The sequence below is a fragment of the Lepidochelys kempii genome, chromosome 22, assembly GCF_965140285.1.
Source record: "Lepidochelys kempii isolate rLepKem1 chromosome 22, rLepKem1.hap1, whole genome shotgun sequence".
NCBI lineage: Eukaryota > Metazoa > Chordata > Testudines > Cheloniidae > Lepidochelys > Lepidochelys kempii.
Window position 1 is genome coordinate 20682274 of NC_136401.1, and position 72089 is coordinate 20754362.

The following is a 72089-nucleotide window of genomic DNA, read 5'->3' on the forward strand; positions in this document are numbered from 1 at the left end:
CTCCTCTGTTTGTTTCATCAGGAGCTGGCTATAGACATTCCTAAGCTTCCCCCAGAAAACTGCTGATCTTGCAGGCTTTTCAGCCCCAGCTACAAAGCTTAGCCTTATTTCCAGCCACAATGTGAGAATGAAATTCATTTGGTTGAGGCTATCCAATGGGAATCACACCAGCATTGGACACCCATTCATTGTTGAAGTGGCTGCTCTCATTGGTTTGGAGCAGAGTGGATGATTTTCACCTTCTAACAGCAGAATGAAAAAGAAATTCAAAGGAGCACACCTCCCCCTCCCCCCTGCAATGGGCTGGCCAACTCCAAAGGCAGGTTACCCCCCTGCACCTGGCCTAGACATCTCTCATGTCCCAATTAAGTTCTTTGATTGCACCAAATGTCAGGTATTTAAGTAGTACATTGGCATTTCACCCATTCTTGTATTCTATCAGTGACCTCTTCATGTACTGCAGGAGTTAATTTCCCCACAGCCCTGACACTGTGAAACTCTAGAGATCCGTACACCCTACAGGTCAGAGTGGAGCCCTTGGGATGAAATGGCAGAGACAGCTGCATTTTTTTCACTTCCTGCAAATCCCTATGAACCTGTGACAGAAATTGTCTGTGAGGTATCCGGGTATTTGTTTATCATATAAGCATCTCTCTGGTTGTTCCACACTAATCATTCGTGCTTTGCCTCCTTGGCTGGCTCCCGACACAATGGGTGGCTTCTATCTCTCTTGAGAGCAGCTGTGTGCAATTCCTTAACTTTTACCCATAATAAAAGTGAGTTGTTGGTTTCACAAACTGATAATCATAATCCATCCCAACTTTTCAAGGATCGAGTGACAAATGGAGTATGGCCTGGTATTGTTGGCTAGTCATTTCACTGCTTTAGGATTACACCAGGTAATATTTCCTCTGTACACAGCCCTGGTGAGCTGGTACGGAAAATACTGTTTACCGTTAGTGGCATCTCCCAGAAAAAAAACTTTTAAAATCAAGTGGAAACAAAGATAAGAGGGTTGGAAGGTCTGATGTGAGAAAAAGATAAAGGAACTTAACTTATGGAGCTTTAAAGAAATAAAGGGGCATAAGGGAGTTGGGAAGAATAAGACAGAGCTATACAAAGAATAATAATTTTATTTATAAAGTGCTCCACTCCAAGACACAGAGTGGCCCAGGCAGACAATTAAAACACTATAATAATAAACAATAATAATTAAAACATCATAAAATGCCCAATGTAAAAAGCAAACAATGTACTAAAAAGCCCACGAAATCCTGGAAAGGAAATAAAATAAAGGCAAAGGGGGAAACATATTTGAAGTTGATTGAGGCTATATCTCCGGCATTAATGGCTTTGCACTTGGAAAAGGCCAAGTTTAGATTAGATGTAAGGGAAAACATCCTAGCAGGGAAAGCACATGTGCGGTGAGAGCTCTACCGAGAGTGGGCATGGTGGGGCAACAACATTGGATGTCCTCACAAAGAGGTCATACCACACACTCAGATAACAGTGGTGTGAGCAGGTGGTTGAATCTGAAGTCCAGAGCCATTCCCGAGGTCTGTGATTACAGCATGGACAGTGAGAAGCAAAGAGAGAAACGCCTGAGTTCTGTCTAAAGCCCAGTGCTGGTGACTCAGAACTTTTGTCTTTGAAAAGTAGCTCACCGCAAGAAGCCTGCTGATGGAGCTGGGATGTAGTAGGTAAGCAGCCTTGCAGACCTGTGCCCGCTCTTCTTGTTTATGTGGAAGACACAAAACTAAACATAAGGATTGTCACTTCTCCAAACAGACCAATGGTCCAGCTCACTCGGAGTCCCAACTCCAAGAGCAGGTTTCACCCCCTCATCTCCTCTCTGCCTCCTAAAACTGTATCACTGTGCCAGGTACCACTATACTGCTGGAGGAAGGATCCTCCTGCCTCTTGCCCCCCCATCCCCCCTGCTACTGATCAAGTCTTGACCTGAAGCACAAGGAGAGAACTTCATCCTAGAGAGTGTTGTCCCCCCAACATGACACCGACTCCAGCTGCATGGGTATTCCCTGTGTGGTGCGGAGTGGCTGACTATGGAGTGGAGAAAGGGCAGGACGGCCACAGCTATGTGGGTAACTTGCCAATGTCCCCCTGCAAATGGGGCATGCAAGCAGCAGCACAGAGCCTAGGTCAGCCCGGTGTCTGGAGGAGCTAGTGAGAAGAAACTCTCCCATGCTCAGCCAGGTTCTGGGCCTGGAAACGTAAGTATTTGCACATACTGTGTTTGCCATCTGGGGGTATAGGAACTGCCATGGCCTATCTGACCTGGGGTCACTCTAGCTTACTGTCCTCTCTCTGATAGTGGCCAGGACCAGCTGCTTCCTAGGAAGGTGCAAGGAACTCTGCAGTTATGGGACAACCTGCTCTGAGGGAAAAGTTCATCTTTGCTCATTTCTGCCCAGAAGTAACTACTGGAGATAAGTCTCCTGTTAGCTCATTATACACAATAGCCCTAAACCTTTAGCATGAAACTGCCTTGGCAGGTGAAAAAGCATTTCTGCATGGCTAGTTTGGGCATGCATAAAGCTTTCTTCTCACTATGGAAGTGGCCTAGTGTGCCAGGTTGCATATAACTGGAGATTTGCAGGGAACTGTTCACGGCTATTTCGAATAATTTCTTTTTACTTAGTGGCTAATCTGCTAGCTCTTCACCAAATGTTGGATCAAATTTCAGGAAACAATGGACATCACATCTTAAAACCAGCAGGACTCCTTTATGTGATGTTGCCTTGCCACATTGTGTTATGTCATGTTGTCCTAAACTTCAGCACAGCTTGGGCTGGCATGAGGGTAACACATCCTGATTAAGAATGTAAAGACACGTGCAAACTTCTCTGTGTATAGGCCAGGGAGATGGGAGTCAAGATCAGGGGAGACTAAAATGCAGCATGACTGCTGCATGCACAAACCAGAGGATGCCAGAATACTTCTGACAAGTTACATCAATTATATTCCAGTTATTTGTCACACCGATTAGCTCATCAGTTTCCATTTCAAGCATGAGGCTATGTCTAAAGATGAGCCATTAATAAGGAAGTGGGGCAGGTCAACAGGAAGAGGGATGAGGTTTGGGGAGTGCCTGAATTTGTATCCCTGCAAAGGAATACCTCAGGCTAATGCAACATAAATAAATACGCCATATAGCAACAGTGTATCTCTGCATTTTTCCATGTATTATGTGTGGGAATGACTCGGACGATATGCCGTACAGGATAATGATGAGAATGTATTGTAGGGTAGCCAGCTCTTGGAAAAGAGTCAAACCTGCCAGTTAATAATTGGAGAACTGTGCTGCTGGAAAATTCAGTTTGCCCTTAGAACATTAGCCATAAGGTTTGAAAGCTTCTTGTCTCGGCTGTGGGTGATGCCTGCAACAGGGAGACTCTCAGAAAAGATGCATTTTCTGACCGTGAGATGGTCACTCTGACTGAGAGCATCACTGTGTGCTATGGCTACATTGAAATTTCAGTGTCCTCCATCAGTTCAGCCTGGTATTAGGGATAGGAAGACTGGCCCAGAAAATGCTTTTCAGATCCACCTGTGAGTCAGGAGCTGTGTGGAATTAGTTCTCCTGTGAACCCTCAATCCTACAGTCCTTTGAGCCTAAAAATAAGGGTTGGGCTGGGCAGATTTTAATGGGGGGAGTGGTGAGGGGTTTTGTCATGCCTGGGGTAGCAGGCCAGTGCAGAGGCAGGAAAGACCATGGCTCTGCCTCTCCAGTACCCGTTCCTGACACGTTAGGGGCAAGGTGACACTTTGGGGGCTCACAGAAGGAGCAGTCCCTGCACTCTCCCTCCAGACCCAGGAGGAACCAGGGGAGAAAGCATTGTTAAAGGCTGTTAGTACCGCATATCTCATGGCTTTATTACATCCCAGCACTTCCAAGGTGGCATCCAATTAAGGGGGACTTCTGTTTGAATTTGATTACATGGGAACATGAGATTTGACAAACAGGACTAGGCAATTGGTCCATCTACTCCAGCATCTCACCTCACAATGCCTGGTGCTTCAAAGGAAGATGGAAATGTAACTACTCATAAGTGTACCTGGCTGGGGAAAAATTCCTGCCGGACCTCTTCAGACATTCTCTTCAGCATGAGCTTGGATTAGCCCTCTCTTTTCCTTGCATCACTAAAAATGTTACTATTGATTGTAAAATTATGCAGCTTCTTTTTAAATCCAACTACATTTAACTTTATGACCTCCTATGGATGCTAATTCCACAGGCTGCCAACATACTGGGTGAGGAAACAATGACTTCTATTTATTCTAGATTTACCTATTAACTGCAGTGAACGGGTCCTTGTTCTCTTACTTCAGTATAGCAAACTAGAGACTGATCAGTTTTCATTCTACTCTTCATAACCTTAATTCTTCATATTGAATGCTCTCTAGCCCTTCTCCTTGCCAGGCTAAATAATCCCAGTTTGTATATAGGTTCTATCATACTGTGTATTATGCAGGCTTAATTTTATGCCAACAATTTTTGCACCTACAATGAATAACAGGTGAAACTGGGAGTCCTTAGACATCTTACTACTGCATTGCACCAACAAATCAGGAGGTTAGTTGTCTAAGTGCTACCAGCCATGCCCGCAGTTCGTTGCAGCTGCTTTTATTTGGAAAATCATGCCCCTAAGTCTGAAGGCCTGTCTGAAAATCACCCCATTCTTTGCTTACCTGCAGAAGCAGACAAAGAGGGAGAGAGGGATGCACACGCAGACATCAACACACAGATTTTCAGCCTGAATTTGTATCACTTTTGGTTCTTCAAAGGTAAACAAATAGATTGGTGTTGTTTTTCCCCTCCTGCAGCTGCTGAGCTGGTGTGCCGTGTCTTTTGTAGAGAGAGCCCTTTAAAAGCTCTGGGAAGCAGTTCCAGCATTTTCTATAGGTGCAGACAGATAATTGAATGCTTTCTAAGAACACTGTGAGGCAGGAAAACTTCAATTTTGCAGCATCGCATTCCCTGCATGGACTGAGCTTTGTGCCTTGGTGAGTTTTTTGTTTGTTGGTTTTTGTTTTTGTGTTTTGCCCTCCTCTGTTCCTCTAGACGTTGAATTGCTCTCTGTGCTTTTGTGGTTTGTCTCTAACAAAGCAGGTAGGGTGGGAAAGGAGAAATTATTTAAAATCTGACCAAAGACTCTTGTAATCTATCAATCGGTAGAGCAGGGACTATTTATCTCATCTGAAATAAAGAAGGAGCCTTTTCCGGGTAGTGATGATGGTCAGAAAGCCTTAACCCACACAGCAGCACAAAAGACAGCTCCAGGCAATCTGCTGGGTTTTGGTGGTTTTGTTTTGAATTTGTTGATTCATAGGCAGAACTAGAGTGATATTTTGGAAGCAGAGAGGGGATTTTCTTATCTCTTCAGTGCTTGCTGGCACAGCGATTAGATCTGTTTGGGTGTGAAGGGAAGAGCTTACTGCTGGCTGGAAATGAGCACCCTGCAGGCCTGAAGCAGCCAGATATTCTCACATCGCTCTTTCAATACACCCCCAGCCTGGAGTTCCGGGAGACTGGGTAGGAGCAAGAGAAGGAGAGTGGGTGTCTTTACTCTGACTATCCAAGGATCCAGTTACCTTCACAGACACCTCTCACTCTGTGGCTCTGCCTCTTTAGATGTGGATGCTGCACACGCCCCAGTCAGTAGTGAGTGGTCCAGAAACCCAAGCTCCCCCAGTGTCTATGGGGTCCATGTTGGGACTGGCACAGGCTGAGGTACATGAATTATTCTGGGCATTTGTCAGGGTCGATGTGGCTCAGCTGACATATTTGACCAGACACCGCGTTGCTTTCGAGAACTCAGCCCACTCCTGTTGCTGCTGACGCCTCCAGCACTGTAGAAAATACAGATGGAAACAAATCTGTTAAGTCCCATTTCGCCAATCCTATTGCCAAATGTTTATTCCGCTGATTACAGACCGCATCGTCTAACCTACTCATGAAGGGCCTACGCCATGTGCCTTCCATTGCTTCAGTAACATGGTGTTCTGCAAAAGTCCAACAGGCTTCACCATGGTAACAAAGGAACAATGATCTTGGGGTTAAAGCATTAGACTGGGGCTCAGGAGGTCTAGGCTCAGTTCCCAGGACCACCCCCAGTCCCCTGTGTGACTCAAAGTCACTTAAACTCTCTGCCTCAGTGCCCCCTCTGTAGAATGGGGATCAGAATCCTTCTTTTCTGCCACTCTTCAACTATCTTGTCTGTTTGGATTGTAATCTCTTTGGGGCAGGGACAGTTATTTATTGTGTGTATACAGCACCAAACACAACGGGAACTGATCTCAGTGGGAGCCTCTAGGTGCTACCATAATGCAAATCAATAATAATAAAATAACATTTCTTGCTCTGCACCTCGCTCGGTGTCATTTCAGTGTTCCTACTTACACCCCTTTGGTGCACCTCTAAAGCTCCTCTCCTTGCTTGGCCTTTATTGCACCAGAGCACACCGAGACCAGGCCCCTGACAGAGCCTGGAACAAGGTCTGCCCGAGAATTCTGAGCTTTGTGTGCTGTCTCTAAGGCCCACCCTGGATATTGTTACTAGAGCTGCTCGGCAAAGCAGGCGTTTATCCTCTCGCTGTATCACAGCATCACAAGAAGGTGAGACCTGTTCCTGTTCTTAGAACACAGCAGCACAGGGAGGTATTTTTAGCATGCTAACATAATTTCTTTTTTAATACCTACTACGGCAGAAGCAGCAGCAGGTGTGTCTGTTGGTGGGATGAAGAGCTGTAGAAATGTTCAGGTGAAGGCTACCAGCAGACAGCCACACACAGGATATTTTAAGGATACAGTGATTGGATTTTAAAGTTAACCCACCTGGAAGTAGGCTAATTCCCTATTTTAGTTCCCCACTGTGTGTGTGTGTGTGTGTGTGTGTGTTGGGGGTGGGGGGAGGAGAGCGTGGAAGGGGGAGCTCAGAAGTTTAGTGGGCTCTTCACCTTTTGCATTTCAGTGCGGGTGGTTATTCCGTACAGGCGCAATCCATGTAGTTTATTTCTGGACCAAAGAAAAGACCAATTTAAGTCTTGTTTCTGTTGGAAGTGACATTGCTTATGCACAGCCCCATGAGCTTCACAGGATCTGTACTGGCCCCTGGAACATCAGTGGGAGTTTTGCATTGAATGACATGATACAAAAATAAATTGTATTGTATTTAAATATTCCTAAAGTCATTTTAGTGCATTTAAGTCTTAATTCATCTTCTCTAAATCCCTTTTCACTACATTAATGTGATCTATTGATAGAAAAATGAATGACATTACTAAAGAATCTTGCTGGCAATTTTAGTCATAAAATCTTTTTTTTTTCCCCATTCCCTTTCTCCTTTCCTGTTCAGGCCCTCTTGCTTTCTTAATCTTCTAAGGCTATTCTTGGGTTCCTTGAAGAGGCTTCAAGATGTCTCCTAAATCTTTTCACTGCAGCTAATTTAATATGTGCCAATTTAAAGATGTAATGACGAAGAATCAGGTTTGGACTGGGGGAGTGAGGCCTGTTCAAGGAACGATCTTCTATTTAGACAGAAGTGTTTGAACATTTATTAAGGGCTTCCAGGCACGCACGCGTGCACACACACCGGTCCAAATGGAGCATGTTCCTCCCCCAGTCCCTCATCCTAGCCTCTCTATTAAGAAATCTCAATCAGTTGATATTTGAATGCTGGATGCCACCCAACTTGAGAGTTGCATTGGCAGCAGGCCTCAAGTTTCTACCATTCAAGTCCAGAGCAGCCTGGCTCTGAATTTATGCACTGCTTTCCCATTCCTTCTTGATTTATCATTTCCAGCGTGCCAGCTAAGTCATATACATTAATCATCTCAACTTTTAAACCTTCTCCCTTAAATCATTTTTCACACTGGGAGCCATTTGTTTTGCACACTGGAGGGCCTTTCTCTGTTTGCAATGCACATCTCCAGTGAAAGTATGATAAGCTGGGACAATCAGGGTTCTCCTCAAAAGGCTATGCCTCTTTTCGTTAAAGTAGGTAGGTAGATAAATAGATAGCTGCAGAACTGTCCCTCCTGGATTGTTCAATTCTCTCCAGTAACAGGGAACTTGGCAACAAGATAGGATGGAAAAGCACAGAGAGAAGCTGCTTTTAACAAGAGCTGGGAGTCTGAACCAGAAAGCTCAGATCCAAAGACCTTCAAGCTAAGGGCAATTTAGAATCATGTCTGGACTGGAACAAATGCAGTGGGACTGCTCTGGATTTACATAGACACATGACAGCGCAAAATTAGACACCACTTGTATAAGTATTCCGATGGGTGTGTGTGCGTGCAAGGGAGAGAGGACTGGGAACAAGGATGTTAACAGCCAAAGCTGCCTAGTAGTTCCACTAAGCTGCTTTACAGCTGTGCTAACAATGGCTCTTCTCCCCCACCCAGCCTCTTCATATCACGCTGCACATTTGGTTAGATTTGGATGGGAGCACTAGGCTCTTACTTCCCATATTCCGTAGGGCTCTGGTGGTGATGCCAGCCAGGTGGTGCCAATAGACAGATGCCTGTCCGGCTCTTTCGGAGGCTTATTTCCCACAGCAGGGCCAGTAGTCTATTACCAGCTGTGGAAAGCATTGCAGAGATCTCTGTATTGCTGAGGATCCATTCCGTGCATTTTCACCACCACCCGCGTGTGAATTCCCTTTGAGGGGCAGATTGTTCTTTTCATAAGGGATATGTAAGGAAAACACAAAGCAGGTGCCTGAAGAGGCTCCGACAGTGGGCAGTGCCAGATGTTTCAGAGGAAGACGTAAGAACTCTGCAGTAACAGATGTGGGATAATCCACCGCCATTAGGTCTCATCCTGGTCTCCTAATAGCTAGAGACTGGCTTAACCCCAGAAGCCAGTGTGTGTTGTTACGCTCCGCTGAGTAAGAGAATGAGCGGCGCATTCTCCTCTGCCTGACATGTTGAATTTCCCCAGCCAGGGCAGGTATGCATTTTGCTATAGTGCCACATTAGCTTTTCTATATTGCAAATTAGATCTGGCTAATTAGGTGAAGAAGAGGAATCCATTTTAAGGTCTGAAGCCTCCTGGTGTCTCTTTGTAACTAACCAGACTGCTGCCTTTACCGAACTGTTCGCAAACCAAGAGCCCACAAGCAGGGAGGAGAGTGTGATTCAAAGTACACTTGATTTTGTGGTTCTAATCAGGTGTATTCTCTTGATCCCAGCAGCTCAGGGCATTGTGCATTATCCACGCATCCTGGTGTGAAAGGAGCCATTGACATTAGAAACAGAAAAGGTCTGTCTGGTCCCATTAGTCTTGCCCCTGGGGACTAGAGTATGATTGTGCCTACAGTCCATTTTATGCTGCTTGGTCCTCTTGTTTTAAATGCTCCAAGCAATGGAAGTTCCTGTGAGCCTCGGACATTGGCCCACTGTCGATGTATGGAAGGCATGAACAGATGCTTCTGAGAGGTTGCTAAATGGACAAAGCCACATGTTCCAGCAGACCACTCTCAGCCAGAGGATCTTGTGGCACTCTGGTATTTAGCTGCTGTGCTCTGCCTCCTGAGTATAGGGCTCAGCTGGGCCTGAACCCAGGAATTTGGTGCCCTTTCGCTGCATGGGATCAGTTTGTTCTGTCCACGGTAAGCTCACCACATGTAGAAAGGGATATATGTCCGCTCATGTGGCAATCTTCCCAATGCCCAGGCACCCAGTGGAATTCAGAAGCAACGCATGGAGCAGGGTGATGGAGTTACGGCCATATATTGCTTTTGTACTATTATTCCCACACGTCCTGTCTCCTGAAGGTGGTAATCCCTGCCATGGGGCCAGGGTGGAGGCAACCCCCCACCATCATTTTTGCCCTGGAAAGCTAGAGAAATTGCTGAAAATGGCAAAAAATCCACCCCACAAACAAAATGTTCATGAACACTCACAAGGCCAAACTGATGGCGCAAACGATGGTTAGTGCCAACCAAAATTCAGGCAGAGGATTGAACCCTGCTTCTGGGGTTAAGCCACTCTCTAGCTATTAAGAGACCAGGATGAGACCTAATGGCAGTGGATTATCCCACATCTGTTACTACAGAGTTCTTACATCTTCCTCTGAAACATCTGGCATTGGCCATTGTCAGAGACTGGGCTAGATGGACCTTGGTTCTGATCCTGGCTGGCCATTTCTATGTTCCTATGATACTGGGTCACAGGACAGAACTCCAAGTGTAACTGAATTCCTTGGGGCAGGGCCCATGCCTGGAACAGGGACGAGCCCACTGCCAGGGTTTAGCAAGTAACAATAATTATTCTCATGGAATGCAGGCCCAGCTGAGAAGACACTGTGTGCTTTATCTCTCTAAAGCCCTGTCACCAACACAGCACCAAACGGCAGTCCGAGCAGAATGGGATCAGTCTGTGTGGGCTATCCATCTCTCCTGCAGTCACTCCGTTCCCCAGTCAGGTGGCATGGAGGGATGGAGGCATGCACGCATTGTATGAGTAGAGGGGAGTGACGTTGGAAGCTGGTAATCTAAGGAGAAGCCAAAAGAATGGGAAGATTTCCTTGCTAAGGCATAATCCACTTCAGTTCATCACCTGCCAAAGTAACTGCATCTGAATGGAGACCTGGAGCATGCAGCTGCCTTTTCCACATCTTAAAGCATCTGAGGCCAAACTCACTGTCTTAGCTCCTCTTCTGACCAAATCCCTTTCCAGCTCCCGACCCTCACTTTCCCTCGCTATGGTTTCAACAGCCATCTCAGGAGTCTAGATCGATGAGAAATCCCAGCCTGGAAGGCTCAGTGGGGGCTACCTAGGACTAGTCACAGGATGACACAGCCTGGTTTCCCATATGCTGCTCTGTAACAGAGTCTGAATCATCGCACTGCTGTGGTGAAAGCTTCCTATCCAATGCACACAAGTCCTCCTTAATGCTCCAAGGTATCTCTGCACCCCACGTAAATGCAAGAGACGTGGCTTAGCACAAATGTAAGCAATGTACAGATTCGTTTTGACAGCCTCTGAATTATGTTGTAGGAGGGCAAGAAAAGGGAACAAATCAACCGGGGTCTGGGTAGCTTGCACTGTGTTGATTACTGTTTTAAAGGGCCAGTAGCTCCGAGACTTCCAGATTAAAAGGTGCATGTTAGCTGGGAAAGTGTGTATTGGTATGTTTATAACAGGCTCTGCTCACTGTGCTGTGCTCTCACATACTGTGTTGGAATTGCAGGTTCAAACTGTGTGCACTGATCCTCGGCTGACATAAATGTAGCTTAAAAATAGAAAGTCAGATGAAAAGTGCAAAGAGAAACTGTAGGCTGTGTGTGTGTTTAATATGAAATATTGAAGAGACAGCTCAGAATGGAGTTGTCAGTGCTTTGGGGGTTTGAGGAAGAACGAGAGAGGTGGATCTGCCACACTTTTATATTTATTTGAATAAGAGGGAGCTAATATAGCAGGGAGTTCTTGTGTTTCCAGTGTCGTGACAGGTGGGGAAGAGGGGGATTCTCTTTGCTGATGCATACTCTAAAGCCAAAGTGGGATCCCCATAATCCCATCAGCTCGAAATCACAGAAGGATTTCCCTATAACCTGTGACTTAAAATCTCCTGGATCCTCTCAAACATTATAGTCATTTTCTGGGATATTTAGCATCTATGTGCTAACCTCATGTTCTCGGGGTGTGTGTGTGTGTGTGTGTGACTTCTCCACATGAACAGTGCTGCCACAAGCAGTATTGTCCAGACCCATCTGGCCTGACGGGTCATGTAATTTATCTGTCAGGCCATGTGACTGCCGTTCCCCAGTGACCTGGATTTTCTAGAGACACCCTGGAGCAAAGCCTCACACCTGCCAGCCATACATGATCACATTATCTCGCATGGCTTGCCCGTCAGCAAACCTTGTGAGATTCGAAATGAGTCTTTGGAGCTCCAGGCCTTACCAGACCTCTTTGACCTGCACACCTTGTGCGAACAAGTCCCCTTGTGAGATTCCCAGTACCTCTTCCTCCCAAACCAGCTACCTACCCTGCAAGAACAGCCTCCGTCCCAGCTGTCTCCCTCAAGGGCCTGGGCCTCCGGCATCTTCTCTGTACTCTCAGCCCATGGAAATAACATATCTTGCTGGCAGGAGTGAGTCCACCGCTTGACTGGTTCCAGGAGCATCTGTGGCACACCCAGGGGCAAAAGCTACGGCTCAGCAGTGCAGACCATTCTCCAGTGGGCCAGCCTTCGCTACATTGCACTGTGTCACACAGGCGTGTAAGATCCGATTCCACAGCCAGCATTCACCTGCCCCACTCCAGGTATCTCTTATGCAGCACGACAGAGCCAGGCTTTGTCAGAAGCCAGCTGCCAATGCACTGGTGGCTCATCTCCGAGAATCACTCCTGTGCCTCAGACCTGCACAGCCCATTCAGTTCCAAGCAGTGAGCAGAATGAATTTTTCATTCCTTCATGTTCCACTTTTAATTCCTTAGGCGTTGGGGACGGCTAGCGTGAAAGGATTTACACGACCCACCACCTACACGACTTAGGCAAGTAAAATAAACATGGGCCTTGAATGATTGACGGGGGGTTTCAACAGAGGATGGGAAGCAGCCTGTGTGTAAAGACTCCAAGCTGCACGGAGGTCTCACCTGACTCCTTCCAGGGAAATACAGGAGGATCCCAGGGGCTGGTGTTCTAGGAATTCTACAGAGTTTCTGTCAGACTCTAACCTTTGCAAGTGCTGCAGTTTGGCCCAAACAGGAGGAATTTTAAAGGTTTATTTCCTGGATCCCAGCACTGCAGAAGAAAGCACTTATAATGGCTTCATCTCTGACCTAAATCAGCAAGGGACACTTCAGCCTCCGAATTCATCTTGTATTTTTCCTGTTGTATGTTGGACTGTCCCCTGGGATGTTGGAGGGGCTGTTCCAGTACACTCAGCTTTCATGTTGATGGAGCCCCAGGAAGAATCCAGACCTTATGTTATACAGCACACAGCAGGGCCCCAGAAGGATAGTGCTACAGTCACTCATCTCGCATGTGTTTGTGGACTCTCTCTCCCCCACTTCCCCAACCCTTCTAGATACAGGATATGAACTGAACCTTTAGTTGTGGATGGACAACAAGGAGGAGACCCACAAGCAAAGCATCCGCAGCATACACCTGCTTGGATTTTGCTTGGTCCTGTTGCTGGAAGTGGGTCCTGGACCTTGAATTGCTGTGCTCAATAATTCCTCCCCTTCCTTGGTATTTGCAATCCCCAAATACTTGTAGATGGTTACCAGAGCTTCACTTAGTCAGCATTTACCCTAGATCTAATTCTAAAAGTGTCCCTTTTGTAAGCCAGCCCTTTAATACACTGACTGGTTTCCCCCCGCCCAGTTTCTGCCAGGCTATAGTACTGAAATGCCCCAAGGATTCTTGAGTGCCGACATGCCCAGGCACTGCAAGGTCAGGTTTAAGAAGCTGCTGCAGCTGAAAGTTAGCACCTGAGACTCAGTGTTATACAATCCACACCACGTGGGAAGGTTTACATTTGTGCCTGATACCTGAAAGTACTTTGGCTACTTGGGAGAGACACGTGTGGAAGGTCTACAACACCCTACCCACACCCTGGGCAGGCTTGTTGCTTGAAAGAGAAGAAAGCTCTTCCGCTTACTCACTGTTTAGGCTCTCTAATGCTTCAGCCATCTACCTAGTTCAGGGCTCAACAAGCTGAATTTCTGCTCCAGGTAATGCAGTTGCTCCTCAATGAATAAAATGCCTTTTATTCTGCTGCACCCAGAACAGGAGCTCCAAAAATTATCTTGTTTCTTTTTCTTATTACCCATGTGCTTGTTTTTGACAAATTCTTACAAAGAGGAATAGTTTCTGTATCTCTTCTTGTAATAGTTCAACTGGTCTATATTGCTTTATTATTATTTATAATACAGTAGCACACAGAGGGTCTGATCAGGGCACGATACAGACAAATGTGAAGACGTAATCCCTTCCCTGCAGAGTTTACAATAGAGAAACAGGATTTTTCTAGCAGATTTCTGTTGATTTGTGTGTAGCAGGGTGGAAGGGTTGGGGGAAGCACCAGGAACCTTGTGAATCAGATCATGATATCTGCTAGAGACACGATCATTTCTGTACCCCAACCCCTAGCTGATTGATTAGAACCATTCACAAGCTGATGAAAATGTGGTTACGGAGTTTCTGAAAGTTTGTAGGAACATTGGCCAGATTTGAGTTTGGACCTGGAGTACTTTATTTGGTCAAACTAAATGATGATTAGTATTTGTAAGGACTACTATGCTTTGATTTTAGGTGACAGGGCACTGGAATAGGCCATGCACTATCCCTGGGCATGATCACCCTCTGAGTCCATCTTCCCTTGTCACAAGGAAGAAGTGGAAATGTGTGAAAGGGTAACTGACAATGAATTGCTAATTATATTTAGCAAAGTGGGAATGGGCCTTCTCACATGGAAGTCTGCTTCAAGCTCCTTCTTACATGGGCCCCTCACATATCCTGCTTATGAAGGGGACATCTGCTTGTGGGTACCAATGGATTTGGCAAGAAAATGTCCACCTTAGACTGGTAGTTTCGCCTCTGACCTCAGATTATGATATTTGTTCACATTGAGCTATAGCCAACATCCTGGTACACCTAACTGCACAAGAGTGGAACCTGAGGCAAAGCCAGGGGACACTGAACCCTACAAAAGATTCTCCCACCGATGACACCTGGAGCTGTCTCCTGCTTCTTCCCTGGATAGGCCATCCAGAGAAGACAAGAAAGACTCTGTCCACCAGCTAAGCCAAGCCAAGCCTGAAATCCATCTGTAAGAGAGAGAAGAGACCGACCACCTCCCTGCATGTGAAAGAAGCTCAACTTGTTTGCAGCATCAGAACTAGTTCTCCGCTAAGACAAATCACATGAGTGAGAGACTGCAAGGAGGCATGAGAGTGCTTTTGTATAGAATCCAACATTCCAGCTGTGTGTGTGTGTGTCACTGAACCATTCCCCCAGATAGACACTAACCCCCCTGATCTGTTACCTAATTAATAGGAAAGTGTTCTGGGTTAACAGCATGTTATTCCAAAGCTGCTAAGTGCCTGATTTAAGAATCATTTCTACATCTGTGTAAAAGTGTCAAAAAGATGCAGACACTATTAATATGGGACAGGGAATAAGCCGAGTAAATAACATCTAACCTGGGTGGTATGTTCAGAGAAAATTCAGGTAGAGCAGCAAAGTGGGAAGGTACAAAGAAATCATTTAAAGAGTTCTACTTAAAACAAAGGCAAAGTCAGCTTCTGTTTTTGGTAGATTCTGAGCTCAGTTGTTGGGATTGAAATAAAGGTGTGCTTTCTTTACTTCCCGTAAAGGATTGAAGTAATGCTTAGGTTAACCTTATATATTGATTTACTTATTCATTGTAGTAATTGGGAGCCTGATAAATTGAACCATTGCTCTATTGATTGACTTTCAGTTGCAACCTGGATTTGATTATTGCATTGTGTTATATTTGATTAGTTACGGGAAATTAGAAGTACAATTAGCTAGTGACATATTTGCTAACCTTCATATTTGTTTGCTTATTCTTTTAATAAACCCATAAAAATACACTCAACTGGTTACACTCTCAAAACCTCAACTCCAGAAAGCAACCTTTTTAGAGGTAAAGGTAAATACACTGACTAGCTCCTGGACACACTTTCATTATTCAATTAAAATCCTGTTACCACCACAGTTGGAAAGGTTTTGGCTCTGATTCATCTCTAGCTCAGACTGCTCGAACCAATAACTTCTCTCAGGTATTATGGCACTGCATCAGGACATGCAGGGCAAAATGAGATATATAATTAATGTATAAGTAAGTGGGGGGGCAGGGGGGTGAAGGGCAGTTACCAAACTTCTTTTGTGCTTGAGTTTGAATTTTGGACAAAGTTTCATACACAGGAATTAAAATCTCTATTTTAAAGTACTTCTGATCAACAGCATGAGAGGTACAAGGAGGCTGATGTAAATACTGTCACCCCCACCATGAATAACATGACGTTCTTATCGCTTTAACGTGCATCCTCAAACACAGGGACTTGTGAGAGATGATTTAATTCTTAACATGAAGCAGACGTAAGGAGATTTAAAGGGATAGCTATCAAACATGCACAGTAGAATTTCATAAGGATTACTTCTTCTGAGTCCACATTCCCTATTTGTCATACTCAAATTGCTGATTTATAATTTCACAGGCTTTAGGTGAGTCAACAGCAGAAAACAAGGCAGGGAACAGTTAAAGGTTTATTCCCTGCTTGCAGCATGCAGCTCAGTATATGATTGAATTGTTTGAGTATTCAAACTATTTTTTAGGTACAATGTTTGTATAAATTCAGACCCTTGTGAACCAATCCTCATTTCCAAGAATGCTGTTGCTGTTTGTAATTATTCACCACATAGTTTCTCTGAATAATTATCTGCCTATTCTATTTCAGCCAACTTGTTTGCTCAGAATAGTTTGAATTTGTAATATTCAGTACCTGTGGTGTGCATAGTCACGTTATATAATTTCTACTCTCTTTGGCTGGCTCAAAGTTTTTTAACTTCAGAATAATGAATGACAAGCAACATTCATAATGAATTTTTGGTAGAATAATCAATTAATTAAACTTTTTGGATCTGTAAGTGTGTGAATATCTGTTAGTGGACCATATACTCATGAATAATATTGCCCCCTGACTTTTAACATACTGAACATGGTATTTTTGTTTGGAAAATTTTTTTGTGAATCATAATTCTTGCCCTGTTTGACAACAGCTCTGGTGTACTGCCTCTGAAGAAATTGTAGGGGTTTGGTGTTGCGATGGGGGTATTCACTCCCCACCGGAAAGGAAGGGGTTAAAAAGTCTAAGGAGGCTGTGCAGGGGGCAGCCAACTGGGGAGAGGCTGCACAGAGCAACCAATCAGGCTCAGTAGGCTCACATAAAAGGGACCTACAGGGCAGAGTAGGGGTCCAGGAAGTCCCAGGAGAGAGGACTGTGTTCCTAATGGATTGCATGATGGTAGCATCTTGGGCAGAGCAGTTGCTGACAAGGACTGGGAGAGCAAGAGGGAGCTCCTGGCTGGCTGCTGGGATGTGCTGGCTGGAGGCCCTGAGAGAAGGGCGAAGAAGGTACTGGGGCCATGGGGAAGTGGCCCAGGGAATTGAAGCAGATCTGGCAGAGAAGTTAAGGAGGGCACCAGGAGGCTGCTAGTGACACGGGTCTCTGCCACTGGGAAAAGTCTGGACTATAGAACTGGGAGATATTCCCTCCTGCCCGGAAGGGGGAGAACGTGGATGGTGACATGGCCGGTGGGCTGAGTCTTGAAGAGGACACTGCGGTACTTTGGACTGGGGTGGGTCTGCAGGCAGAGACAACGGGAGAGGCACCACCTGGAGAGGGCGCAGCAGCTGGCGAAGCTAATGCCCATGATGGCCAGTGGGAGGCGCTGCCGTGGTGAGTGAACTCTGTCACAGGTGTGTGTGAGACTGTGCATATAAGCGTGTGTGTCAGTGTACATGTGAGTGTTTGCATGTGAGAATGTGTATCTCTGCGTGTGTTTGTTTTCCACTGGACATGGTTACGGAATTGCAGGACATGATGCTCACATTGTAGTCTTAAAAACCCACTGATGACTCTTGGGAGAACTATGAAAAACATTTTACTAAGAGACAAATCTGCTGCTCAGTTTCCTGTGTTTTCTTCTTCCCTGTCTCTATTTCTACAGAGATATTTGCATGAAAACAATTCTGTTTGCACCTACTGCAGCTCCTTCCCCCCCCCCCCCCCCGAACCCTTAATCCCCCTGCCTGTGAGCTCCAAGTGACCTGCTGCAATGTCTGAGACGGTTCAGGCCTCAGGTTGGGGAAATAACCTGCAGTGGGAGCAAACACTTAAAAAAAAAAATACACTCCCAAAGATGATGGCAAAATTGTTCCTAAATTGAATGTTTTTCCTATTTTTCCATGTGGTGTTTGCAGCACTTTAAGATTATCCTCTCCTGGGGGCTTCATAAAAGCTGTAAATACTCTGAATTGCTTTCAAGGCTAGCCCTATGAAAGTTCAGTTCTCAAGGAAATACATGTACTAATATGCATTGCCATCATTATTTGGGAGACCTAGGTGCAGATGCTTTTGTGTCTATAAAGAAAAGATTGCTGATTGCTAGTGTTTTGCTAAATGTTAAATACATCCAGTCTTTGTAGTTCACAAGAAATATTTTTAAAGATAAACTTGAGTGGCGACTCCAATCCAGTGAGTCCCAGCTCCAGGGTTTATTTAGAGACTGTGAATCAAATTTTCATAAGTGACTTGAGAGCATCCGTCCCATTTTCAAAACTGACCTAAGAGACTAAGTCTCACTGGAAGTTAATGGGAGCTAGGTGCCTGACCTGCTTAGGCACTTCTGATCCAATGGAGCAGATTCACAGCTGTTCACTTCACTGCCTGCCTATGCCCTAGCTGAATTTGGCCTTGTGGATAGGCTATTTAGGGACAATACTCCGTACGCTGGAAAGGGAGAGTAGATACCCCTAAGAACAGTTATCCATGTGACCTCTCTTAATGAAGCAGAAGTTTTTATTATTGTTGTATCTATTTATGAATTCGTATAGTGATAGAACGTAGGCAACTCAGCCCCATTGTGCTAGGCCCTGTACAGATATGTAAAAAAAAGGCCGTCCTTGCCCTGATTTAATTCATTTGTTTATTTGTACGTCCATAGCAGCTGAACACTTCAAAACGCTAACGCATTAGGCCACACAGCCCCACTGAAATATAAAGCGATTATCCCCATTCTACAGATGAGGAACCAAAGCCACTAAAGGACTATCTGAGGTCACCCAGGGAGCGTGTGGCACAGCTAGGACAGAACCCAGGTCTCCTGACTCAGGCTTTTCCCTTATCCACAAGCCCACCTTCCCCTGAGTGTTCAGCAATGTATCATTTGAGCTACCTCCATTTCCTGGCATTGAAGCTCAGAAATGTTTCAGAAATCGGGGGGGAAAAGTGATGGGAGCATTTACTGCCAGGCTGCATTTGCAATAGAGTTACTGAAGACTGGTTACTCAACCATGTGGAGTCAACAGCCGCCCATGCACCCTCACCATCAGGTGTCAACACAGCTACCCAGTCGGCTGTCTCTGGGTGAACGTCGACACTGCAGTCGGAGTAATTGCAGCATATGTGAGTGTACCTGAGCTAGCTTGGATTGAGCTGGCTTGCTAAAAATAGCTATGAAGCTGTGATAGCATGGGAGGTGCTTGGAGCTGAGGCAAAATACTTTTCAAATAAAGGTGAGACTAGGAGAAATCTGCATTTTATTTAGTTTTGTACTGGTGACAGAGGAAAATTCCTTTAGTTTGCACACCCCGCCCTTCCCCCTGCCAAAAAAAAAAACCCTTCCCCGCCCAAAGTGATGACATTTTCACTTTAAAAAAGGCCGGCTTTGTCATTAAAAAGAGCCCATTTCTGCATGGGCATCATCCGTTCTATGCACAAGGCTGCTGGACACTCCGTTTTTCAGTTCAGAGCAGCTGTTTTGTAGAAAATCGGTTGTCTGAGGGGAGGTGAACTTCCCCCAGATGAATCACGCAAAAAGCTTTGAGAACAATATCCCACTAATTTTTCACAGCTCTCGAGGCAGAATGGCTGCATGCTGCACATTGCAGCCAACTGCCTTTTAAGTGCCCTGGCCATTAGGCAATAGCAGAGATGCATATTGTCTGCTGAGAACTGCCCTGGCTGTTTAGCTGCATATTTAGGAGTTTTAATCAATTTTAGTGGGGTTTTTTTCTTTCTTCAGCCATATTTGGAAATTGGGTGAAACATCCCAGTGCTTGGCAATGAACACAGGTGACAAATGTGATCTCAACAGCAGCTTTCTGTGTAGGAGGGCAGGCTCTTAATCACACACACACACACACACACACACACACACACACACACACACACACACACACACACACACAGGCTCAGCAGCACAGATTAAGTGCCAGCATGATTTTTGTGGGAGTAATATCAGGAGGCATCCACCCCTACTGACTTGGAAACGTAAGTAGCTGAGCACTAGCAAACTCAGTACATGTGTTATAGCACATGGAATTTTTGTGTGTGTCTGCCATGCAGGCTGGGAAGAAATAGCAAATGCTCCCAAGCATCATCTTTGAAGCTAATGGTTGTTTTTGTGGAGGAGTAGAAGACACTAAATCCAAGCCACTGGCATGCATTGGATTTCAGCAGCACGGCTATCAGCAAGGAGTAGCCAAGACTTGAAGCATGGTGCTGAAGAAAATTCTGATTCTACTTAGACCTAGATATCTAAGTTCTTATCTGGTGCCCATCACCATGGTAACTAAGCACCTCACCATCTTTACAGTATCTATTGTCAGAACACCCCGGTGAGGTCAGGCAGTGCTATTATCCCCACCTTATTGCAAGGGGCACTGAGACACAGACTTGCCAAAGGTCACATCGGGATTGCCTAGCATAGCAGGGAGTGACTTCATGTCTCCTGAGGCCTACAGTAGCACCCCATGTTTGCAGTGATTTTCCTCTTAGGGTGCATTAGCAGCTCTGAAGGGGGTGAGGGAAGTGAGCAGGACTAGAATCAGGAAACACCAGGAGATTTATGAGCCGGAGAGGGGGACCCTGGTTTCATAAACTTCCCAGTACTGGTTTTACAGATCCAGAAGTTGGGAGAGTTTGGGAAAGCTGAGCCAACCCTGAGCTTTGAAGTTTGTGGAGTTCATCCAACCCCTGGTCTCTAGGTTTCTCAATCTGGCATCTTTTACTGGCACCAAATTCTTTTACACAAAGTAATAATGACTAAAAACAGCCCTCCCACAAATCCCCATGGGTGGCCTCCTGACTTGGATTTTCTGGGGTTACCCAGCTTTTCTGGGGAGGAACTCCTGTTGCCCCACCAGAGGTGGTGGGATCTGAACAAGCCCTGAAATCCCTTTTTCTCACTTGTCTGCTTTAATACCACGTGCATCACCCCATGACTGACGGCGACATTCTGGAACAGGCACAACATCATCCCATCTTGATGCAACGTTTATTCCTGCAAACTCATCCGTTGGGTTGTGCTGCCGAGGCAACAGCTTGATGGAGAAATCCAGACTCCAGCGCCATTCTCAAGCACTGTGCATGGCTGTGGATTTAAGACACACAGGGAGACACGGCAAGCTAAACACAATTCATGTTAGAAATATACCCCATGTAAAGCCCTTCATAGAATGTCATGGCTTGTGGTATCATTCTGGTCAGAAAGACATGCTGGGGGAAACGTTTGTAATCTACCACCCTTTAGGCTTGAGTGTCCTTGAAAGACAACTGAGAAATCCTCAGAGAAAGACCAGAGCTTTGGCGCGCTTGTCTTTCATTCCGGTGAACAACGAGGGGGAGAGGAGAAATGAGAAGCGGAGCTTTCCACTGGGAACACAATGCCGACAGACCCCAATAAGCATTTAGCAGACTAAGATAACAGGGGATGTAAATATCCGAGCTTTCCTATGCTGTCATATGTGAGATGATTGCTTGTGAGGATTCTCCTATCTGGTGTGTGTGCGTGTGCATAAGAGAGAGCTGGTGTGTGCGATTCATTAACTGATTCTTATAACAACAGTCTTGGACCAAACCAAGTACGATGATCCCCACTGAATGCTGCGGAAGTTTGAGAGCCTGAGTCTCATTTTATAACAAAGGCCCCAGGCTCTAGCCATGTAAATGAGTGTGAATAAGAATCAGGGCCTGAGACATGGGACCAGTGTGACTCCCACTGTCTTGGGAGAAGATCCAGAAGAGGCTTTCCATGCCGAGCTGGAACAGACTTCTGGTCCAGTCTGACACCCACCATTACTGAGTGAAGCTTTGCGAGGAACCCAGGGCTAGCAGGGCCTCCCTGGATTGAGATTAACCTGCTTTGCTTGGTATTTATTATTGTTTCACCTGTCTTCAGATGGGACCTGAAAGCACTTTGATAAATGAGCCCAGGGGCTTGTCTGGCTTCACTGTAACTCTTGCGAGTGCTTCTGCATCCTTTTGCAGACCTCACTGTCTAGGGTCTAGCCTGGTCCTCCAGTGCAGGCAGGTTCATGGAGGGTGAAGTGCTCCCCAGTGCACTCAGGTGGTGCATTGGTCAGTGCTAGCTATCTGCAGAAAGATCCTGCTGGCAGTGATGAGTTCCGAGGAAACTGCAACTTCAGGTTTAGGATGGATTTAGGTGGTGCGTTGGGCTTGAGTTGCCCCTCGGTACTGGGATGAGTTTCCTCCCTGACGGGACTAGTAAGGAGCAGCCATTTGCTAGCTTGACTGGAGCAAGAAAATCCCTGGAGACATCTTGCAGTAACGCTCATCAGTGAGTTGCATCAGAGAGCTCATCACAGCCTGTGGCAACACGACACCGGGGAACTCGTTGTCTTCACATCAGAGTCACAAAGGGCTGTGCCACACCGGCAGCCTTCCACCCTTGGATGTCAAGGGCTCCCAAGCAAGGCTGGGATGCATTCCAGAACGCAGACTGCTATCCCAGAGGGTTCCCTGGGACCAAAAGGACAAGAGTAAGAAAGTCAAACTGTCATAAATATAAAGGGAAGGGTAAACCGCTTTGAAATCCCTCCTGGCCAGGGGAAAACTCCTCTCACCTGTGAAGGGGTAAGAAGCTAAAGGTAACCTCGCTGGCATCTGACCAAAATGACCAATGAGGAGACAGATGAGACAGATTTGCAGACTTGCTTTGCAGCTTGGAATCCCCAGGTTTTTAATACACAGGCTAGAAACCCCTTTAGCCTGGGTCCAGCACTTCCCCCAGTTCAGTCTTTATTCTTCAGGTGTTTCCAGCAGTTTTCTTGTATGGGGCCTGTCATAAATATAAAGGGAAGGGTAAACCCCTTGGAAATCCCTCCTGGCCAGGGGAAAGCTCCTCTCACCTGTAAAGGGTTAAGAAGCTAAAGGTAATCTCGCTGGCACCTGACCAAAATGACCAATGAGGAGACAAGATACTTTCAAAAGCTGGGAGGAGGGAGAGAAACAAAGGGTCTGTTGGTATGCTGCTTTGCTGGGGACAGAACAGGAATGGAGTCTTAGAACTTTTAGTAAGTAATCTAGCCAGGTATGCGTTAGATTATGATTTCTTTAAATGGCTGAGAAAAGAATTGTGCTGAATAGAATAACTATTTCTGTCTGTATCTTTTTTGTAACTTAAGGTTTTGCCTAGAGGAGTTCTCTATGTTTTTGAATCTAATTACCCTGTAAGGTATCTACCATCCTGATTTTACAGAGGTGATTTCTTTACTTCTATTTACTTCTATTTCTATTAAAAGTCTTCTTGTAAGAAAACTGAATGCTTTTTCATTGCCCTCAGATCCAAGGGTTTGGGTCTGTAGTCACCTATGCAAATTGGTGAGGCTTTTTATCCAACATTTCCCAGGAAAGGGGGGGTGCAAGTGTTGGGAGGATTGTTCATTGTTCTTAAGATCCAAGGGTCTGGGACTGTAGTCACCTAGGCAAATTGGTGAGGCTTTTTATCCAACATTTCCCAGGAAAGGGGGGGTGCAAGTGTTGGGAGGATTGTTCATTGTTCTTAAGATCCAAGGGTCTGGGACTGTAGTCACCTAGGCAAATTGGTGAGGCTTTTTAACAAACCTTGTCCAGGAAGTGGGGTGCAAGGTTTTGGGAAGTATTTTGGGGGGGAAAGACGTTTCCAAACAGCTCTTCCCCAGTAACCAGTATTTGTTTGTTTTGGTGGTGGTAGCGGCCAATCCAAGGACAAAGGGTGGAATATTTTGTACCTTGGGGAAGTTTTGACCTAAGCTGGTAAAGATAAGCTTAGAAGGTTTTTCATGCAGGTCCCCACATCTGTACCCTAGCGTTCAGAGTGGGGGAGGAACCTTGACACAAACAAAGCCAGCTTTTCTTCGGTCAGTTTGTGCTCCCAAGGCAAAGCATTAATATGCATTTCTCTGACGTGCTGTAAGTCACTTGTGTGAGGTGCTGCATCTAATTGATTTGAGATGCACCAGCCAAGCCTTGTGACTGTCTCTGCCGTGCCTGCGTGTAATAAGTGCAACACCCTAGAAAGAGGGGAATTACTCTTGACACTGGGATTATATCTCTGCCAAAGGCATCAATATTCTATTAAAGATGTGTGATAATATAACACTAATTATCAATTGAGGGCCCATTAAAGGGAGAATACAAACAGCAATTCAATCTCACCTTTCACATTAAAAACCCACAATGATTTTCTGTTCCCTGTGCTTTATTTTTTTTAATTTTTTGTCTCCTGCATTGTTCAGTAATCCAAATTGCAGGCAAACACCTCAAAACATCTGTCTTCCCCCAGCATACTGGGGAAAAAGCTCCTCAGGACTGACCCATGCTAGGGGAAGCTCTCTCATCTCCACAAGCTGAGAACAGTGCAGGGAACATCATAGTCTGTTCTTATTTGCCTACTTGCCTCAGGGCAACATAATAAATTGCCTTGATTAAATTATTGAGAAAAGCACAGGGCATGTGAGATGAATTGGTACTAAACCAGCCTCTCAAAGCCCTCAGTAACTATAAATCCAGCCAGCAGAAGGAGTGCAACTTATCTTTCCAGGGTGAAGCTGTGGTGTGTTGAAAACTGAGTTAAAATGATAAGCTATCACTTTAAGAGTAAAGGGCTTCCTGGTCCAACTTGCAGGCTACGAGTCTCTGTAGGGAAGTGTGTGATATGGGTGCTCTGCAGTCAAGTCTGTGAAAAGTCACCCTAGAGCAAAGCAGCATGAGTTGTGCCTCATTGCCTCAGGGAGCAGCCTGATTTGTCACTCTCTGGCTTTTGCTTCTTGTGTGCTAGGGTTTTGGATTTTAAGAAATAAGATGTTATGTTCCAGCCTTCCAGCAAGAGTATTTGATGTTTTTATTGAACTTTCTCTGTGTGGTGTGAACATAAGAGAGGATAGGGCAGTTTTTGGCTACAAGTGAGCTGTAGGAAAGATCCATGTGAATTGGACAAAGGTCTGAAAGGAAATGGGAAGCAGGGTTAGTCAAGAGAGTAGTTAGTGTAGCCACCAGCTGCCAGAGATTGTCGTCGTGCCCAAGGGCCCCCTTTGGGATCAGACCCCCATTGTGTTAAGCGCTGTACATCTACATAGGAAGAGGTAGTTACTGCACTGAAGAGCTTAGGTCCAAATGTGAGAAGTGAAGTAGGGTGAGGGTACCAATGATGGAAGCACATGGCTGCATAGGTGAACTGTATGTATGGGTTGCAAGTAAATTCTTTCCCCTGCCTTCAGTGTAAATAACTCTGCAATATCCAGAATCCCTGCTTGCCCCTTGCCTAGCCATTATCTGCAACAGATTGAAGCTTCCAGGCTCTGAGTCGGTAGCATGCCACCAACGTCCCTCCAGCACTTCCAGACTCTCTAGCAGATGCCAATTCCTCCACAGAAAGGTCCAGCACAAGGCCAAGGCACCACTTGCATCCTCAAAAAGGGCTTAGTTGGGAGCAAAATGGTGCGAGGCTTTGTGCCTGCTTTCCCCCCGGGCTGACTGTCACCCTAGAGAGCAGTTCTGCTGTCCCTTCTCCCCACTTCTTATTTAAGCCTCTGTTTCTATTTATCTTAATTACTTCTAAGGGGCCTATCACTTGAGATCTAAGGTCCAGCATCAGAGCCCTGGTCTGTGGTACATGCATGGGTTTAACTAAAGGTGTGTTTTATTTCAATCTGGCCAAACCAGTGTAAATCTTAAAGATTTAAGACTGTCCACACAGGGTCTGCACTGGTTTAGCTAATCCAATTAAAAAATTAAACTGGTGCAACTAACGTGCCCGTTTAACTAGCTAAACTTGCAATGTAGGCAAGGCCAAGGTGCTGTTATCTAAGTGGTGGTGTCTAAGGTTATATCTACACAGCGCACTACACCTGAGCTTTGTTGCAGGTTTAACCCCAACCTTTCCTTCCTTCCACACACACATCAGTTTGACTTGGGTCAGCAAACACTCAGGACCTGGGTCCTAGGAGTCTTCGGAGAGTTGGGCCCAAGCCCTGTCATTTTACAGTGTGGATTCAGGTCAGGCAACAATCCCAAGTCAGAAGGCCTGTGTAGTCCAGTACGGATGTGTGAGCATGGCTGTGAGACCCAGGGCCATCCATTGTAAACCCAGGCTCACAATGCAGTATGGCTGCTCAAGTAGAAACCAAGTCCACAAGCCTGGGTCCCACAAACTTGGGCTTAGTGTGCAATGTAGACATACCTAAGAATGCTTCCACTCCTTGCTTTTAATAGGGCCTCTCTCTAGTGGCTGGAAACATGCACAAAAGCTTTAAAGCCCCAGTAATTTTGCTGGTTTTTGCAGAGTCTCCTTTCCCACAGCTGTAGGGCTGCTGCAGCTTTGAGCACTGATTGTTCCCATGTCGAAGTCCCAACAGGGAGAGGTTCCTAACTAAACTTGATGAGGAGAATGTCGTCTTGACCTCTCCAGAGGCGGTTTCCCTTTCACCTTGCACAAAACCAGCTACCTGGGTAGGAGAACGGGCCTTTGTCAAGTACTTTGCAGCTCTGAAGAAGAGCTGGGTTTTTTTTCCTCCTTGAAGAAGACTTCATTTTCTGAGGGCAGGAACTAAGTAATATTTAACATCACTAGAGGGACACCCCCCCTTCCTCCCTGGAAGAGACCTTTCCAAAAATTTGGGGCCAGCGGCTGATCTCCTGTCTACAAAAGGAGGCTAATGAAGCTAAATCCCCTTTAAACATCACAGGAGGCATCTCAAGGCAATGGGCTTTTTTCCAAGTGGAATGTTTTTCCCCCTGCCCTTGTAAACCCCGTGGTTGTCGTTCTGCTAGCTAGTGTATTAAGCATCTCCGAGCAAGAGAGTCATTGACTTCCACAATTTCCTCCCTCCTTTTACCCCCAGCAGCTCTGATCTCTCTGATCAACTTAGTGATGGTCTGTAGTGCTGAGCTAGCCTGCAAAGGTCAGGCTGAGATGAAATTCATTTTTACATCCCCTGTTTTGGAAGGGAAAAAAATGACCTGTGCCAGGGGAGAGCTGTTGCTTAGATTCAACCCATGCATTCCAAGAGCCCCCATCTAAACAACCAGCATGTAATACAGAGTAGTTCATACCAGCTGTTTAACCTCTTCCTTGTCAAGGGGATTTACAACTCACTGTGCTCCAGGAACTGGATGGCGAAAATATTGTTAAGGCAGGAATAAGTGCACATCAACTTTTAGATTCTTTCAATGCTTCTGGCTTCCAAGAGGCCTGCTGCATGCACGCTCACCCTGAAAACAAAATCTGGCCTCATGATCACACAACCAGTTCAGTAGAGAGTGTAAAAGCCTATTGCTATTGTGCTGGTCTCATTACCCGAGTGAGTGCTCCAAGGCCCCAACCATGCCAGCTCCTCTGTGTGGGTGCAGAGCCTGGCACCTGAGGGAGCCCCCATGTCCTCCCATGCAGAACCTTTTGCAGGATCAGGGCCTAAAAGTAGAATCAAAATTGCTCCGCCACTAATGCCAATAAAAGGGCACACCTTACCGCCTGTGCCTGGGTGACATGCAAGCACCCTGAATTTCCAATACATATCTGCAAACATTCCTGGGATGGGGATGAATTCTAGAGACCTGGACTCGCCCGGGTGTAGCATTGACAGAGAGATGCTATTCTGGGAATTCCTCCTGAGCATTTGTTTTCTTGCATGCAGCAGCAATAGTCAGCTATGCGTTATTTTAAAGAGACTGAATATTATCCTATCGCCTCTAGGAGCTATAGGTTGAAACCACCGAGAGAATCAATCTCAACCTCTGTATGATCAATCCTGTCAAAACATGATCATTTAATTCCTTATAAAAGCAAGGAAGGCATGTTTAAAATGTCATCCTTTGGGTCTATGAGCAGGATTCCTATAAATCAATCCCCTCAGGTAAACGGTATTATTTAGGAGCTTTCTGACAGCAGACAAGCTGAAAACATTTTTAAACAATGCACACAAGATTCACAGTATCTCAGACTTTTTTAAATGATGCTGATGTTGTGTTTCAGGTTTATCCTACAGATTAATCACAATGGAGTGATTGTACCCAGAGACACATAAAAGAGGAAGGTGGCTCTGCAGAGGTTAACAAGGGCACACATGACCCATGCCTGAGATAATGCACCACTGAAACTCCACACTAATAACCTCTAAATTGACAAGGAAATCTGAGTGGGTAAAAAATTGAAGTAAATGATTCAATGGAACTCTGTCTCCTGAAGACTTAGATGCTTTGAAAATAGGACTTAGGCTCCAAAGTCACTTAGGGTATGTCTACATCGCAGTGAAACACTTTTGGCTGGCCCTTGTCAGTTGACTTGGGTTTGCAGGGCTTGGGCTGCAAGGCTATCCAATTGCAGTGTAGACACTTGGGCTGGAGCCCAGGTTCTGGGACCCTCCTGGCTCTTGAATGCAGAAAAGGTAATCTTGTGAACTGATACATAAGAGACACACAGGTGCACTCATTTAGTGTCGGAGATGAGTGATAGGGAGATATATATATTTAAATGAAAATATAAACCATGGCATGTGGGTTCACTCACTCTGATACCTGACTATAAAGGAGGAGTCATGGAGCAGGTGACTAGTCCTGACCTCTTGGTTCTGTTCATGAATCTGCCATTGATTTTCCATGAGGCCTTGGGTGAACTACCTCAACTCTCTTGGACTTGGTTAACACACTGATCTAGTCATGTTTACCTACATCGCAGGGATGCTGGAAGGCTTAGAACGATTTGAGATGTTTGCCTTAAACAAATACAAAGTAGTATGGTAAAAGCACCAGCATGGAACAAGGTAGCAGCCTGCCTTAACTCTGACTTTCCCATCTTGACAATGCTGTGTGCTAAGCTTAATGCTAGCTGACTCCCAGAGCATGGGCTAAAGCCAATTTGAAGACAATTGTGATATCCTCATTGAGTTTAATGGGCTTTGATTCAGAGTCTCAGACAGCAAAACCAGATACCCAGAGACACTCATGATATCGACAGCAACAAAGATTCTCAGGATAGATGTCCTGAGAATGTCAGACCTCACTCAGAAGGATGTCCTTCTAGGAGAAAAGCATGGTGCAGAGAGGGGATTTTTTTAAATACCCCCCCCCATTTAAAAGAGAAGATATTTGACCGATATGACAATAGGCATGGATCAGTTGGATTCTTTATTGGTTCTGAAGGTGCTTATATTTAAAACAATTTGTTACGGTCTCTGTGATTTACTGCTGCACTGGAAAATGGGGCTGAGTATTGATTCTTTGCCTTTTCTATTGCAAATGGGTGTCATGTTTTATGGTATGTCAGAATAATAGCAGCGGGCACTTTATCAATGTCAAATGTTAAAAATGATCAGCTATTGTGATGTAGGAGATTAAATATGAAAGCTTGATGGGTATATAAAAGCGAAATGGCAATAATAAAGGGATTTTTATGTTCAACTCGTTGCTCTCTTGAATCTACCTGGGGAGCTCTTAGAACCAATTGTGCTGATCAGTGACACATCGCCATGGGTTAAAGGACTGGAAAGTGCTGGGTTTTATTCCCCAGGTGGTTGTATTTGTTGCTGAGCTGATGTGGGGGTTGAGAGTTCTAACTTGCCCTTCTCAGGGAGGACTGAATGATGGTGCTTTTGATGGCTGAGCATGAGCCACACAGTGCTGACGTCTGGTGTTTCTGCAAAATGCAAACCCACCAGGGCATTGAGCACACAAGATGCAAGGCTTGTGAATCTGCCAACAGGTGGGCCAGGCGCTGGAATGGACTTTCCCAATGGGAATATTCACCCATTCAGCAGCTAGTTTCACTGTGTGCACTTGTACATTACTACAGCCAAGGAGTTTCCTGGTGCCCTGCCCTCACTGTTGAGTGGAGAAGGCCAGTAGGAGACATGCTGAGCTCATTTCATGTGCAACTCACTTATTTCATACTAGGGCGCCTCTGGCTGAATGGAAACCGACCCAGACAGTCCCAAGGGGAGAGGTGTTTGAAATCCAAAGCAGCTTCTGAATTTTGCAGATGGATGCTATTTTCATAACAGGTTGAACCAGAACCCCAGATCCAAACCACACCTAAAACTGGAGTGTTTGACGTGTGGATCTGCATGTTACAGCATGAGCACCTCTCTCTTTAAGATAAACAAACATGTTCTTGAAGCATTTAATAAATTGATTAGAAAATTTGTGCTTTAATAATCAGTTGGGAACCCAGCATAGCAGGGAAAAATGGAAAACAGCAATAGCAGCGCCAAAGATGCTGTCTGCCCAGCTGTTTGGAAATGAAACTGAGATATCACGTTTCAGCTGCTGAGCTGATTGAAATTTTTTCGTTGAAAAACTTTTTGAGAAAATGTGGCTTTGTGATTTTTAGTCAAAATTTTCTTGTTTCTTGGCAAAAAATCTGAAAACAAGTGGTTTTTGTTTTGTTTTTCCTCAATTAAAAACAATTAGTTTTTAGTTTTAATTTTGGGATTTTGGAATTCAGGTTTTTTGTTAAAAGAGGTGGGTGGGTGGGGTTTTGATTTTTTTTTTTTGTTTGTTACTAAAATGGTATTCAAACATGAAAACATTTCATTTATTTTTGAAAAGCTGAACAAATTTCATGGGAAATTTTAAGAAGTACAAACCAAATATTTTTCAAATTTCCTCTGAGACGTAATTAACTTTTTTCAAACACATCTGATCATCAACTCCTCAGGAACCTCTTACAAACTGAACTGCTTCTGACAAGCTGCTTGGAGCTGGAAAAGAAGCTAACCTCCACATAAGGGAGTAAAGATAAAGCTTTCCCATAAAAGTGTTAAAGTGTAAAGAATGTGCTGCTGCCCCTTTAAAGACAAAATACAAACACAGCAGAGTTTCCTGCAATCAAAGTGCAAAGCAGAGGGCTGGAGCATGGCTCATTGCAGCCAAGCTCCCAAGAAGAACGTTCACAACCATGTTGTCAACAGTGTTCACGCTGCCTGTGTGTTCTATTCCTTTCCCCTAGCTTGTGTCTGTCTTGTCTATTTAGATGGCCCACTCTTCAGGGCAAGGACAACCTGAGTCTCTCTGTTTGTATAGCATCTAGCACAATAGGGCCCCACTCTTGGTTCTTAAGTATTACCATAGTACACCTGTTTAATAATAGTGTTTTACTCTCAGTTCCATTCCTCTTCCTAAAGAACCTCTCACTGCTCAGTTCATCCCCCCAGTCCTACCCAGCACCATGCCTACTACAATGAGATGGAGGACTTAATTCCCAACAGGCCGTCCTGCAAATCCTTGTGTTCAGGGCAATCAGATGTGCTGCTTCCTCTAGCCAAAGGCATGGCTAACCCCTTCCCAGCCAACCATTGGACAGGATCTGTCTCTATATCTTCCCAGTACTAGTGGTCCTCTGACTCCATCCCTCCCTTGAGAATGTCTTCAAGTTCACCTGCGTAACTTGGATACAAAAAGCAAAATTAAAGAGCAGCTGAATTAGAAGAGGTGGGGAATCGGGTGTTTGGGGAGTTATTACTTCCTGGACTGGGGAAAGTGCAGAATTTCACCCAATGGAGAAATCAGACACTGAAACTGATTGGTTTGGGGTCTGGCACTGGTTTATGGACATAGGCATCCATCTAAACCTAACCTAAGAACAAGTGCCGTGTGGATACTGCAGTATATACCACAGACCAGCAGCCCGCACAGCAGCTGTCAAAGGGAATTGGGGAGGGGCAGATTTTTAAATGCTGATTTCTGGCTGAGTGACAGGTCTCTGAGCTGGAAGTGAAGTGTGACTCCTGCCTTCTCAGCCCTGGAGTAGGATAAGAAAGGAACGTCATTGACACCAACGTGTCTACTGTAGACAGGAGATACTCCCAAAGGGCATCACTCACAGCACCCAAGAGGGAATAGACTGCTTCTGCTGCTATTTGATCTACCCCTGGAGACTGACGAACTCAACCTCCCACCAGTTCTCCCTGTGCTGGAAAAAAAAAAAGGAACTTTTTAACTTGATCAATAAAATGTTATTTCAGTTAGTAATTATTAATAATTACACAAGTACTTTATTACGGAGTAACTAAGAAAAGCATAAAGTTCTTGAAGTCTAGACTCTAAATATTTTTTTTAAATTGTTGTAAACAAGAAAAAAATATGCAGGCGGGACAAATGTTCTCCTAATTATCCAAGGACTTCATTAGCTGGCACTAATTAAAGCATTTTTTGGAGTCTGACAAATGTCTAGAATTACTCTGTTTAGAAGTTAGCTTTGACTGGTAATTTATTTAAAACTAGAATGTACTGGAAAAAAACAAACCCTCAACTAATTTTATTTATGAAAGTTGATTACAATAATTAGTTATGTTACTAAGAGGAAGGCTCTGTTGAGGGTAATTTGTAAGAGAGGGATGGATTGGCTTAGGTCCACTACTAACTGGTTTGAACTTTGCTAACCCATTGCAGAACGATTGCCCCAAACTCAGGTCCACCCAGTGTGAATCTTTTGTAGACCTTCAGAAAAGTTTATCAGACCCTTCTGTTCATTATTAATTCAGTTGCATCCTAACTCTTCTCTTCCATACTCCAGCCAAAAACAAACAGAAGGATATGCACTATGAGAGGCTGTTCTGTGCCATTACAGCTGGGAGCGAAATCTTCCTTTTTTCTCATGGAACTTTGCAGCCTCTAGACACATTTCTTTTTTTAAAAGAAACAAACTACCATCTTTTGGATGCTGCTGGGACTTAAACTTCTGAAACCCTCAAGATTTGTCCATCACCAAAAGAGGAAACCTTGTAAAAATACTGTAGTATTATCCAATAACCGTTCAAAATGCAACGGGCCAGTCGTAGCCCTGTGTCATCACCTAAACAGGGATAGAGGGGAGAATTTGCATCTCTCCTAATCGGGGACTGTGACGGTCTTCCCAGCCATGGCCCTTCCTAGCCCATCCACCTCACCTCACCTCTACTGCAGTGCAGACCCCTGACCGTTCCCTTTGCACAGGGGTAGTGCAGAACTGGCAGAACCAGTCCTGTGCCTGAATGGAACCGCCCCCTTCTCTGGGTGTATTACACTTGCCCCATGCCTTGTGTAAAGGGCAATGAAGGATAGGGTCCAATAGCATCACTGCAGTTTTGGATCCATGCTTCCTGGCACCGCAGGATTTTTTTTTTTTTTTTGATAAATGAACAGGTGTATTTGATTTCAGTAAAATAAACATCTCACTTAAAAAAAATCTAATTCTTGGAGCAAACAGTACAGTCATAACGGGAGTGACTCAGTTTCTTAGTAAATGAAATTCAGTAATTACAGATGTGGATGTCCTTATAGCTCTTACATTGCTAAAAGTAGGCCTAAGTGTTTTGTTCAGCACAGTCCCACGCAGCAAAGACATTGCCCAATTAGTAACAAGCTACTCACTCAGAGAAGAAATATTTTGCACGGAAAAACAACACATTAATTTTGTTCCAGAGAATGGTTGCTCCCTTCAAGGGACACTGTCAAGAATTTTAGGACTGCCATGGCTTTCCCTGTACACAAGGAAACAAGTGGGAGGGAATCCGCCATTGTTGCCACCTCTCCTGAGTTTATCAGAAGACTTGAAATATTTGTGTTCCGTAAAGCCCCAGCTGGGGGAATCAATAGGTTGCATGAGGATGTCCGGTTTCATTTAAAAAATAAATTAGTTTTTAGTCAGCATGGTTGCAGAGAAAAGCTTGAGCCCATGAAGCAAGTACTCCCTCGGGGCTCCGAAATCAGAAGGCAAAGGAAAGAACCCACAATATATTATTTTAAAAAGCTCATGATTTTTAAGCCTGTCTCCTAATTTTTGGGGCCTGACTCATGATTATTTGATGCTGGAGGTCCGTGATACCAGTTTGTATTTCTTCTCTCCTGTACACTCACCCTTAGAAAATGTCACAGAGACAAATGTGGTCCAGGGACAGAGTAAACGGATAATACAGGCAAAGAGAAATGCAGAGGTGTACTGTCTGGGGGAAAGAGACAAACTACACAGAAGAGTCAGGGAAATGGCAAATGTAATTTGTTCGTGTTAAAAGGATGGAGATGAGGTTGATATTTACGGGGAAGACAGAGGGTTATAGGAGTCCATACCAGAGCCAGAAATTGACCCCGCAGCTTCCAACTCCCAAAGCGCAGTCTTAGTCACAAAATCATCCGTCCTCTCTACCTCCTGAGCCCATAGAGGGTTTAAAAGACTAATACAAGAAAGCAATTTTGCCCTGGGTGTTGAAAGATCATGAGCCAGATTCAGCTTTGTTATGCCCGTGCAATCCCACTGTGTTAAAAGGTGTCAGTAGGGTAAACCAGATCAGAATTTGACCTGGTAAAATATTCAGTCTATTAAAAAATTATTAAAAAATAATATTTTTGTGGAGATATCTCTTTCCTCTCTTTATCTTTCTCTCTTTTAAAAAAAAATAAAAATAGAGGAATGTGCTGTGGACTGAGAAAGGCACTTTAAACCTCACTTGCTACAGAGGTTAACTGGGAAGCCTTGACAGCTATGCTAATACTCTGCTATTTAGTCTGTCGAAAATGACATTGAAGGGTCTTGGTTAAAGATGTGGCTCATTGTTTGAGCAATTTAATGAGGTGTGACACACATACCGACCCTGTAGGAAGTATCATGGCTTTCTGAATGTTGCTGGTTGTGTTAGCCATTTGGTCCGACATCTGGTCTTACTACTAGTCGAACACTCAGTAATGTCTTTGAGGGGCCAGTCACATCTCAAGCAAGCATAAGAATGGCCATACTGGGTCAGACCAAAGGTCCACCTAGCCCAGTATCCTGTCTTCCGACAGTGGCCAATGCCAGGTGCCCCAGAAGAATGAACAGAACAGGGAATCAAAAAGTGATCCATCCATGAGGAACCATATTATAGTCTTGGCATTCACAACATCCTCTGGCAAGGCTGATTGTGCATTGGTTTAAACCTGCTGCCTATTAATTTCGTTTGGTGACCTCTAGTTCTTGTGTTTTGAGAAGGAGTAAATAACACTTCCTTATTTACTTTCTCCATAACAGTCATGATTTCATAGACCTCTTACATAACCCCCCACACCCTAGTCGTTTCTTTTCCGAGCTGAAAAGTCCTAGTCTTATTAATCCCTCCCTACGTGGAAGCTGTTCCATACCCCAAATCATTTTGTTGCCATTTTCTGAACCTTTCCTAAGTCCAATATATCTTTTTTTTTGAGATGGGGTGACCACATCTGCATGCTGTATTCAAGATGTGGGCGTACCATGGATTTATATAGGGGGCAATATGATATTTTCTGTCTTATTAGCTAGCCCTTTCTTAATGATTCCCAGTGTTCTCTTCGCTTTTTTGACTGCCGCTGCACATTGAGTGGATGTTTTCAGAGAACTATCCACAATGATGAGATAACTGGCTCTGTGGATGAGGGGAAAGTGGTAGATGTGTTGTTCCTTGACTTTTAGCAAAGCTTTTGACACGGTCTCCCACAGTATTCTTGCGAGCAAGTTAAAGAAGTATGGGCTGGATGAATGGACTATAAGGTGGATAGAAAGTTGGCTAGATTGTCGGGCTCAACGGGTAGTGATCAATGGCTCCATGTTTAGTTGGCAGCTGGTATCAAGTGGAGTGCCCCAAGGGTCAGTCCTGGGGCCGGTTTTGTTCAATATCTTCATAAATGATCTGGAGGGTGGTGTGGATTGCACCCTCAGCAAGTTTGCAGATGACACTAAACTGGGAGGAGAGGTAGATATGCTGGAGGGTAGGGATAGGATACAGAGACAAATTAGAGGATTGGGCCAAAAGAAATCTGATGAGGTTCAACAAGGACAAGTGCAGAGTCCTGCACTTCGCACGGAAGAATCCCATGCACTGCTACAGACTAGGGACCGAATGGCTCGGCAGCAGTTCTGCAGAAAAGGACCTAGGGGTTACAGTGGACGAGAAGCTGGATATGAGTCAACAGTGTGCCCTTGTTGCCAAGAAAGCCAATGGCATTTTGGGATGTATATGTAGCGGCATTGCCAGAAGATCGAGGGACGTGATCGTTCCCCTTTATTCGACATTGGTGAGGCCTCATCTGGAGTACTGTGTCCAGTTTTGGGCCCCACACTACAAGAAGGATGTGGAAAAATTGGAAAGAGTCCAGCGGAGGGCAACAAAAATGATTAGGGGACTGGAACACATGACTTATGAGGAGAGGCTGAGGGAACTGGGGTTGTTTAGTCTGAGGAAGAGAAGAATGAGGGGGGATTTGATAGCTGCTTTCATCTACCTGAAAGGGGGTTCCAAAGAGGATGGATCTTGACTGTTCTCAGTGGTAGCTGATGACAGAACAAGGAGTAATGGTCTCAAGTTGCAGTGGGGGAGGTTTAGGTTGGATATTAGGAAAAACTTTTTCACTAGGAGGGTGGTGAAACACTGGAATGCGTTACCTAGGGAGGTGGTGGAATCTCCTTCCCTAGAGGTTTTTAAGGTCAGGCTTGACAAAGCCCTGGCTGGGATGATGTAGTTGGGGATTGGTCCTGCTTTGAGCAGGGGGTTGGACTAGATGACCTCCTGAGGTCCCTTCCAATCCTGATATTTTATGATTCTATGACTCCAAGATCTCTTTCTTGAGTGGTAACAGCTAATTTAGCCCCCATCATTTTACAGGTATAGTTGGGATTATGTTTTCCAATGTGCATTACTTTGCATTTATCAACCTTGAATTTCATCTGCCATTTTGGTGCTCAGTCACCCAGTTTTGTGAGATCCTTTTGTAGCTCTTTGCAGTCTGCTTGGAACATAACTATCTTGAGTAGTTTTGTATCATCTGCAAATTTTGCCACCTCACTGCTTACCCCTTTTTCCAGATCGTTTATGAATATGTGGAATAGCACAGACCCCTGGGGGTCACCACTGTTTCTCCAGAGGCGCTGCTGTGATTAAAAAGTGTGCATGGTATGGAAAAAATGGTGCCTTCTAACACTCAGTAGAACTGGGAGGGAAGTGGTTTTCTCATTCCACAAGAATTTGAGATTTAAAAAAAAAATTCTCATCCCAAATCAGGACCAATAATGGAAATCTTGAAAAACCAAAAATATGAAAAAATTCAGATTAGGTCAATCAAAATATTTTCTTCTGATCATTTCAGAAAGTTTCAATATCTACCTTTTTATTTATATTTTAAAATATTTTTAGTACAAATTATCTTAAATTTCAAAACAAAGGGAATTTCGAAGCAAACAATGAATTCTTTTAATTTCAGAAAAGTCAAAATGGGACGTTTCAACAATTTCAGAACCTTTTCCCCCCATTTTTATTGTAACAGAAGACTTGTTCAAGCCAAGCCTTTCTCACCACTAGTTTTGGTTTCAACAAATTGGCATTTTCTGACAAGAAAAGGGTTGTTGAAGAATTCCTAATCAGCTCTGCTACTTGACATATCTGCTCCTCAGGCATCTTTGAGTCATAGCTCCTCACTTTGCTGGCGGATAATAGCGGTACTCCTGCTGATCCAGCCCGGCCATGGAAGAGTGAGCTGGATTCTGCTCCGGCTTGCTCCAACGGCTGTGAAACTGCCAGTTAAGTTCTGATGGCAAAATCTTGATTGTTTGAGAGGCAGAAAGAACCCTGCTTAACTTTTACATTCCAGGTGGAATGTGCAAGGCAGGTAGGAAAAACATCTTTGGATTGTAAATTGGGATCTGGAATCTCAAAGTGAGAGAATAATTAGGCAGTTCTACGTAGTCATTTTTACAATCACTTATGACTAGTAGCCTGATTCTCCATGCCCTAGACCTTGTGCCTTCATTCACACCTCTGCAAAGAAATTGTAAAGCACGACCAAATCAGAACTCCCCACTCCCAACGGTGATAGTGTTTCACGCTTTCTTTGCACTGGTCTCAGTGATGGCAAAGTGAAAAGCGGTGAGGAGGTACGGCTGTCACTGCACTGTGATATGCTACATTGCGTTGTGGAAAGCATTTCAGTGGTCCGCCCCAGTAGGATGTCTGAGCTGGGCTGCTAGCGTTTATTGGGTGGTGCCAGAGAGTATGACTTTTTGCAGGGGTGGGTAAACTACGGCCCGTGGGCTGGATCCAGCCCTTCAGGGCTTTGGATCTGGCCCATGGGATTGCCCCCCATGGTGCCTCAGGCCTTGCGCCGCTCTCATAAGCAGCCGGCACCATGTCCCTGTGGCCCGGGCGGAGGGGGGCAGAGGGCTCCGTGCGTGCCCTTACCTCCAGGCACCACCTCCTGCGGCTCCTGTTGGCCGGGAACAGGGAACCGCGGCCAGTGGGAGTTTTGGGGGAGGTACCTGGAGGTGTGGCAAGGGCAGCTTGTGGAGCACAGTGACGTGGTGCCAGATGCTTCCTGGAGTGGTGTGGCGTGGGGCCAGGGTGGGCAGGCAGGGAGCCTGCCCTGGCCCCGGTGTGCACCGCTGCCACCCTGGAGCCGCTTTAGGTAAGCGGTGCCAGGACGGAACCCGAACCCCTCCTGCACCCTGTCCCCCAACTCCCTGCCAACGTTAAGTTTGGCCGTCTCTAGTGTAAGGTCAGATCTTTCAGAGGGGCTGGACTCTGTCACTGAAGCCAGTGGAAGCTGACAAAAATAGTGTGTGCTGAGCAAAGAGAGATTTCACTTCCTCTGTATCTTTGGTCCAGGCACTCCTCAGAAAGGAGCTCACACAATGTCTGATTGCCAGTCATTCTTCTTCCTCCCTTTATTCCCATTCCAGTAGAAACAGATTAGAGTGCCAGACTTTAGTGACAGGCACTTGAGACTCAAATTGCTTTGGACAAACAGATGTACTACCCGCTCCGCTTTTAATATTTTAAAGTCAGAGGGAATGGCACAGCTTGTACCATTTAGCTCAACTCGAACACCCCTGTAATTTACAGGTTGCCAGGTTCTCAGCCTTGGAGCCTGTATTTCTCTCTCCCTCTCTGGAGGCTACTTGAGGCCTCTGGCCGCAATGAGTAACAGAGCACAGGGAGGATTTTGACAGCTGAGAGCAAAAGTCCTGGTCAGAAATAAGGGCAAGGCTATTTTTGGAGCTGTCCCCGGTGGTATGGGCATCCACTGCCCATCTCCCAGGGGTGCTGAGAACTCCCGCCCTAACTCCAGTGAAGTGCAAGGAATGGTCCATCAAGTTTTAAGTCAGGATTGGATTTATTTTTTTTTAAAAAGATCTGCTCTAGTTCAAACACAAATTATTTGAAGACGTTCGCTGGCCTGCATTACACAGGAAGTCACCTAGATCGTGGCAGTGGTCCCTTCTGGCTTGGGAATCTGTGACTCTCTGGAGAGCTAAAGATAAGGCTAGGATTTTTGAAGAGTGCTTAGAGAACTAGGCACCCAACCTAAAGGGCCCTTTGATAATCACCGCCTTTGAAAACCCCTGGGGCCAGATTTTGACTTACCATGCACAACCTTATTCAATTCTGTGGGGTTGGGCTGGGTATGCATAGGGCCTAAATGGGCCCTTTGCACCTCACAAACAGATTTGAAGATAATAGCAAAGGATGGGAGAATTTCAAAGGCGTTCTTCCAATTCTTCTTGCCCGTGCACAATCACGCAGCAGACCAGCATTCTAGGACTATAAGCTACCCATGTCCGGGGGCTCCCCGGGTGGTGCAGAACTGCGGGAGTAAATGGCTCAGTGGCAGCCTCCTCCCAGCCGCTAGTGTAGGGGATGTGGCTGGAGGTGTGAGGAGGAAGGAATGGCAGAAGCACAGCAAAACCCTTCTGTGTAAATTAGAGGAGCCCTGCTCTGATTGATGTCAGATGCTTCAGGAGCCCTCAGATGACCTGAGAAGACAGGTTTGAAACCACCTTTACCCCCTGTGATACTGAACCCCATATTCTTCATCGTGATATTGTAATATGATTACAATGCATTTTGTGCAAAACGGGTCATGTGAGGTGTCAGTGGAAAAGTTCTGATTTGCTGAATATGATTTGCTGAATATGATATGTATGCATATCATTTTTGTATCTGAAGTTATGAATATGATTATGTATCTGTATTTCAAATGTAGTTACACCTGGGTAACGCCCACTAGGCAAGATGCTTTCCATCTAGATAGCTGGTTGGGAAGAGCCTATTCAGGGCAATGAGCCATTGGGGAAAACAATAGGCCTTAGGAGAAGCTTATCCTCCTTCCTTCCTGAGAACGCTCCAGCCAGTGTGTAAGTAATAACTGCTGTGACTCCACAAGGTCATGTGACCAGGCCACAAGACTCTGGACCCCATTTTGGGGTGTCTGTATTTTTCCACAAACTGGTCGGGGAACTGGTTTTGGAACAAAGGTTTCTCGCCGTATGCTACAGCTATATAAGGCAGGGAGTGACATCATCTCTTGTTCTTCAGGCCCTGTCAAGGTTCCTCCCCCACTCTGAACTCTAGGGTACAGATGTGGGGACCTGCATGAAAAACCTCCTAAGCTTATCTTTACCAGCTTAGGTCAAAACTTCCCCAAGGTACAAAATATTCCACCCGTTGTCCTTGGACTGGCCGCTACCACCACCAAACTAGTACTGGTTACTGGGGAAGAGCTGTTTGGACGCGTCCTTCCCCCCAAAATACTTCCCAAAACCTTGCACCCCACTTCCTGGACAAGGTTTGGTAAAAAGCCTCACCAATTTGCCTAGGTGACTACAGACCCAGACCCTTGGATCTTAAGAACAATGAACAATCCTCCCAACACTTGCACCCCCCCTTTCCTGGGAAATGTTGGATAAAAAGCCTCACCAATTTGCATAGGTGACCACAGACCCAAACCCTCGGATCTGAGACCAATGAAAAAGCATTCAGTTTTTTACAAGAAGACTTTTAATAAAAAATAGAAGTAAATAGAAATAAAGAAATCCCCCCTGTAAAATCAGGATGGTAGATATCTTACAGAGTAATTAGATTCAAAAACATAGAGAACCCCTCTAGGCAAAACCTTAAGTTACAAAAAAGATACACAGACAGAAATAGTTATTCTATTCAGCACAATTCTTTTCTCAGCCATTTAAAGAAATCATAATCTAACACATACCTAGCTAGATTACTTACTAAAAGTTCTAAGACTCCATTCCTGGTCTATCCCCGGTAAAGACCAGCATATAGACAGACACAGACCCTTTGTTTCTCTCCCTCCTCCCAGCTTTTGAAAGTATCTTGTCTCCTCATTGGTCATTTTGGTCAGGTGCCAGCGAGATTACCTTTAGCTTCTTAACCCTTTACAGGTGAGAGGAGCTTTCCCCTGGCCAGGAGGGATTTCCAAGGGGTTTACCCTTCCCTTTATATTTATGACAGGCCCCATACAAGAAAACTGCTGGAAACACCTGAAGAATAAAGACTGAACTGGGGGAAGTGCTGGACCCAGGCTAAAGGGGTTTCTAGCCTGTGTATTAAAAACCTGGGGATTCCAAGCTGGAAAGCAAGTGCAGCTTGGGCCTTGAATCTGCTTGTACCATCACTCAGGGTGAGAAACTACTAATTCATATCTATCTAGTATTTTAGGCTTAGTTTGCATTTTTGTTTATTTACTAGGTAATCTGCTTTGATCTGTTTGCTATCACTTACGCTCTATTTTTTTGTAGTTAATAAACGTATTTTAAGTTTTAATCTAAACCAGTAGGTTTGGAGTGAAGTTCTTGGGAATCTTAGCTCAAGGGGCAGGGGATGTTGCATTTCCTTTCCACTTTGAGGGGGAGGCGAACTGGATAATCAATCTATACTGGTCAGGGTTTTGACCAGGGCAAGACGGTACAGCTCTGGGGTTCTAAGCTGGGAAGCTGGCAGTTATTTTGGCTGTAGCCTCTCTGTTGTTGGTTCATGCAGTGGCTGGTCAGAGTCTGCCTGTATCTGTAACTGGGTGTGTCCCTATCTGTGTGAATGCTGGTGGAAGTGTAGGACTGGGAGCGGGTCTGCTGCTTGTCACAGCAGCACAGTGTGAGAGGGAGCCCAGGCTGGTGGGTCAGTGGGCTCAGTGGTACCCCAGTTCCAGGTGGCATCCTGGGGGAACTCGTCACACACCCCTTCCCTTTCTTTACTCAACCTGCTGCTGGAACCGAGATGCAGGGCTGATGTATTGACAAGAACTCACACAGCTGTTATTTCTCTAATTTGTCCTGGGATCCTTAGATGCTATGGACCAAACTCTCTGGATGAAACTCCACTTAAGTCAATAGAGCTGGGGCCATTTACATCAGCCGGTATTTCGGCTTTATCGCAGTTCTTGATGAGGCGGAAGTGCAGAGAGGGGGAAGGAAACAAATGGCAAAGCAACCCGAGCAAAGCACAGGAGAGGCACACTGCCTGGTGGAACATGGTTAAATGGAAGAACAGGAAATCAGAAGGGGAAAAAGCACTTTATCTTGAAGCTTCTAATGGAGCATTGAAAAGGGGGGGGGGTTGCTTTATTATTATTATTATTAAAAAAGCTTTTAAATAAATAGCTGACAATGTCTCTTATTTGAGTAATTCTTTGCTAGCAATAAATGTGTCACTCTAAAGTGCTTTATTTAGAAGTAAAAAATGTATTTTTTGTAGAATGCTCTGCTTTACATCAAGTCACAGGCTAGAAGCAAAATTCCTTCCTCTCTTCTCACCCCTCCCTGCTTGAGACAGTCATATATTCTTCTATAACCTGATCTTGGTTATAAAAATATATATATAAAAGAACAGAGAGACAGCGGGCTCTCCCACACATTTGACATTTCCCTTTCTGTCTGGTTTAACTTTTTTATGACTGCCCGGGTTGGCTTCATTGGAGAATTTCTCCCTTCAAATGAGTTTCATGTTTTATGTTAGAAATTTTCCTTTGGATAAACCTGGTAATTTTTCAAGTTAAAATGTGTACATTTTAAGCACTGAGGAAGTTTAAGGATCCCACTGATGGGCCCATAAATCTGAGTTTTTATTCACGCTGGAGTCTCTGTGTCTACTTCCTTTAATAATAAAAAAAGAGAGAGAGAGAGAGAGAAAGAGAAAGAGACAGAACAAGAGCGAAGAAAGAGGCTGGCCTATTTTTAACTTATTTTAAAGTAGGATAAAACCCCACCTGTCAATTCTCTAAGTAATTTATTAGTATCTGCTCATTCTTCCAACTCTTTATGTAGTAATGTCAGTGTAACACTGTACTTGCAGTTCTTCAAGCATGTACTCGTTTAATAGAAAATAAAGCTGAGGCTGATTTGGTTTCATTGTTATTTACTACATAAAATCAGGCTCCACTAAGGGAGTGAAATAAATGTTGCATGCCTGCACTCAGTTATGCATCCAAAACCCTCCCATTCGACGTAGGTGGTGCTTCTGGAAATGACACCATCCCAGCACCAGCCACTGCGGGCTTCCAGGTACTGTTACATCCTTTCCTGGAGGGATGTATCTGTGTCGAAGTAGACTTGGGCTTGAGCCATCAACTTTGGCACTGGATATGAATTCATGTATTTTCCAGGCTCATGGGGTTTCCTCAGATTCTGCATCAGGGTTTGGGCTTCACCCCGGAGATGCACATTTTAGAATTAAATGCTGATCAGAATCCAAAGGTTCCTAAAGTTCAAAAGAGGTCAGAAAAAAGTCTTTGTGGAACCGTTAAGCTGGGATTTCTCAGCATCTTCCACTTTTACAGCTCGCTTGTTTTCTAGGCCATGAAGCAGTAGCATCTCCAACCCCAAACCTCTTTCTGATACCTACTCCCTCACCCCCTTCTCTGTCTGTTGAATTGTTATAACACAAGATCACGTAATGAATCAAAGCAGGACCGGTCCTATTGTCTGGAAAGAAGAAGAAAAAATAAAAAAGCCAGGGACTTAAAAGACCAGTATTATTTTTCAAATAGAATGGGGGAAAAAATCTAACATGGCTTATCGCAAGGAGAACAAGCACTGTGCAAATGTGTGGGTCTCTGAGTGGCGTGCGGGTTGTTTTGAATAGATGTATGACATTGTCAAAGAACCTGCCATTGTGTTCCTGAAAGGCACTCGCAACATTGCATAGAAATCAGTCATTCATGTCACCCTGAGACTAGGAAAAGATGGCATAGATTATTTATTTATTTTAAAAAGGAAATGTCGCCAGAATAAGACCTTCAAAGCCAGATAAAGCTTATTTTTGAAAGTCATCAGAAACTAATATATATATATATAGTTGACAGAAAGAGAACAATTTCATCTTCCCCTTGTATTTGTTTGAATGGTCTTTGGTCTCCAATCACTGGAGTTAGCCCAGGCTCATTGGTTGGCATATTTTGGGAATCAGAGTCAAAACTGCTCTCAGTGAGTGCTACTGCTCTAGCTGAGTGAAAAGAAGAGGAGACGCTCAGTTAGGGAGTTAGAAAGAGGACCCCACTTGTCCCAAAGGTGGGTGAAATTCAGTGCACTCTGAGGCTTTACACCATGGAAACCCGGAGCAGAGCCCTTTGCAGGAGTTGGCAGCAGGTGTTTAGGATAGGGCCAACACTCAGTGGGGGCACTGCATGGATTTTTGGATCTGCGTTTGATGCAGGACAATCTTTCACTGCCACTGCAAGGTTTTAGAAAGAGAACCTCTAAAGAAGAATTCAATTACAGCAGTGTGTAATTTTCTGTTTGCAATGCCCTTATTGTATGTGTAATTGAATCAGAGTAAAAAGATCCAGCCAATTGCTGCAGGGCAGGGATAAAACTGTGGAGATAAACTGATGGAGCCTGACTTGAAAAGTCAGAGGAGGTGAGACCAGGTGTATGTGTAACACCAATTCCTGTCTCTGTCAAAGCATAGTGGTTAGAGCAAGGCTCTGGGAGCAAAAGTCCTAGATTTTCCACCTGGCCCAAGGAGGTATTCTAAGTCATTAGAACAAGTGCCAGGGATTCTGGAGTCTTGAGTTCCATCCCTAGCTTTGGAAGTAAGTTTGTGTTGTGGTTAGAGCAGAGGTTTGGGAGCCAGGAGTCATCCTAGCTCCTATTCTCAGGCTTTCCTACTGGACTCAGGTGACCTTTGGCAGGTCCCTTCGGTAATACAGCTGTGACAATGCTTGTCTATCTCACAGGGGTGCTACTAGCAGAAGAGAGACTGGTAAGGTGCTTTGAGATGCTGTGTAAGTGCACTTTTTGTTTGTCTCCTTGCTTGGCTTAATGTAGGTCAGTGCATTAGCTTTTGACTCATGAATTCAAATGAATCACTGAGCCATGTAGTCTAATGTTTGCAGCCAGGGGCATGGAATTAGGAGAACATTCACCATGTGCTCCTACTCAAATCTCTCCTACTATTTAAAGCAGTGAGGTGGGATCCCAGAACTCCTGGGTTCTATTCCCAGCTCTGTCACTGCCTCGATGGGTGATCTTGTGCTGGTCAGTTCACCTGTCTATGCCTCACTTTGTCCATTTGTAAATGAGGTCTAAGCAGTGCCTACCATACAGTGATCTTAAAGCTTAATTAACCCGGAAGCTGATAAAGTGCTTTGGGAGCCTAGGCTAATGGTGGCAGAGGGGAGAGCAAAGCATTGTTCTCAAGTTACATGACTTTGCCATGAGGGACACAGGGGGGGAGAAGGTTGACCGGGGCTCAGATCAGAACCTGAGCCATATCAGGAGCCTTGTATCCTGCCTCCATGCCAACCAGGGCCGGTTAGTTCCCCAAAGTATCCTATTGACTAGGTCTTGTCCCAGGTTATTTCAAGGCTTTGGTAGGCAATTCATCCCTGCACTGGTGCAAAGCCTGGCACAGGGACTAGGGTTTGCACCTCTCCTATGCTAGGGACCATGGGGACTGGATCAACCACTGGACAAAGTTAGAGCAACCTGAGAGCTGCCCTAACCAAACCCTGCTCACATAGCCTGTAGCAGGGTGGACTGCGCCCAGAGGCCCTCTTCTGTATGCCTCAGGGTCCTTCCGCACCCATCCTAGAAAAGAAGCAATGGAGCTAAGTCCTCCAAACAGCCTAGAGAGACTGTGCAGGAAAGCAGCCAATCAGGGGGTGGCTGCAAAGGGCAGGCCAATCAGTGGGTTCAGGCGCGTATAAAAGGAGCTGCCATGCCGGAGCTACAGGAGTACAGTGTGTGTGCCTGACTGGCCAAGGGAACTGTAGCACCATAGGCAGCTCAGTGCTAGCCAGGAATGAGAGCTCCTGGCTTGCTGCTGGGCCTGAGCACAGAAGAGCCCTGAGGTAAGAGTGAAATATTGCTAAAGGCTGGGGCTGTAGCACATGGCTGCTCTTCTTAGGGTCCCTGGAGTGGGGCCTGGGTCTCTCCCCACAGGCCACTGCAGAAGTAGCCTGAAACTGGACAGTGATAAACCACCAGGAACTGTTGAGAGTAACTGTTGAACTGTTAAGAGGCCCAGCTGGGGCCAGAACAGACCAGAATGGGTGAAGGGTCTCTAGGGAGAAAGCCATGGGGGCACAACCCCTACCAGGGCTAGGAGTACTTAGTCCAACAGATGTTCAGAGTGCAAACTGCATAGGGCCCAATGTAAATAGCTGCAGAAGCATGCCCCCTTCTTCTCCCACCACCCCCAAAGAGAGAGAAACCAAATAAACATATAATGGGGAGGGGGAGGATGGATGACAAAACAAGGATGCAGCAGCTTTGGACTCCCAAGCACTTGTTAATAGCTGGAGAGCAGGGGAAAGGAAGTGTCTCAGACTGTCATCCTTCACTCTGATGAGCACTTAGAATGCCAGAACCCCTTTCAGTAGCTCCATACAAGCAATCAGTCCCTCATGTCAGTCACTGCTGTTTGCTTGCCACCTCTCCAGCTTATTTTAGGGATGCATTTAAAGAAGGATATTCTATCTATAGAAGCAGCAGGGTGGGTGGAATGCTTCTGTCCAGGCCATTTAGGGAGTGCTTTTCTGAGAAGCCCACCATACGGGGTTGAGCGTGCATTAGCTCTTGCTTAGGCTGGCATGGGAGGGATTTGGTCTAGGGGACAGGGCACTGGATTAGTATTCTCAGCCTTGGGTTCTGTTCCTGACTCTGTCATTGACTTGCAGTGCAAATCCCTCCTCTTCCTTGTGACTAAGCTTCACCCTCTGTATATGGGGCCTTATCTTTTCCTTGCTCCTAGAGTGATTGTCTTGGAAGCCAAAACCCTGCTGGGGCTGCTCTGCAAGAATAATTGGGGGATTTACCTTCCTAGTTCTGGGCTCTAGTATCCACCAATCTGCGGGTGGATCTCTCCCTGCTCATGGGCCCTGTGGCATATCTTGAGAGAGCCACAGGGTTTGCAGGACAGATGGATGGCTTTCTAAAGGGGTGCATGTCCTGCTCCTGGCAGAATCAAGAAAACACTTTCCAAAGGGGAGCCATGTTAAGGTTTTTCTCCCATAGCTCCCTCCTGTGGGATTCCTTGAATGAGGGAGTGATCTGGGCCTCTGTGTTCACTAGCAAGTCACCTACAGCAGCAGTGCTTAGTGGGAAAAAGTTTGGAAGATGTGGAGAGAGGCTAAGAGGCAGTTTGGTTTCCTGTGCAATGGGCATATTTAGGGAGTTCAGGAATAAATACAAGAAATTGTCAGAGCCTTCTAACTTCCAGCTGTGTCTCTGGATTGTGTTTTTGGAGGGGTTGCATGCAGTGCATTTCCACGAGAGTTGGAATGAAATCAGAACATAGATGCAGTTACGTTTCTTCTCTCACCCTTATAGCTCCCCAGTTTCCAAGATCCACATTTTGGAGAGTAGAGCAGTGAGGGTGGGAAGAGAGTTGCTAATTCTAGCCCCTTGATCAGGGTGGATAAAAATCAATCAAAATCCCCCTTTTTTTAATTTAAATACACTTCTCTTTTAAAATAAACTCATTTAAAACCAATTTTGAAATTATAACTAATATTAAGGCCTAAACTTACTATAATCGATTTACCCTCATTTAAATTAAACAAAAAAAGGTAAGCAACACGTTTTTGCCGCTGAAGTTCTAAACAAAACCAGGCCATGGAATGGGTGAAAGTCCCTGTCTAAGCACCTGGAATCCGTTTGTTGAAGTACTAAACCAGCTTTCGATAGTAGCTGCTTCTGCAGGTTGAGGGAATATTTTTCATTTCAGTTTATTCAGATAGTTCACTGTAATGATTAGTTATTCAAAGTTAAGCAGCCAATTGGGAGTTGAAGCAGGAAAGCTTGCTTTCCTCTTCCAATCTATGAATAAAAATGAAGTGTGAAAGGATGAGCTCTACTCGTTCTAAAATCTTGAAGCACATGGAGACCAGCAAAAATCAGTTCAAATCACTAAGTACGGAGAATAGTTGTTCTAGAGAACATTTTGTATTTAAAACTCAGTTATTAAACATTTTTATTTACCCAGCACATTTAAGGTAGTTCTAGTTATGCATCTTTCATTGAATTTCAATTTTCATTTAGAGATTGACATAAATCACAAGTAAAAATTGTCTAGTAAATAAGTAATTAATCGTCATTTTCTAGGATAATACAAATATAAAAAAGAATATGAATAAATGCATATTAAGCTATATAATTGCTTACATTAATGTATATAGACATTGTAATCTTCTGATTAGCAAAAAGTCCTAAATTTAGTGGAAAGGCTATATTTAGTTGCAAATCTACATATTTTAAGGAGAATCAACTTTTCTTTTAGGAAAATAACTAGAAAATACAATGCAAAACAAGATTAAAATTGATTATTTAAATCAAGTTTTCCTGCTTGTTTTAAATCATGATTAAAATTTGAGATATAAGAACTTTTGGTTTAAATCAGCCTTGCTCTTGATCCAATTCCCCAAAGACTCTGGGCTGTCCCCAAGCCTGGCTTACTTTTTGGAGGGAGCAAAGGCAGAGCAGGGGGCTGAGTGAGTTTTTCTGCACGTGCTGATGTGGTGCACTCAGCTGTCTCTGGGATTCGTAGCGGTCAACAAATGAGAGCCAATTATTTGAACTTGGTTTAAAGGGAAAAAATATTGTGTTGTCTGTTCCGAAAGAGCCTGGGAGTAGGCAGAATGGAGTTTAAGAAGCCAACAGATTGAGGACTGTGGAAATGACCGACATGGAGGGATGAATGAGCAGTAAAACATGAGCATTTGCAAACTTATGTGGGTTTGGAGCTTCGCGGACTGAAGACTTCAGCTGAGCCTGCTTCCCAGCACCACAGCTTCATTAGCTCTGCTTATGCTTTATTATCATTTAAGGCATGTTAAGTACTAGTGAAAGATACTGGATTGACAGCCCCCAAGAGTGAGGCTGTCAACATGCTGCCCTACCAGCACTGTTGTTACTGTGTATTAGTGGTGATAGCCTCAAAGGGGGGGCAGGGGTCTGGTCTTCATGACACATCCAATCCAAGCTGGGTGACTAAAGTGTTTTCAACATTTTTTTAAAAAAGGACACTTTTGTGGTGACATTTTAAGATCACGAAATCATTCAAAAGACTGTTTTGTCATTTCTGACTCAACAGTGAACTTATTTCTTGGAGTGGAGAATATTTTTAAGTTGCATAGGTTTGTCAACATGAGAAAGTTGCAGTTGAATCAATTTTTAAAACTGATATAGTTAAACCAGTGCAAACGTGTGGCAGGAGGCTCTGACTTGTATATGAGTGGCTTATATTTTGGTTTAGTTAAACATGTTCTGAATCAAAGTAAGCTTAAAATAATCCACTTACACCAAAATAAGTGTCTGTGTGGCCTTTTGCACCAATGTAACTATCAGTTTAAATATCCACCTTAAGTTATACCAGTGCAATGGTCTCCTGTAGACAAGCCCCAGGTGTGTAAATGAGTTTATTGCAGAACACTGATCAAGTGTTGCCATTGTTCACTCTGAGCAAAGTAACCGCTCTGACAGTGCTGACTCTCTGGCTTTTTCATGCCAAACACTGTTTATTACAGTGGACTCTCATTCCACTGGTCTGTTTGCTCCTGATAAACACAAAGCAAATTTCGCTCAGTGCCACTAAGCGTCTCGAAGTAACATTTCGTAGTTTAAATAAAACAAATATCTTAGTGAAATGGGACAGTCCAGATGTCCTGAAAGAAGATCCCAGGGCATCAAGACTGTCCTGGTAAAGCTGGGATATACTGCTACCTTATGTATGGCCAACAACGGGGCCGATTGTGCTAATGGTGTTTGACATGGAGTTGTACTGAACCACCCTTGTATTTCAAAAAGAAAAGGAGTACTTGTGGCACCTTAGAGACTAACCAATTTATTTGAGCCTTTAAGGTGCCACAAGTCCTCCTTTTCTTTTTGCGAATACAGACTAACGCGGCTGCTACTCTGAAACCTTGTATTTCAAAAATTACCATCTGGTGGTTCAGTGGCCTGGCTTTTGGTCACTACTGAGTCTGACTAGACCTGCATTTGAACAGGTGCCAGGCAGGTAGACCACTCTGGGTTGTCAGTTTGCCCCATTATGGTTGATAATGATTCAAACTCCCCAATAGCACCATGCATGGGCTGGCTGGCTGGTGGTTTGAAATGAGATTGTGTTAGTGACTCTGAAATAAAGGGGGTGGGGGAAGAGTACAGACAAACAAATGAGAAACCCACACTGCCTTAAATTCCTTATCCTTCTGTTACTCGGAGCATTTTCAGATGTGGCAGTGAGTTGTTAGGCTCTGAATCTATTACCTTGTTGGTGAGGTCGGTGCACAACTGACCTTCCAGGTCCTGAGAAAAGGGACAAATCCAGGAGGGACTGTGGGGCAGTGCTTACCATTCAGGGCCATTGGGATTATTTGGTTGAGGAGATAATCAGACCACTGCAGTAAAATGATTAACATTCAGCAATGTCTGGCTGGACTTCCATGAGCCTGACTTCTGCTGTTCTTGAAGGGTGCGTGACTGTGGGAGAAGGTGCAGAGGCAGCAAGAATCCTGACCCTAGACTGGGCAGGTAGACGGGTGGGATGGCGCAGCTGCAGGGGGATTGCTGGCGGGGGTGGGAACATGGGTGCATAGTAGCTGGAAGCCCAAGGCTAACCCGGGGGGAAACACGTGCCGTACTTCCAACAGGTAGCTAAAGATGCTTCCTTGCATCCCTATGGATGCCCTGCCTAGATCAGCAACTTGCAAGCAGAACTTCTCCGGAGACTGCCGCTCAGATGCCAGGCCTCGTGTGCTGCACCCTCCACTCTCTATCTGGTTAAGTGCTTTTGGCCTCCCTTGGATCCATGGAGAGGCAGGAGAGCTTATGTCACACAGGGATCCCGGGGCTGCATCCGCTGGGTGCACGTGAAACAAATGGCTCCAGCACACCGTATCCCCTGTGGCTGAGCCAAAAGGCCACAGGGTTGGTGGGAACCAACAAGTAGTTTATGTGAATGTGGGAAGCTCTTACCTGGGCCCTATGGCTCAAAGGAGAGGGAGACTCTTATTGGTCCCCTTCCTGTAGCCCCAGGCCCGCTGGGCAGGCCAGTGCCTGTTCATTCAGGCACAGTCCCACCGAATAACAAGTGGGGACAAACGTTTGAATTTTGTGTGTGCCTCCACTTGACAGCTTCCTATTGAAAGCCCTGGGATGACAGGGTGCTGGAACTTTCCCTCTCCTGCCTATCATTTGACCTGCTCTTTCTAGTCTCTCGTCCATAATGACTAACCGCTATGCTTTCCTTTACAGCCTCTGCCTTTCCTCCGTCTCTTCCTCCTTGCTGCCTTTCAGCTGCTCATGAGTCATTCTGTGCTGCTTTGCCCGCCACCCACTTGCTTCACTGAGCTTAAAAAAGCTATTTCGAGCACACTCTGCAGGAGGATCACAGGCTGGGGAACCCAGCTCCAAAAGAGCCATCCCTCGGACAAGAAATTCCTAGCCCTGGATCAAAGCCCAAAGAACTAAAGCAGAGAGAAGCAGCAGGGTCTAGTGGAGCGTGCACTTGATTGGGACTCGGGGTACTTGGAGTCTATTCCTGCCTCTGCTCTGACCTCCAACAAGTCATTTTGCCTCTTTAGAGTTGATGCAGACAAATGGTAGGAGAAAGTTCCTGCCGTGACGAACTGTCTCTTGCTATGTGTCCGTGTAGCACCCAACACAGTGTGGTCCTGATCTCTAAGCACGAGTACTACCATAATGTTACTAATAATTTCCAAAAGGGCCCACTGATTGCAGGTGTCTCGATTTTTAGGGGCCCAGCTGGAGACCCCTTGGGCCTGTTTTTTCAGAGATTCTGCAGCCCGGGTGACTTCATTGGGGGTAGTAGATCCAGAGTCTTGTCTCTTTACATCCCCACGGTCTGTTTATTGGGGCAATGTGGAGTGATGTCCCAGGAATCTCAGGCATGTGCCCGGTTTATTACTGGTGATTGCTGGGAGCTGTGTGTGCTGCCCTTGTCTCCCTTGCTGAAAAGCTACTGCATTCTCCTTAAACAGCACTGAAATTTTGTTTCATTCATGAGGAATCTGTTGCTATAGAAATTGAATCTTTGTTCCCCTTTTTCTGTCTGTAAAGGGATATAAGTTACACTTTAAGTTCAATTTATTCTTTGCTATGTATTCATTAAATCCTGGTTAGTTACTGCATTATTTAATGGAATTGATGATGTAATTAAACCATAGGCAGACATTAACAACCAGAAAAGGAGTACTTGTGGCACAAGTCCTCCTTTTCTTTTTGCGAATACAGACTAACACGGCTGCTACTCTGAAACCTGTCATTAACAACCAGAACCGTCAGGGAGGTTTAGGATCTTTTACTAATATGTTCCTAGCATTACACAGCTTCTAATTTTATAACAGTTACTCTAACAAGTTGGCTAGATCCACACACTTCAAGCATACTGAAAACACAAACCATCGTGCTTGAGAAGTGCAGGGATAGGGATGCAGCTGAGGGTTTCATCACCCATGACTTCTGCTCCTTTGCTCTACTATAAAATATCCCAGTGCAGATGACCTCTTGCTATAGACTAGGACTCTGTCTCCTTTCTTTTGTTTTGCTTCATGTTCTAGGTTTGCCGTGTTCAGATTACAAGTTCTTAGAGGCTCACTTTTTAATTCTAATTTTTAAAAAAATCATTGAAATACCATGCAGCAGTCACATCACTCTCTGCACTTTGTTGTTTATTATTAATAATGGCAGAGCCCAACAAGGCATTGGAGTGAGCTGTCCTTGGAGAGCCTCAGGTGAAAAATAATGTAGCTAACACGTTAATAATTGTTCAGGAATTACGCCTCACTATTTGGGGGCATCACTGTTGTCAAAGCCAGGAATAGAACTCAGGACTCCTGAGTGCCAGCAGCCCACTGCGCTAACCACTAGTGATCACTAACGGTCCAGGGTGAAAGCCAGTCCTACCTCTCTAGTGAAATCAATGGCATCCTTCCCACAGCCATCCATGGATGTCCAATCAGGGCCTTGATCAGTTTTCTGGGTGAGTGTGATTCCACACAGGAAGTGGTCCCAACCTCCCTAAGGCCAAATTGGGGAACTGGTGGTTCAGCCAGGATTAGAACTCAAGATCCTTCTCCAGGGAAACCACTGCCCAGACCTGATCTTTAGTCAGCATTGTCTCGATAGGTGTGTAATCAGCCCTTTGGCAGGGACAAGATGGGGCCTTAAAGGCAAGCCCCAGGACAGGCGGTCATCTACCTGAGTTCATGCTTAGGTTTCTTGAGGCTGTCCCTTCTCTCACGCATGCTGATTTTACAAGGATTAACCTCAGTCGACTTACTCCTGACTTACGTTGGTGTGTGATAAAGGGCTTCAGCCCCCTTATGTTTCCTTAACCAAGTTGGGTTACGTTCCTGTGACTGTAATGTGGGGATAACAATCTCCCCTTGCCACCCAAGGCTGCAGTGAGTAGACATCTGTTATGCATTGCCAAGGACTTTGAGATCCTCGGACAGGAAGAAAGCCTTATTTTTGCTATAAGGGAACGTGCTCAGAGTATGCTGTCACCTATGTATGCCGTCCTAGGGGCAATAATGTCAGTGTGTCTAGGGCTTGATTCTCAGTGACACTATGCTCACTCTGGCAGCTTACAGGGGGCTGGGAGTGGGGATCACGTCCATGCAGAGGGCCCCCCTATCTGGTTTAGTCTGCCACAAGGGCTCTGGACTCCCTGTTCCAAGCCCTGCATAGGGGGCAAACAATACAAGTTAGAACAGCCCTATCTTGCTAGACATGACATGGCCCTAAAATATGAGAACTGCAAAGGTGGTTTAAAGCAACCTCAGTCCCCCACACTGTGTCCTGCCCCACACCCAGAAATGGAGTCCCCAAGAATCAAGCCCATAACGTCTCCACTCTTAGTCCTTGTCTATACATGCAGCGTGGAGTAGGGTCTGTGTGACACGCTGCAGGGAAAGGCAGGCTGCGTCCACACTCCGGTGTGTACACATGCGGCAGAGGGGAGACAGCAGGATGCTACACTGCTAAAAATAGTAGTGGAGAGGGGCGAGGCTGTGTGTGTGTGTGTAGAGCTGTATAGGGTATGTCCCCTGGGGTTCTGGCGTGGCTGTACGCTACTTGCCTAAGCAGCACCTCACTGTCTAGGCTGCTGTTTACACCTGTGCTGGCTGGGCGTGCAGTGTCTGTACTCTACACGCTGCTGTAACGTAGGCCTTGCCTTAGGCTATGTCTACACTAGAGAGCTTACAGCGGCATGACTGGAGGGATGCAGCTGCGCCACTGTAAGATCTCTCGCTCTGGGCCGATGGGAGAGAGCACTCCCATAGACATCCTTCATCCACCCTCAACCAGCAATGGAAGAAGCTCTCGCTTCATTTATGCCAGTGAAACTTATGTCGCTCGGGGGGGGCGTGGAATATTCACACCCTTGAGCAACATACATTTTGCCAACATAAGTGGTGGTGTAGACATAGCCTTCGTCACTGCTAGAGTTACAGACATAATACGAATCATCCTGATTCACTTTTAAATTCCCAAAGATCATAGCACATACCCAAACAGACCAGCAAACAAGCCCACTCAGGCCTGCTCATCGCTGATCAGGACGCGGCAGAGGATAAGCCAGGCAGGAAAGTTCATGGGCCCACGCAGTGGTCAGCACCGAAGGATGGGAATGGAGCTATCCAATGCAGGACCATCACGGGTGTGCCCAAGGATCTTGCATTGTCGGGAGGTAGGCAGCCATGGCACGGCTGGGGTTCTTTCATCCAGTTTGCCTAGTTACTATGGGCACTGTGCTGGAGGCTTAGGGGAATGTGGTGATAACTTCCCACTGAGGTCGTGTTGAGAGAGCGCTTCCTGGTGCCTTATCTGCCCAGGGATATCAGCAGCAAGGATCTTATCCAATTTTAATTACCAGGCCTATATTTGCACTAATTGGCTCTCTGGAGTAAAGTTACTTCCAATCTGTATATTATGGGTGCACAGCAGGAAGCGTGTGTGATGATCTGTCAAGGATCAGCTGTAACTACAAACAAAGAGCAGGGGATTGGGTGAGTGAGTGAAACAAATGTGTGTGTGATATGCACTGTGGACAGAGCTCCGGAATGAATTCCTCTAACCCTACCCCTTGCCTAAGGGCATCTGCCATGGACTCCTCCTTGCACCTGATGCAAATACTTCAGTCAGTTGCAAATGTAGCAACGTGGACTGGGTTTCTGCTTTTGGGACTTCAGTAAATTGGGGCACCAGGAGCAGTTGCGTTACTGTGCACTCAGGAAGGGCCATGACTTAGGAAAGCAAAACAGACAATGATTCTTACATACGTCTGCAGGTCTGTGCTCAGAATCCACTCCAGCTTGGCACACCAATCCAGCTGTAGTTCTCCTCCACCCAGAGTGTGCAGCCCGATTCCACTGTACGTGGGCACAAACCTGTGATTCAGCTTCTGCCTTCAGTGGAGGAACAGACTGAGCTGTTCCTCCCAGGTTATGAATCTTATTGTTCTATACAAAAGCATGCCCATGTTGTTGGCTAATGCTCTTCATCTCTAAAAGCCCCCTGTGCGTTGTAAGCAGGATTGTTTTATATCCCCTCATGATAAAAAGTGCATAGCAATTAGGAAAAGTCCGGAGGAAAATATTGTCTCTGAATACTTACCAAGGTTTCACAACTGAGAAGTTGTGCTCTGATGCTGGAATGTACATTTGGACTCCGCTTTACTCTGTAATTAGCCCATATTTGTCTCTGACTTCAACTAATATTTAGCAGTTTGGAGCTTGGGACCCACATTACTTCAGCAAAGCAATAAAAAAAAAAATAGAGAGGTAATTGAAATGCTGCTGGGTTCCTGTGGGACTCTAGTATGTTGCTTCACTCTGCTGAATGATAAAGATATGTTGCCCTGATCAGAGGCAGATAAGTAGGCTGGCTGATGAGGCTGAATCCCACAGGCAAGCCCTAATCTAGCACTCTGTTTGTTAACTATCAGTCTTTTTGTGATATTTGGTTTGCATAATGTGATAATATAATAACGTGATCATTCTTTAAGGGGAAATGAATCCAAATTAGGGGTAGTGGGGTGGAGGGTGGAGAAGCAATGCAGTCAAATCTCTTTCTCCATGGCAGATTTTATCATACGCTCAATGAGCCAATTCTCAAGGCTTCATTTTGGGCCAATTTACTGCCCATTTTGGAATCCACTTAACTTGCGCAGTGTGAAGCAATAACCAGCTTGTGGTCAAACTCTGTACCATACACAGGAGTGTGTGTGTCCTTTTATTTTCAGTAGTTACTGCTGATATTGCAATGGATCCCTAAAGGTTCCCGCTGGGATTGTGTTAGGTGCTGGAAATAGAACGGAAACAGCCCATGCCTCTGAGGCCCTACAATGGTCAAGACATGGATGGACAAAGGGTAGGAGATGTCTATGTATGTGTGGATATGTATGTACAGTAACGGTCAGATCCTCAGCAGGTAGAAATGGTGCAGCTCCGTAGAAGATAATGGAGTTACACTGCCAATTTAGTATATGAACTTAAGCCCTAGCCCCTGTGTATGGAACAGAAACCTACACTTTCCCTGAATCCAGAACACATCAACAAAACTTCTTCAAAGAACTTCCATCTGGGGTCATTATGTGCTTCCCACCTAAACGACCCCCGCAGTTTCAAATAATGATGGCATAATAAATATAATGACAATATAATGCAATGTTGTGAGCTTCTAATGAGCTGCCACCTTCACCCAAGACTGGGTGAGATCATCTCTGTGTATTGTTTTATGTTTAGAAAACACTTTGGGGCACTTTGGCATGAAAAGCACTACACAAATATAGGCAATTGCTATTCTATTCTATTTTAGTCACATCACAAAGTAACACATTATCCTGGGGGAAAAAAACAAAACTGAAAATAATGCAGAGCAGAAGGTAGGTAAGAAATAGATTTTTTTTTAAAATCTAGTCTCTGTACTCATATCAGAGCTCCGAAGAAAATCAGAGAGCCAATCATGGTCCAGATTCTCACTAACCTCCTATCGCTGGGACATCCTCATCAAATTTTGGCTTGAAGGTTTCTTCATTCTGGTCAGTGTGGGCATGTTGCATTAATTAGACAGTTGATGTTACCTTTTCAAAGGGGCTTTTGTTTAGTTTTGTTTTTTCACGTTTCTTACTCAGGCAAAACTCCCTTTGAAATCAATGGGTGGGAGTTTAGTCTGAGAGAGTTAAGGAACCAATCCTGCCAACACTTTGTTGGCTAATGTGTATGATGTCACTGACATTGGTGGGACAGATTGGCAGTAGTAGGTAGGGTGCTATGCCTTGTATGCGTTAGTTTTTTACTTTAGCTAAGGACTTCATGATTTGATCCATTGTTACTTACTCAACATTTTTTATTTCGAGTGTTGAGTAGAGATGAGCTCCAAAATGAAATCTAGCAGCCAAACAAGTCCTCAAACTTCGGGAAAGTTTAAATCTACATCCACATCTTGAATACTATGTCTCAGGCCAGTCTCTGGCCTGCTAGGCCATCTAGTTTGTATCCTTCTGAGAGTAACTCCAGATGCTACTCTTATTATGCACACTCCTTTCTTGATTCTTACTAAACTAATTGCCAGAATAATATCCTGCACCAGTGAGTTTCACATGTTAATTATTTATTGTAATAAGTGTTTCCTTTTATTCATTTTAAATGTATTGCCTTTTAATTCTATCAAGTGCTCACTTTTCCTTGCATTATGGAAAAGGTTAAATATTATTGCTGCTAATGGGAACAAAGTGAATTAGGCAGAGAAAATATGCCTAGAAGGAGAAATTCAGAAATTGGTCTGGAGTCCTTTGTTCATCCACCAAGCAGAAGGAACAGCTAAGTGGTAGCTTTCCCCACACGCTGTGCCCTGCCCATGTGGCTCAACCCTGACTTAGAGGGACTACTACTACCCTGACTTAGAAGGGTGATGGGGAGGTTGGCCTCCATTAAAACCAAATTCTTCATTGCTCTGCTAAGATTAGTGGCAAGGAGGACAATCAGTGCCACTTGGGATACTAGTCTTTATGATATAGAAACCTGTCCATCAGGCCAGTGTGTATTGAAATCTGGGCTGTCCCCTGCTCTAGGGGAAGGGTGCTGGACAACTACCTGGGAGTCACAGAAAGGCCTCCATTGTTCTCTAGAGTTTTGTCAGTAATTAAAAAAAAAAAAGTGTCTACCTGTTATTGGAGTTAAAACAAACAAACAAACAACAACAAAAAACCCACCTTCATAATACAAAGCAAATGTAATGGATGCAGAAGTGTCTGCCTGGGTTTGCAGAAAGCCTGAAACAGTATCCCTGAGATGTGAATTGTCCCATTTGTTTCCAATGCTAATGGTACTTTAAAGGTCAGTATTGTGAACTGCATCACTGTTCACCAAAGCATGTAAGAAAGGAGAAGGATCCTAGTCTGAAGCTCTACGCGAGTGTTGAGATGTGAGCCAATAACAATACCTGCTGGGGTTGGAGGGGAGTGGGAAGGAAGGGAAAATTGCTTCCGTTTTCCTGAAGTGTGGGCTCAGCTTTTGAAAGTTAGGGAAATTTTGCATTATGCAGTGGACGGACATTCACTAACTCATCTCAGGCAAGCCACTGGACAGCTGTTAGAGAGGAACTACTTTTGAACATTGTCAGCTTGGTTGGCTGGGCTAGATTTGAAAGTGGGGGCGGGGGGAGACAGAGTCCAAGCGTCAGTCTCCTGGGCCATTCAATCCCTTGGTCTACTAAACATTCAGTAGGCCAGCTCCTCAGCTGGTGTAAAATGGCATAGCTGCATGACCTTCAGGGGAGTGATGCCAGTTTACTCCAGTTGAGAATCTGGCCCAATACTTGTCTCATTTCACTACAGTATGGTTCCTGGTAAGGTTGGCTCAGGAACAACAGTGCTAGTTTAAAAGCAATCCTTAATTTCAACCCAGCTGGGAAGGTCTGGATGGTCTATTCGGGATCCCCTCCCTCATTCTGACACATCATACTTTTCTATCCTACACATGATAGCTCAATATTTCTATTTTGCCCACCGCCTCCTTCTCCCCCACTTCCCAGACTCCAGCAGCCTTTGGAAACTGACCTCTCTATAACTGAACAAAAGCCCAAGGTCACTGTGGGAAGGTTCCTTGGAGGCCAGCCCTCCTCTTCCAAACTCCTCACCAGCATCATGTCAGCAGGGAACTGAGACAAGATGTACCTTCCTCACTTGTGGAAAAGTCCACATCCTTTTTGTGTGGCTGTGAGAGTGGAGGAGTTTCTTTTGATGGGCTCTCATCTCACTCGAGCAGAGGTCCTCAGAATGACTCAGACGTTGTGGGGGAATCTTTCCCATATTGTGAATCTTGGACAAAGCAATAACGAGTTCCCGATCCTCTTTGGACAGGGCTTCATTATACTGTTCCCTGCCCAAAGCACCTTTCCCTATCAACCTCACTCAGGGTTTGTTTCATAGCTATCTCTCTCTCTCTATTTTATACCCTGAGGTGAATGTGGGACTCTTGGATCATCTGGGATTTCAGTGGGCATTATGAGCTTTCGAACAATAGTGCATGCTTCTGATTCAAAAGTGGGTCATGTACAGTGGTATGCTGGAGAAGCTTTGATGTGTAAAGAAAGGGAAGGAGGACTGGGGAACTCGCTGCTTGCTGGTACTATTCAAATGCCAGTGAGCACCTGTCCAACTGAACTGATTTTACTCATGCAGTGCTGGGAGTTTGACCTGGCGCAGTCGCTGCTCTGTACTGATTCCCTGACTTCTCTCCATGTTACAGCAATTACTGCTGGCTGCACCACTGCGCAACTTGTGACAGAGGAATGACAGGGCCAGCCGGGGGGAACCTGGAGTCAAGGCAGAGTGGCTGTGGCCGGAGAATGCAGTCGAATGTGGTGTCTCCAGCTCAGTCACTATGTATTTTCTCTGGGCCTTTCTTTTCCTGTATCACCCAAGCCATGCCTGCCTTTCCTCTGTTTGGGATCCTTAAATAAAAGGAGCTTTACGCGCATGCAAGGCTTTCGTAGCTGTCGCAGGGTAGATAATGGCAAGAAGAGAGAAGATGGCCCAGGAGAACTGACCCCTGGGCCTGTTTCTCCATTGGCCTGCATCTTGTGTTGTCACTGCCACCTTTACAAAATGGGTGTCTCTCATTACCATTCGGGTAGTAATGTTTTGTGCCATGAATTACATCACCAGCTGCAAGGCTCTGGAGAATCAGACCCTGTATTTTCCCCTTCACAGATTCTATTAGACAGTCTGTTCTGCGCATCAGATATAATATCGCAATAGCTATTGTTCTACAAGTCTGCTCTTATGACCCCAAAAATCAGGATTCCCCCTGCATTCCCCACCTTACTGGTGAGTGTAACAAACTCAGAAAAAAGAAGCGTATTAATAATAATTACCCAAAAAGAAAAAAACTTTCTTTTTTTTAATGAGCTCTATAAAAAATAAGTTCCTTAATTAAAAAGCTTTTTACTTTGGAGATAGCAACAACACTTCAGAGAACTCCAACGGCTCCGGCCGTGAATGAAGATGAAATGAACAAACCTGTCAGATAGCTCCTTATAAGAGCATGAAAGAGAAACCTGAAAGTCAAAGGTCAGATGAAAGAGATCACTCAGATCCGAGGAACTATCAACAAGACACTAATTGCACGGAAAGGAGGAGACAGATGGAAAGAAACAAAGCAAGAAAACATCTTTGGGACAAGCATAATTTAAAAACAAAAGTTTGGGGAAGAAAAAGCACCAAGCATTGGTGCAGGAGATAAACAGATGGTGACCCCATTCGTGCCTTGCAGGGTGGAAGGTTTTGGAATTTACGGGTGGACCAAGTCACACATTAGCACCTCTCTGCTGATTCCTTGTGGAAATTGGTTCTGGGGATGGGCTCTCCATAGAAACTGTTGAATAGGAGAAGGCCAGAGAGCAATACACATTCATATACACCTGTGCAAAACAGGTATAAAGTTCTACCAAACCACAATGCTTGCATTCCACACCCCCTTCATATGGGGGCAGTTAACAACACAGTGATCAATTTGGCCCAGGACATTCAGGACTCGTTGTGATAAATATGTCAATTTCCTGCAACATCCTTGGAAAAAGTGTTGAATTAAGTTTGTGTCTTTGGAGTCAATTAAATGCAAAGGTTTTGTATTATTGTGGGTCGAGATGTGACTACTCTAGGGGGCAGAGGGGATGTGAATCCTGCACTTCAAAGGACTGTACTGAATGATGTGCCAGACAAGAATAGACTTTTGGGACAAACAGTGGCAAGTTGTTTGCCTGGGGAGGTGAATGCAAATTTCCCACCTCTGCTTATGCAAAACCCCAGCCTTTTGCAGGTAAGCCCCAGGGAGAGTACCATTGTCTGCTATTTATCAGATAGTGCTACTCTCCATAATTTTTCACTGTAATCTGTGGGGTTCCTGAAGTCTCAAGATCAAAGGCCCCAAGCTGTATAAAAGAAAGACTGAGCTATTCATGGCTATTCTGGTTCTGAATCTGAGATAGCTGTGAACCTGTAACCAAGCAGAAAACTCAGAGCCTGAGACTGGATTTGGGAGTGACCTCTGGCAAGCTTTGTAGCATACATGTAGGTTCTGTTATTGCTTTTAATGTGTTTTCGCTGTAATGCTTTTACCGTAAGAATAAATGTACTTGCTTTTAAAGAGCTCTGTGGTAACCTACAGGCAATTATAGATGTTCATAGCCTTCAGAGAGAAAGCAAAGCACAGATGCTGGCCTGTTTGAGCAGTCAGGCTTGCTGGGCATATCCGTGTCGGCAAGGAATTGTGCAGCCTGAAAAAGCCTGGTCAGGAGGGAGACAGAGAGGTGGGTCTCTCCCAAAAATAGGTGATGGCTGAGGAGCCTAGAATGCAGGCCCTTGATGAACCACAGAGGGGGAAATACAGGTACAGTTGGCCTGAACTGTGACAATTATTCTGGCTGTTTTTGCTACTGGAGAGACCTCCACAGCTTGGACAAGGATGTTTAACAAGTAATCAGCACTAGGACCATACCAGGCCTGAGGCAATTCTCCTTTCAAGGAGAATCTCAGAGGCTTGTGATGTGAGGTCAGACTAAACAAAAAAATGCGGGACTGTCCTTGGAAATGTGTAAAGCTCCCCTTTGTGGTCAGTTGGTTGGCAGGATTTGCCTGTGGAGAAAGAGCTCAGGAGGCTTCATTTCCGTGCCCTCTTCTTGCAGGGTCTTAATGCAGAGGCTGCTGCACTACAATGTAAAGCAAATCATATGGAGCAAGAGTGTGTGTATTTCTCTCCTATGGCAGAGAGTTGAGCCAGCCTGGCTGGTTGCAAGGTGTCTTCGGTCGTTTAGCTCACTCACGGTAACTGAGACTGCAGCCCAGGAGGTAGAGAGAAGGGGAGTAAGACAAACCCAGTCCTAGGAAGGGATAAAAGAGGGAGCTAATGAGATGTGGAGAGGGGAGAAAGGTTTCCTGTGGCTGCCCTCTGCTTTGTGCAGCCCACGGGGACTGCTGGTGCCAGAGCTGGTCTCCCTTTTGTGCAGCCCTTCACTGAGCCTCATGTTTTGACTGTGGCTCATGGTGGGCAGCCCTTGTGGTGAGGCAGATGCAGATCAATAGCCACTAGGGACAGCTGAAGGCATGGCTGAGTGAGGCATAATCCACGGGTCTAAGCCCCAGCCAGCCAAGTGCAGAGAAGCCACTTTTAATTTGCCAGCAGCAAGACATGTGAGTCGATCCATTGGGGCTGGTCCAACGGGCCATGGAGTGGGCTCCTAGCTAGCAATGTGTGTGTTTGCGTGGGGGGAGTTAACATAGTCCCTTGCTCTGAAACAATAATAAGCCATCTGCATGGAGCATATTGCACTGGATCGTTTCCTATTTCCGGTTCATAACCATTCACTTAAAGCTTTATCACCAAGTAAGACAAACCTTATGGTTTGAGAATCTATCCCTCCTATTGCTTTTTCTGAATGGGCCATGGGAAATTATAGGCTGCAGCAGCAGGCAAAATAACCTTTGTAAATTATGATGATTGGGTCTCTCCCCCCCCCCCCCCCCCCGCACTCATCCCTGTGTGGGGGGCGAGTTTTCTTTCTGCTTTTGCTACCATCTGGCAAAAGGCCAGCCCAAAACAGAAATAATTTACATTGAGGCCAGTCAACCTAGCTTCATATTTGGCTACTCATCTGCTTGATTAATGGAATGTGGGATCCTGGCTGTGACAACACCCTGTTTGTTATATTTACACCCGCTATCCCTCCAGATCTACTTCTCTCAGCTTTCCCTCTGGGGAATCATAGAATCATAGAATATCAGGGTTGGAAGGGACCCCAGAAGGTCATCTAGTCCAACCCCCTGCTCAAAGCAGGACCAATTCCCAGTTAAATCATCCCAGCCAGGGCTTTGTCAAGCCTGACCTTAAAAACCTCTAAGGAAGGAGATTCTACCACCTCCCTAGGTAACGCATTCCAGTGTTTCACCACCCTCTTAGTGAAAAAGTTTTTCCTAATATCCAATCTAAACCTCCCCCACTGCAACTTGAGACCATTACTCCTCGTTCTGTCATCTGCTACCATTGAGAACAGTCTAGAGCCATCCTCTTTGGAACCCCCTTTCAGGTAGTTGAAAGCAGCTATCAAATCCCCCCTCATTCTTCTCTTCTGCAGGCTAAACAATCCCAGCTCCCTCAGCCTCTCCTCATAACTCATGTGTTCCAGTCCCCTAATCATTTTTGTTGCCCTAAAGCCAAGAGCGAGGCCGCATTCAAGTGATGGTCAATGGTTAGCCTTCTCTCAGTGCTATTTCCCTTATTTATAATCCCTGCCCTCCTCTCCCACCTATGGGAGCACTTTATTATGAGCCATGGAGAAGCGCAAAGCGCTCCTTGAACTCCTTAGATCAGCGCTGGTCTTTCTGAGATGAACAATGTGAACAACAGAGTGACAGGTAGCCAGCTGCCGTTGCTCACCGTGGCCTGAGCTCTCCATCTGGTCTGTGGCTACTTCATTGTAAATCACGTGCCATGCAGGGAACTAGTTTAGCCAGGCCTCTTATTTATTTTATTGCACAGTGCCATAAATCTGCATCATCTTTCATCAGGTGTAGTGTTTGAAATACACCTCTTCCAGGTCAGTAGAAGATCTAATTCCCAGCCTTGTTTCGTGTACACTCTGGGAATCAAGGAAAGAAGGCAGAAGATGGTCTGGCCCTTTAATGCAGGAAGGAACTGGGTCCTGTGACTCCACCTACCTTCAGAGAAGCCCCCCAGATAGAAACTAGAAAACAGCCAGACACTCTGGAGATCATGAGACTAACAAAGTTAACCCTTTGCATAACTCCCAGAGAAGTCAGTGGAGGGATGAACTGGCCCCAAGATATCTCAAAGACATGTTGAAAATCCCTGTTTCATTAATTTTTTGTTTGTTTTTGTTTTTTGTGTGTCTGTGTGCATTCTCTCCCCTCTTATAGGAGCCTGGCAGACAGTTGAGACCCAAATTCACATTTGTGACTAGGACTGTTTGCTTAGCTAGTCATAGCATATCAGAGCTGGGCATGTGCCAGATGATCGGGTGGTGGGAAGCTGCTAATAACTGGAGCTGGCCAGAAAATGTTTCGAAATTTTGAAGAAAAAATACAAAAAAAGTTGGAAAATGTTCCCGACAAAATTATTTCATTTTTTTTCAACAAGGTCTGATAATAATTCTTGTTGTTCCTTAGAAGCCGGATCACCTGGTGAAGATTTGCATACCTGAGTCAACAGACTTATTTCAGCTGAGAATCTCGCCCGAAAACTTTACCTTTTTATTCATTTAACGAACTAAAAGTAATAACAAGGGTTGGGGACCTTAGATTCTGGCCAAGAAGTGGACTAGATCCTTACAGCACTTTCCTGTATTCCTGACTAGAAGTGGGGAAGACCTATGCAAAGCTTGGCTCTTCATAACACAAACACTCCTCCTCACTCTCTACAAGCAGGCTATACTGCTGTAGCCACAGGATGCATGTGGCTGCTGGAGACTTACCTTCCCCCCCATCGAGTCCTCTCTTGAATTCTGCCCAAGTCCTAGCCAATTTTAGAGACAAACACAACGAGACTTGATGTGTTTTTCCTCACCCCTCTCTCCAACTCCTCCTGTTTCTCAAATGAACTCCTTCAAGAAACGAAACGTCCCTTTGTGTGACAGCAAACACAGATATTTCACAGGCACTCTCGTGGGACGGCTTTCATGTTTCCAAGTGTATTTAATGTGTGGGGCCCTTGGCAGCTCAAGGACGGCATTTCAAGTTGGGTAAAAAGACTGAAGCAAAGTTTTGATTGCTGAAAGAAACAGATCCTTAACAGACTTGATTGATAAAACATCGCACTTGGGCCGATTAAAGCAGGCAGCTCAGAAGTTTTTGCAAAGAAAGGAACAATTGACTTGGGTGTCATACTTCCATTAGATCCCCAGAATAAGACTGCTGAAGCTTTAAATATTTATGAAGGTGAAAACTGGTTGGGAGCTCCAGCAGCATGAGAGTGCAAAGCCCTGGGACCTGCAGACAGGGGTGGTGCTGGCTGCTGGTTAGAAATGAGGTTCACGGGTACTGCTTTACTGGGCAGAGAAGGAAATGGCACACGTCTTTAGCATAAAGAGTTGCGTAATGTTTGGTTAATAAGGGCATGGTTGGGGCAAATAGGGTGCCATTTCCTCATCTCCTTGCAAGTTATCTTGGTTGCAGTTTGTTTGTCGAGGAGTATTACACTGGGAATGTGTGGGACAGTTGACTATTTACCAGATAGGGCTACTCTCCATAAATCCACACTGGATCTGTGGGGTTTTTATGGAGAATTGCATGGAGAATTGCACGTCTTCCTCCTTGGCACATCACAGAGGTCCCTGTAGAGAAGTGACCTGCACCTGCTGACAGAATCTGTAATGCAAACACCTACATTTGCCCTTGATCGTTAATTAAGCCTCACCACATCCCTATAAGGGCTTGATCCTCTGAGCTCCCACTGGAAGTTGATAGATCCTTGTGGCACTCCTCCATATTCCTTCCTCAGCATGGGGAACTCATTGCCATAGGATGTCATTTCAGTCCCTTCAAAGAGCACCTCAATGGATCAGTTTGCTAGAGGGATGTAATGAGGCTTAATTAACTATGGCCAAATTGTGAACCCCTTACTCAAGCAGTTATTCCTATGTGTTGGCTATTTGCAGCGTAAAGTACTATTCCGTGTGAGTAAGGGCATTGGAATTTGGCCTTGTATATAAGTACAAAGTATTTCCTGTAGCATAATAAAAGGCAGGTTGAAAGTCCCTGTTTCAATGATTTTTTGTGTGTGTGTGAGAGCGAATATTCTCTTGTCAGTCACTGTAACTTAGCTGATACACACACATACCCATTGTACAATACCCTAAAGTATCTATGCAAATTGGATCTTAATAGCATTCAGATAAATGGTTTAAGGAAGAAAAGGGATACAATAGTGTGTCACAGAGTTAATGTTATAGGCTCTACCTTCCAAATTGGCTCAGAGAAATTAGCAGGAAGGAAGGAAGGATCAGACAAAATAATAAACCTGCTTACCTGCTCATTAATTTAATCTTTTCTCTTTCTCTCTCGCTCTCCCTTTCTCATAGCTTTTGTGGTTTCTATAACTGTGGAATAACAACGGAATTGCAAAATCCTAGATGAAAGGGAGACTAGGTCTGAAAGCACAAAGATTAAAGAAGAGTTTTTAGGATTTGTCTTGGATTATTATTAATATTATTATTATTATTTTATTTTATCTTTCAGGTTTGTGATGGTTATTCCCTGTTCTTCTCACAGCTATTCTTCTGGATGTACTTATAGAGCACAGAAGCAGAGCATAGAGGCTCTTGGGTAAGTTCCCTGCATTTTTCTGAGGACATTATTGAAAATACTGATTATCAATGGAGCAGGCTGCGGGAACCTTATAAACCTCTAAAAATGAACTTTCTTTTAGCTGTATTTGTAACAGAGATGGGTCCAGACATGCCCCCTCCCCCAGATCCAAACACCTAAACTTTGAAGTAGTTCAGATTTAAATCCAAACTTTGTAGTTTTGGGCTTCGCTCTCATTTCTATACAGCTGAAAGGAGGTTTACATAACCACAGCTGGGTAGTTTCTTTTAATAGGATGTCTCTTTCTGTGGTCTGTTGCTTGTTGAAAAATGGTTACCCTAGTCCTGGACAGGTGACCAAAAGGAGTATTCCAAAGTATACACCCATGTCAAATTAGTTTTCTCTTGTTGAGGCCGGGGATGGGAGCTAGTGAGTTGATTCTCCTGTTGTTTGCTCAGCAGTTTGTTCTGTGGCTATGCACATTTATCCATTGTGCAGGCAGATCCTTTCCTTTAGTGTAGCCTGAACATCTCTGAGCTGTAGTTAGGTACATTTCTGGATATTGGAGATGTAGTGAATAGGCATTTGCAGAGTGTCAGACAAGGGGGAGGTGAAAAAGGGAAAAACAATTTCTAAATCACTCTGGGCCAGATTCTACCACCTCACTCATATTGCTGTCTACCTTACTCCATGATCTGCCCATTGAGTTCACTGGGGCTATTGGGAAAGTGAAGGTATGGCTCCGTGTGAGTAAGAGTGGAAGAAACTGGGTCTAGCTGTGTGGACAAAAATAAAAATAAAAGACAGCCCTTATCAATGATGTAGTCTTTCCCTGGCGGATGTTCTGAATCTAGCTGGAACCACAAAGCTATGTTTTCGGTAAGGTGAGGATTATCTCAAGAACAGCTTTTCCCACTGGATTTGGCTCTCCCAGTCCTGTCTGGAAGCAAAACCAAAACCAAAGGCTTGGCTCAGATTTGGGGAGGAGGGAAAGAAAGAATTCCCCTTTGCTCTGCACATCAGTACACAACCCTGCCAAAGCAGAATTGTAGCCTTTTACGTACATCTTTGCACAGGGTAATGACAACAAGGTGCAGAGCAATGGGGAATCAGACCCAGGAATTCTTTTAGCACTTATTGTGGACTTTTCACAAAACCAGCAGGGGGAAAAAGAGACCCCAGAGAAAGCTCCTCACAAGTTTTGTGCATGTGCAGCCCCCTGATTCCCAGTGAACTGGGGAGGGCAGAGACAATGCCTGTCTGCAATCGAGATCTCCCTGACATGATCATCAGGCACTTCCTTGTTGGCTGGCTGCTCTTTCATGCAGGGGAGACCTGAAGCATCAAATCAGTGAAGCTCTCAGGCAGAGAGAAAGCTGAGCCAGGCTCAGAATATGATTTATGATGCCACTGAGCGTCTGGTTGGGTTTCGTACTGTAATGGCCTCTCAGAAAAGTAGTATCCAATTAGGTGACCCCCTGGGTCCCTCTTCTGATTTTTTTTGAAGGGAAGGGGGTGTCACTTTTCCATTACTCTTTCAGTAGCCGTGTCGTCGAGGCTGGGATGAGGGACGCCTTGTGAGAGCAGTAACCTCACAAGGTGTCGTGGGGACCACTTAGGAAGCTCCAGAATCTTGGGGGGCAGGGTCGGGGTGGAGGGCGCGGATAATTTGTTGTCTGGTAGAGGCGGCTGCAGTAAGTGAAGCCAGAAGGATAAAACGTCGGATATTACAGCGCACAGCTGTTACGTTCCCAGTGGCCGGGTTTGCAGCCTACTTCTCCAGTCTGTGACAAGCAAGGCAGCCCGATTCAATGGGGAGAGGAGAGAGAGAAGGCAGACCCAGCTCGAACTACAGCCATGCTCCTTTGAACCAGAAAACGCATAGGAACATATTGGGTAAGGCTCCAGTGGTTCCCAAATTTGTTCCACCGCTTGTGCAGGGAAAGCGCCTGGCGGGCCGGGCCGGTTTGTTTACCTGCCGTGTCCGCAGGTTCGGCCGATCACGGCTCCCAGAAGCCGCGGTTCGATGCTCCCGGCCAATGGGAGCTGCTGGAAGCGGCGCGGGCTGAGGGACGTACTGGCCGCTGCTTCCAGCAGCTCCCGTTGGCCAGGAGTGGTGAACCACGGCCACTGGGAGCCACGATCGGCCGAACCTGTGGACGCGGCAGGTAAACCGCCCGGCCCGGCCCGCCAGGGGCTTTCCCTGCACAACCAGCGGAACAAGTTTGGGAATCACTGGGGTAAGCCATGAGATGTCAGCAGGGAAGGGGTTAATATAACTACTGTTACTATAATATTACAGTAAAGCTTGGTGCTCCAGCTGATCCCCATTGCATTAAGGGCTGGACATACACCTAATGAGAGCTAGTCCCCACCCCAAAGAACTTACACTGCACCTCAGTCTTGTCTTACTCCTAGAGACTTGCCCAAGGTCCCCCAGGTGGCTCTGTAATGCCAGCAACAGGTCGAACTTGTTGCTCTGTGCTCCTGCTCTCCAGGCAAGAATGGAATGGGAAGGGCGGCCAACCAGCTCTCCCATTCCGGAGGCAGCCTTGCCAGAGCAGCACCCTGTAGAGATGACTGGGAAGCACCATGGCTAGAAGCATTAGGAGCATGTAGTAATCTTGTATGAGGTGAATTCTCAGCTATAAGGCATGCCCCCGCTCTTAGGCAAGAAGATGGGTCTTCCTTCCAGGGTATTGCAGACACACATGCACACTATATACTAAAATAGACCATCCATTGGATTTATGCAAACTGTATTGAGCACTTGGGATAATTATTAATTTTCTCCGAGTTTCAGCACAACTTCTCCACTCTCTCTTACGGTGCAACATGAATCGTATGCTTCACTCTTTGGCCATAATGGTGTAGAATGGCTAACTAACCAACACTGCAGGCTTCACTCACCCATCCTGACAGGTTCCCCTGTAATTGGCCCATGAAATTCCACAGCTGATCTGTGACTGGAGCAATGCTGCAGTTTCATCTCTCCCTTGCATGATACCTCTTTTGAAATGAGCCCAGGAGTAAAAGGTTCCTTTTTCAAGTGCTTCTACCTCCCACCTCTCATTAAACAAAGGGGGGCGAGAGGGGAGAACCCAAGATGATAGACCAACTGTGCTGATTAATTGAAGAACTCTAACTAATGCCCTTTATGTTTTACATAATAATATAAAGCTTTATTCAGAGACAACAGCCTCCTACATCAAAGATTCCTTTCTCTCATTCTGAACTTTTGAGCCCTTCTCCATGCAATTAATGCAGAAAGATCTAAATAAAGTTACACAGAGCAGCCTGCCGATAATATCTTGAACTGTGAAGCAGGGCTCGCTCCGCTCTGCAGGCAGAATCACAAAAGCTGCTTTGCTTGATATTCCTTGCCTGCAGGGTCCCATTTCACTATTGTTAGATTGTGTGTGTGTATGTGTAAAAGGAGAAATTGCTTGAGCTGGCACAGTGACTGGAGGTTGCAATGCTCTTTATCCCACAAAGCTGGCGTAGAAGAGAGGTCTGAGAAGGAAGTAGTGTAATTGATTCTGGAATATCAAAGCCATGCCGGGAAAGCTTGCATCAGGCACTGCACAAATACTTTGGGACAGACTCTGATGCCCTTCCTCACGCCAAGTATCATCTTGCTCAGTGAGCCGTCCCTGTGGAAACCCGTGGGATTAATTGCAGAGTAGTGTGCACTGCCATGTGATTAAGGGCAGCAGAATGTAAACTGTTGTTATGAGTTAACAGGCTTTGCCATGGGCCCAATCTATGGGGTAGTGAGTTGCTCTGCTGCTCAAAGAGCATAGCAGGGAACGAATCTCCTGCTTCAAGAGTGATGTGCCCTGTGTCCTCCCTACGCTTGGCACAGAATACAGCCCCTGTGCGGCAGCTCACCTGCAGGTCCTGGTGTGTTGGAGGGAAGCCAAGGCTCCTTCCACTCCTGGCTCCTGCCTGCCCACTCTCCACCAGCTGCAGGGGATGGGGAGTCTTTCCACTGACTTCTGCCCCATCTAAGCCCCCTTGTGTGTGGGATTTTTGCTTGTGTTCTTCATCACAGCTGGTCTTTTTGCAAAAGCCTGAAAATATTTTTCCTCTCTAGTTTCCACTTGGCAATTAAATGATGACGATTTGCCTCCACCCCTTGTTTTCCAATGAAGCATGAACCAGCATGGAGTAGTTAAAGAGGGGAGTCCATCTGGAGTGGCTAGGAGAGACAATGGGGTGTGAGAGGGTGCTCTCAACGAGGAAGGGAACTTGCAGGCTTAGTAATTGCAGCCTGTGCTGGCCCCATCATGCAGCTGCGACCCCGTGCGTCCTGGTATAGTAGAGAGCAGCCGTAAGCAGAAAAGCAAGAGAAATGGTCTGATCTTCTGAGGACTGATTCTACTGCAATGCAGAGAGGGGTCTGAACCAGAACACCAGGTCTGAGCACTGCTAAATGCTTGGTGAGGCCAAATGTGGTCGGGGGGAGTTTGGATTTGGATCCAAAGCTTTGTTGTGGAGAGATCGCCCCCCTCTCTGGGATGTTAAATCTGGCTTCTAAAACCAGGAGTCTGCCACCCACTCACTGTTTTGAGCCTGGGAAAGCCACACACACTCAGCTAACCCACCTGAGGACATGAGAAAGAGGAGCAGATGCTGCGTCAAAGGAGAACTATGCAGAGGAAGCTAGCTATGATTAAGAACGTCCTCCTTCTCCTTTATAGTTCATACGTGTCTTCGTTTCAGAGAGGCCAGTTAGCCTTCGCTGCACGTCAGAGTGTGGCTTTGATGAATAAGGAAGCAGTAAGATTCACTCTGCTGTTCAGGCCTTTGCACCCCATGTATGGTATGTACTCCCTGGTGCCTGGGAGATCCATTCCTTCGTACTGTACAGAGCTTCTGTTCCACACCTTATTGCAGGATAAGCTGTACATTTCTGTTCTTAGATCTCTGCAAAATGCTAATTGTGTGCCTGGCCTCTCCAAGATAACAAGGGAAAACC